At 50.0% G+C, this 70,360-nt stretch overlaps 2 protein-coding genes and 2 long non-coding RNA genes across 7 annotated transcripts in view; 1 reads left to right on the top strand and 3 right to left on the bottom strand.

Annotated features, from left to right (window-relative positions):
• Positions 1-5,397, bottom strand: part of TAB1 (TGF-beta activated kinase 1 (MAP3K7) binding protein 1) — an 11,040-nt gene extending 5,643 nt beyond the window's left edge. The window contains exons 1-5 of one of the 2 annotated variants that reach the window (XM_039488751.1): positions 5,136-5,397; positions 3,347-3,483; positions 2,991-3,144; positions 599-685; positions 1-12 (exon numbers count right to left, since the gene is read on the bottom strand). The exon at positions 1-12 is cut by the window's left edge and continues 127 nt beyond it. In XM_039488751.1, the coding sequence (XP_039344685.1) occupies positions 1-12; positions 599-685; positions 2,991-3,144; positions 3,347-3,483; positions 5,136-5,168 (423 nt within the window). In that variant the 5' untranslated portion in view covers positions 5,169-5,397. The remainder of the gene's footprint in view (positions 13-598; positions 686-2,990; positions 3,145-3,346; positions 3,484-5,135) is intronic. The other variant, XM_039488760.1, reaches the window with a different exon arrangement.
• Positions 1,252-8,276, top strand: LOC120372073. The gene is made up of 3 exons (XR_005584725.1): positions 1,252-1,306; positions 3,804-3,907; positions 8,156-8,276. It is a non-coding gene; the product is annotated as an uncharacterized LOC120372073 (long non-coding RNA).
• Positions 8,277-8,433: 157 nt separating this feature from the next.
• LOC120372080 lies at positions 8,434-11,831 on the bottom strand. Its single transcript, XR_005584727.1, has 3 exons — positions 11,790-11,831; positions 11,127-11,578; positions 8,434-8,682 (listed from the first exon to the last, which is right to left on the bottom strand). It is a non-coding gene; the product is annotated as an uncharacterized LOC120372080 (long non-coding RNA).
• Positions 11,832-18,139: 6,308 nt separating this feature from the next.
• On the bottom strand, positions 18,140-51,798 carry SYNGR1 (synaptogyrin 1). Of its 3 annotated transcripts, XR_005584722.1 has the most exons (5): positions 51,434-51,789; positions 26,496-26,733; positions 23,603-23,748; positions 20,104-20,404; positions 18,140-19,346 (listed from the first exon to the last, which is right to left on the bottom strand). XR_005584722.1 is itself a non-coding variant. In XM_039488768.1 (4 exons), exons 1-4 carry the CDS (start codon positions 51,530-51,532, stop codon positions 20,186-20,188), a joined length of 702 nt encoding a protein of 233 aa, XP_039344702.1. In that variant the 5' UTR covers positions 51,533-51,788; the 3' UTR covers positions 18,140-20,185. The 3 variants fall into 3 exon arrangements, 2 of the variants coding, with proteins under 2 accessions (XP_039344702.1, XP_039344716.1); XM_039488768.1 differs by having other exon boundaries at positions 18,140-20,404; positions 51,434-51,788; XM_039488782.1 differs by lacking the exon at positions 18,140-19,346 and having other exon boundaries at positions 20,265-21,743; positions 51,434-51,798.
• Between the last annotated feature and the right edge of the window lie 18,562 nt (positions 51,799-70,360).

Below are 70,360 nucleotides of genomic sequence, written 5' to 3'. Positions count from 1 at the left end.
GTGGGGTACTCCCTAGAACACAAGATAAGGGGGGGAGCTTAAACCTACACAACCCATAGCATCGAAATCACAACCGGACACTGTATGCTCTTCAGGGAAGGGACCATCTTTAATTTTGTGTCTTAAGCAGAGCTGAGCACACTGAGAAATAACAGTGCCAGATCTGACATACCTTGGAGACAGAAGTCCTGTTTATTGGCAGAACAGACATTTCATAGGCACAGAGGCCATGCCCACTTCCCTGCCTGTATGCCTCAGCCTTGTCTTAGAAGGAACACATCTACAATGGTGATTGCAGAGTTTAGTCTCCATGACCCATTCAGTTCTTGGCCTCTCTGCTGAGACTAACAGTAAGAGGTCCAAGTAGTGCCAATGGTGATGGTGGATTAATGTGATGTGGGAATGCTGGGAATTGGATTGAGATCCCTAAATCATTTCACACAAGCGAACAAATGATCACCAGAGGGTAACTATTTTCAACTATTTACAGCCTCCCATGGGCCAGACCGTGGCCAGTGACCTAGAGGCAAGAGGCTTCAAATCCCATCCAGCAATTTGGAGGGGGCAGGGATGCATCGCTTCACTAAAGTCAGATTACCTCTGGCAGCTGGGACTGAAGGCTGGCCTTCTCTGCCAAAGCATCATCAATGGACTCCAAAAAACTTCTTTCTGCCACATCAAAAGCCTACGAGGGGACAGGAAATATTAATAGGAGACAAGTTAACAGCAGCTGCTTTGCAAACATAGCAATCTGATGTCTGCTTACCTTCCATCCTAACAAAAACTTAACCTACTCAACAACTTTACAAACTGATGTATAGACTTGTATATACACAGGGATCACTACACCCACCAGTGAAGTGCAACCACTTTGAAGTGGAATGGTGAAACTGGGTAACAGCACGTAGGAATATTCCGCAACAGTTAAGGGCAGGAAATGAAAAATTAAACTCACAAGGAGACCAGAGAGATCTACTGCTGCTTTAGGAAATGGTTTCACAATCCCATCTCCCCACATGCTAAAGTTTTCACTTCACTCACTATCAAACAAAAAATGTCAATGGTGACCAGATACTCAAAACAATTAATATTAACAAGCAGAGGGAAGGAACACAAGCCAAAATATGGAAAGAAAAGGTTAAAGAATATTTAGATAAATTAAATGTATTCAAGTCGGCAGGGCCTGATTACATTCATCCTAGGGTACTTAAGGAACTAGCTACGCAATCTCGAAGCATTAGCAATTATTTTCAAGAACTCCCAGAGGAGGGATGAAGTCACAGAGGACTGGAGAACAGCAAACATAGTACGTATCTTTAAAAGGGGGAATGAAGAGGACCCAGGGAATTATAGACCAGTCATCCTAATTTCAATACCTGGAGAGATACTGGAACAAATTATTAAATAATCAATTTGTAAGCACCTAGAGGATAAAAGGGTTATAAAGAATAGCCAGCATGGATTTGTCAAGAACAAATCATCCTAGTCCAACCTAATTTCCTTCTTTGACAGAATTACTGGCATAGTGGAAGCAGTAGACGTGAGTGATGTATCTTGATTTTAGTAAGGCTTTTGACACAGCCCCACATGACATTCTCATAAGAAAAATGCAGTCTAGATTAAGTCACTATAAGGTGGGTGCCCAACTGGTTGAAAAAATGTACTCAAAAGAGTAGTTATCAATTGTTTCTATTAAACTGGGATAATGTATCTAGCAGGGTCCCGCAGGGGTCAGTCCTGGGTCTGGTACTAGTCAATATTTTCATTAATGATTTGGATAATGGAGTGGAGAGTATGCTTGTAAAATGTGTGGATGACACCAGGCTGGGAGGGATTGAAAGGACACTGGAGGACAAGATTAGAATTAAAAAAGACCGTGACAAATTAGAGAACTGGTCTGAAATCAACAAGATGAAATTAAATAAAGACAAGTGCAAAGTACTTCACTTAGGAAGGAAAAATCAAATGCACAACCACAAAATGGGGACTAACTGGCGAGGGGGTAACACCTGAAAAGGGCCTGGGCTATAGTGGATCACAAACTGAATAATGAGCCAACAGTGTGATGCAGTTGCAAAAAAAGCTAATATTCTGAGGTGTTTTAACAGGAGTGTTGTATGTAAGACATGAGAGGTAACTGTCCTGCTCTACTCGACATTCTTGAGGCCTCAGCTGGAGTACTGGGTCCAATTCTGGGCACCACATTTTAAGAAAGATGAGGATGAATTGGAGAGAGTCCAGAGAGCAACAAAAGTGATAAAAGGTTTAGAAAACTTGACCTATGAGGAATGATTTTAAAAAAAATGAGCCCATTTAGTCTTGAGAAAAGAAGACTGAGGCAGGGACCTGATGACAGTCTTCAAATATAATAAGGGCTGTTACAAAGGATGGTGATCAATTGTTCTCCATGTCAGCAGAAGGTAGGACAAAAAGTAATGGGGCTTAATCAGCATCAATGGAGATTTAGATTAGATATTAGGAAAAACTTTCTAACTAAGAGGGTAATTAAATTCTGGAATCGACTTCCAAGAGAAGTTGTGGAATTCCCACTGTTGGATGTTTTTAAGAAACAGGATAGACAAAGAACTGTTAGGGATGGTCTAGGTTTATTTGGTCCTGTCTCAGAACAAGGGGCTGGATTTGATGATAGTTTGAGGTCCCTTCCATCTCTACAGTCACCTTGTTTCTCCTTATAATCCCCTTCTCAAATTGACCTGTTCCTATGTCCAAGAAAGGCTGAATGCAGCTTCCTGCAGAGTTGTCAACACTGCACTAAGGGAAGCAGAGTGATAGAGGAAGGCTAGGCGAAAGTGAAATGAATACTGTTGTTCCACATTCTTAAGCCAAGTGTGCTCCCAGCTCCTGCCAGATGTCCACAATCTTCTCCCCACCCTTTAAGAGCCAGGACATTGTTTACCCTGAGGCAAAAAGGGGAGTGGGGTGTTGATGCAGGGAGAGGCATGGGGTCTCCACAGCCAGAATTCCATTACCTGCAGCAGGACCCGGCGCACATCAGCATCACTGTGATCTGCACTTAGCTGGCCCAGCAACAGCTCCGCGGAGAGCCTCTGGCCCACGAAGTTGGTGACCCGGTTGCCATCGTAGCCATTGAAGACCCCATAGAGGTAGTAGTTGTTCTCACTCCTGCCAGAGAGGGTCAGGGTGGAGGGATTAAGGGCGGGTGTGAGGCATAACGACAGGGACCGATAGCACCACTGTGAGCCTCTAACAAGTCCTGTACACTCTAGTTCTGCACCATTTCTGACCCCTACTGTAAAAAGCCACACACCACTTCTGTCCTGCCTCTCCATCTGTGAGCTTCTATCTCCACCTGCAGCCCACTTACCTGAATTTCAGCCAGTTATCCTCCCAGGGGTGGTTTTCTGTCCCCTTACCATCTGCACTGTAGGAACGGTTTGGAGCTGAGCCCACCCCAGACAGCTGACAGAGGGGCAAGTCATCTGTCCAGCTTGGCTGCTGCTCCTGGGGAACAAAAACAGGAAAGAGCCCATGTAGAATCCCAACTGGTTCAGAACTAGGGACACTGGGTTCTGCACAGGATGGAGCACCATCCAGTATTTCATCACAGTCCTGAATGCAGCAACCTATCTAGTGATCTCTTATTCCTTGCTGCCCCAGTGAAATCACTTACCACCACTCTCCCCCTCTGAAACTGAGCAGCCTGCAGCACAAGCTGCACCTCCAGCCCTTGTTAACAAGGAAACAGGACTGGAATGCACACTCGATATAGCAGAGCATTAACTGCCCCGGATGAACCCTGGTGTAATCTTTCATGCTTCTAGGGCAGGAGTACGGGTGAAATTGGGGAACAGACTGATCAGGTTTTGCGGTGCACACATCCAACTGCAGCCATCAAAGGAACATGAAACAATCTACTGTTGTGAAGGTAAATAGTGAGGAATTCTTGGGGGCATAATCATTCCACTCTGCCCAGAGCCAACTTTTCCCCCCAAGAAAACATTTCCTCCAGACAGCTCCACAGTCACTTCTCAAAACCATCCCTTCAAAACACAGCGCACACCTCCCCCCTCCCAAATCAGCTTTCCCACATACGTGCCTCCTATGGACATCTGCTTCCCCGAAGAGAAAGACACTGCTTCTAGGTGCGCACACACCACACATCCCTGAGCATGCAGGCACCGCCCCCCACTCACTCCACTCATATACTGGGAGGGGTCTCACACCCCTCCCTACGACCCTCACGCAGTCATCCAGTGGGGAGTATAACCCCCTTCACCCACCCCCTTCCTGTGCCCCTCAGACACCCAACAGCCACCCCCCTCCTCCACTCCTTCCCTGTGCTCTCTCCATACACACCCCCAGCGGGGAGAGGGGGTAGCCCCCACCTCCTGCCTCTGCCCCCCATAGACACTCCTATCCTACAGCCCTGCCTGGGCCCCCCATTACCTCCAACCCCCTGACTGTGCCCCCCATAGACACGCCTACCCCCACCCCTGCCAGTGCCCCCCATAACCCCCACCCCTGACTGTGCCCCCCATAGACACGCCTACCCCCACCCCTGCCAGTGCCCCCCATAACCCCCACCCCTGCCTGTGCCTCCCATAGACACTCCCACCCCACAGCCCTGCCTGTGCCCCCCATAGACATTCCTACCCCCACCCCTGCCTGTGCCCCCATAGACATTCCTACCCTACAGCCCTGCCTGTGCCCCTATTACCTCCAACCCCTGCTTGTGCCCCCAGACACTCCTACCCCCACCCCTGCCTGTGCCCCCATAGACACTCCCACCCCACAGCCCTGCCTGTGCCCCCATAGACACTCCCACCCCACAGCCCTGCCTGTGCCCCCATAGACACTCCCACCCCACAGCCCTGCCTGTGCCCCCATAGACACTCCTACCCCCACCCGTGCCCCCATAGACACTCCCACCCCACAGCCCTGCCTGTGCCCCCATAGACACTCCCACCCCACAGCCCTGCCTGTGCCCCTATTACCTCCAACCCCTGCCTGTGCCCCCGACACTCCTACCCCCACCCCTGCCTGTGCCCCCATAGACACTCCTACCCCACTCCCGCCTGTGCCCCCCTTAGACACCCCCTCAGCAGGGGAGTCACCTCCTCCCCACAGCGCCGCGGGGGGGGGCTCTCGCTCACACTCTGCCGCAGGCTCCTCCTTTGCGCCGCCATTTTGCAGCAGCAGCAGCGACCCGCCGGCCCCAGCCCAGCAGAGCGCGGAGGCGCCGAGAGCGGCGACCGGGCCGGGCCGGCGCGTTTGGGGAGCGCGCAGCGCCGCCTGGCGGGGGGCGGGCAGCGGGAGCGCAGCGGTGGGGGCGGATGCTGGTGGCCCGGCCGCAGCGGGGGGTTATTCCCGGCCTGGGCACCCGCCCGCCTGGCTGCCCCCCCGTGCGCAGAGGGGCCCCCCCTAGACCCCCGTGGTGGGGAGGGGCAGGATTAGGGTGACCAGCTGTCCTGAGTTTATAGGGACAGTCCCGATATTTGTTTTTTCTTTAACATGGGCTCCTATTACCCCCCCACCCCTCCCCATTATTCACACTTGCTGGCTGGTCACCCCGCTCAGCATGGGGATGAGGGTGGCCAATTTTCTAATCTCACGAAATGGAACAGCCTAGTCCCGCCCCTTCCACAAGGCCCCGCCCTCTGCTCACCCCTCCCTGGCTGGGGCAGGGGGTTGGGGGGCAGGAGGGGGCTCCAGGCTGGGGGTGGAGCTGAGGGATTTGGAATGCAGGAGGGGGCTGTATGTTGAGGCAGGGAGTTGGGGAACAGCAGGACTTATGGGCTCTGGGCTTGGGGTGCAGGCTCTGGGCTGGGGCTGAGTGATGAGGGGTTTAAGGTGCAGCGGGGGCTCTGGGTTTGGGGGACTCAGGGCTGCGACAGGGGATTGGGGCACAGGCTTATGTCTGGCAGCTCCCAATCAGCGGCGCAGCGGGGGGGACTAAGACAGGCTTCCTGCCTGTTCTGACTCCACGCTGTGCCCCAAAAGTGGCCAGCAGATCTGGCTCCTAGGCAGGGGGACCAGGCGGCTCTGCGTGCTGCTCTTGCCCGCAGGCACCGCCCCTGCAGCTCCCATTGGCCGTGGTTCCCTGTTTCTGGACAATTGGAGTGCGGAGCTGGTGCTCGGGGCAGGGGCAGCATTCAGAGCCCCGTGCTCCCCCACACCTAGGAGCCAGACCTGCTGGCCGCTTCCAGGGCGCAGCGCAGAGTCAGGACAGGTAGGGACTAGTCTGCCTTAGACCCACAGCACCACTGACCAGACTTTTAATGGCTCGGTCTGTGGTTCTGACCAGAGCCGCCAGGGTCCCTTTTCCACCAGGCATTCCAGTCAAAAACCGGCACCTGGCAACCCTATGTGGCACCTGGCTCGGGCCCTGTGGCGTGGACTCTACCCGGCTGCCCTGGGGATCAGCTCCCTGTCTGCCCATGACCCACGTCCCTGCCTCAGCCCCTGCCTTTCTCCAGTGGGCCTAGACTCTCCCCCTCTGCCACACACCACCTCCTTGCCCTCTCCCACCTCCTCTCACCCCAGTGCCCACTCTTCTCCTTCCTCACACCCTGAATGCTCCCCTCACTGGAGCCAGACATGGCTACGTCTGCAGTAGCTGGGTGGGCAATTCCCAGCCTGACCAGATGCACACGTTAGCTCTCCTCGAGCCAGTGTCTAAAAACAGTGGTGTGGCCATGCTGGCACAGGTGGTGGCAGCAGTTAGGGCCTTACTACAATCCTGCTTGACTCCTTGGGCACGTACTCCCTGAGCCACTGCCTGTGCCGAGGTCGAAATACTGGTTTTGGCGCTAGCTCGAGCTGAGCTAGTATGTGTCCATCTATCCATGCTAGAAGCACCCTCCCACCCATACCTACAGTGTGATTGCTCATACTTCCCTCTTCATGCTTCAATCACACAGGGCTGGTTAAGGCACAGGCCTCTAGCTCCTGGAGTCGTGTGATTACACCAGAACCTCAGCTTTCATTTTCACTTAGCCCTCATGGTTCAGAAGAAAAGCTTGAAAATGTGACCTGAAAATCTGCCTGAGCCTGAAACAATAGATTGGAGAGGTGTGATCTGCCCCAACCATCTCAATGGACAAGCCCCACTGCTCTGGGCACCCCCACAAACACCACCCAACAGAGGTCCATTTGTGCCAGCCAGGAAAAGAGTATAGCAGTCCCACCGCCTCAAGCAGATACTCCTGTCCTGTGGGGAAGTACTGAAGGGCCTCACTGCTGACATTCTGCCTTTTCTCCAAGGGAAAGAGGGCCCATTGCTTTTACTCTTCAGAGGGGAGAAGGGGACCTTGAGGAGAGGGGAGGGTGTCCCTCTGCTACCATCATTCTAAGAGGAGGGACGGATGGGGGGAAGAACCACGGTGGGCCCATGTCATGGTGTGCCTAGGGCATCTGAAATTGCCTTTATCTGACCCTCCACTCAAAAGCTCTTCTCCTCAGCCCCAGATCACAGCTGGTGCATCTGACAGGTCTTTAAAAAGGGTCAGTTCTGATTAAGTTCAAAACCTTAGGTCTCATGTCTCAGCTGTGTTCTTAGCCCCTTTATGCCACTGGAGTAGCTAGATCTCCTCCATTTAGACTGCCCCTGGTGTAGAGGCAGCATAAAGCGCTCTGCTGTCCTCCTTTGCAGCGCCCAGCATGGGGACATGGTGGGGCTGAGCCCTGGGGCAGTAGAGGGCAAGTCAGCAGCAGAAAGGGTGTGTGGAATGTCTGAATGCATAGATGGCTGTGAGTATCCACCATAAATTAGAACCACCCCTGAGGTGGCTCTAATTTACATCAGAAGTTCATCTGGCTCCTGAACCAGTTCAGAATTCAGACACCACAAAACTACCTTTACACAACCTCTTCCCCTACTACTGGGCTGTGCTTCCTGCTCAGAATTTGTGCTATGGTTGCCGAAGTCAGTGGAGTTACTCAGGAGTCTCTCATAACTGAGATCTTAATCTGGCCCTTGGTCAGGGCTAATCCTATCAAAGGAACCCAGTGAATGAATTTAGAGCAAGACAGCATAGTTTTTAAAAATTATATAATGATATACATGCACACGTACAGATAATTGGTTTTGGTCTTTCTCAAGACTGTGTCTGCACCTTTCTAGGTGAGAGTAGCCTGTTTCAGGAATGATGGGTTTTGTTTAACATCTTTACAGGAACAGGAAGGGAGATGTAAGAATAATCCCATCACTTAAATGAGGAGTCAGATGAAGAGACCTCCACTTGTGTGACTGACACATTTTTTATGTGAATGATGGATGGCAGAATGGCTGCCATAGCACTGAAGTTTTCTGGGAACAGCACATTTCTCTGTGTGAATCAGTACCCAAGGGGTGTAAAAGTGATCAGATGTGAAATTCTGCTCTTGTGTGGCAATGTCATGCTGGCTAGGGTGGGAGTTATCAAGGTTGGACACTCTGTAGTCCCATAGTATTCTTTTGTTTTGTAGAAAATATATGAGGTTCAGACACATACAATTCTACTTTAAAAATAAACACCAATGAATTAACTCAGTGATTTTGAACTATGTTTATGAAATGTTGGGGGCCTGGCCAGCAGAGTCCAACCCCTCTTTGTCCACTCTTGTCTAGTGCCTGATCACATCTGTTTCTTCCAAATATGTGGAGCGTTCCGATCCTTTTCCTTCAGACACAGTACATGATCCGTTGGCTGGAAGGTGAAGCTAGACAAATTCAGAATGAAAATAAGGTGTAAATTTTTTAACAGAGAGGATAATTAGCCATTGGAACAATTTACCCAGGGCTGTGGTGGAGTCTCCACCACAGGCAATTTTAAAATTAAGATTGGATGCTTTTCTAAAAGATCAGCTCCCATTCAAACAGGAATTAATTAAAGGAAGGCCTATCAGCTATGTTATATGGGAGGTCAGACTGCAAGGTCACAGTGGTCCCTTCTATCTTTATAATCTATGTAGGACACAACAATGTTCAATAATCCAAATGGAAATAGATACTGTGTTAGAATGATTTCTTAGGAAAAAGGTTAATATAGGCCAGGTAAGAGAATATGCTAAACTGAAGGTCCCAGTCCTGCAAACAGGTACACAGAGGCTTAGCTTTATGCACAAGTTTAGTCCCATTGATGTTGGTAAGACCATGTGTAAAGATAAGCACATGAGTAAGCATGTGCACAGACATGAAACAGGGAAAAATTTTAAAATAACATTTCTCTGGAACTTCAAAAACCCATGTAGAGCAGAATGTTTCTATTGGGTTTATATATTAAAAAGATGATGGGAGATATCTATTTTAAAACACAGCTGCATTGCAGCTATCACATTTTCTGGATTGCAGCAGCAGCAGCAGCTGATTTGATGATGCCTAGGGTCGCAGTCCTATAATATGATGAGCATGGGTAGCTTCCTGTGCCTGCAGAGAGCTCCACTGAAATCATTGAGGCTGTGTATGGGCACAGGGATCTGTCCATATGCATCACATTGCGGGATTCGGGAATTAGGATCAGGGCCGCTCAGGGGATTTAGAGGGCCTGGGGTCTTTGGCGGCGGGGGGTCCCCACCGCCGAATTGCCACCGAAGACCCGGAGCGGAAGAAGCTCCGGGGGCCTGGGCCTTGCAAGAGTTTTCCGGGGCCCCCGAAGCGAGTAAAGGACCCTGCTTCAGGGGCCCCAAAAAACTCTCATGGGGGACCCCACGGGGCCTGGGGCAAATTGCCCCAATTGCCCCCACCCTGGGCAGCCCTGATTAGGATTGCATTCTGCCTTATAACATGTACATGCAGCTCCCACTCAGGTTGATAGAAATTGTGTGTATATGTTACAGCAGAATTTAATCCCGAGAGAGAGAGAGAGAGAGAGAGAGCGCGTGCGCACTCTCTAGAGGTTAAAGCAGACCTGCTTTAGTCTATGGCCAGAAGGGACCATTAGATGAACAAGCATGACCACCTGTATATCACGGGCCATTACATTCCACCCCTTTACACCCAGGATTGAGCACAACAGCAGTGCTGCTATGTTTTACTAAAACCAGGGCCGGCTCTAGGTTTTTTGCCGCCCCAAGCAAAAAAATTTTGGCTGCCCCCAATCCCATCCCTGGGCTCCCCCCGCACCCTCCTGCTGCCCCACCCCTGGGCTCTCCCCCACCCATCCACCCACCCACACCCCCTGCCACCCCAGCGCTGGGCTTCCCCCTTCCCCCCCCCCACTTCCTGCCACCCCAGCCCTGGGCTCTCCCTACCCCCCCCCCCCCACCTGCACCCTCCTTCCACCGCAGCCCTGGGTCACTGGTAACTCATTCCCAGGGCAGGTCATTCAGCAGGAATTTTAGATGTGCACAGAACACACATCGGATTGGTTCCCATATGGTTACAGAGCTGCAGTAAAGTGGAACAATTTTCAGCTTGTGTCATTGGAGGATATCTGGATGCATATTATAAGACTGTCCTCCATAAATGAGGAAAAGTTGAGGTGTCTTTATTATTATTTTGTTCCACTCTTTCTTTCTATGGGGAATTTGCCAATGCAATATCACTGTGTAGGGGGTCCGCTGTCGGGAGAGGGGGCTCTTCGTCCTCCGGGCGCCTGGGAACCAGGCCGCCTCACTACGCCGAGCAAGCAGTTCAGTCTCTAAAGCTCAGGCCCTGGGTTTAGGGCAGGGCAACAAACACAGCAGGTCAAATAGGCTCAGACCTTTAGGCAGGGCTGAGCAGTAACTGTTCTGGGCCTGGCCCTTAGGTCAGGGCAGGCAGCGAACACAACAAGTCAAATAGGCTCAGGCCTTTAGGCAGGGCTGAGCAAATAGTTCAGTACTTTAGCCCAGGCCCTGGGGCAGGGCGGGGCAGCAAACAATAGCTCAGGGGCTCAGACCCGCAGGCAGGGGCTGAGCAACCAGTTCAGCATATTAAGCCCAGGCTCCTAGGCCTGAGTGTCAGGGCAAGGGGGAGACTGCCACCCGTGAGTGGGGTGGCAGGGGAGACGCAGGCCCACCAACTCCTCTGCGTCCCAGCCCGGGGCCCTACCACCAGCAGACAGCCTGCTGCTGTGTCAGTGGGGATCCTGGCCGCAACACACTGACATTGGCTCTGGCAGTGTTGCAGCCAGAGTGGGGTCGGCTACCCCCGGGCTACTTCCACTCTCCCCCTCACCGAGTACCTGAGTCGTCGTGATGTCAGCGTAGGGGTCAACCACCATCGGCTCCTCAAGGTGAGTGTCCACAGGCGGGTCCAGCAGGTCCTCGGGGTAGGTGGCGAAAGGTAGGTTCGGCTCCTCGTCGGGGTAGCTGGAGCAGGGCGGTTCCGGCCAGTCCTCCTCGGGGTAGTGAGCGCGGGGCAGGCTCGGCTCCTCCTCCGGGCAGCTGGAGCAGGGCAGGCTCGGCCAGTCCTCCTCCGGGTAGCTGGAGCGGGGCAGGCTTGGCTCCTCCTCCGGGCAGCTGGAGCAGGGCAGGCTCGGCCAGTCCTCCTCCGGGTAGCAAGCGTGGGGCAGGCTCAGCCAGGCCCCCCCAGGATAGTGAGCGAGGGGAAGGCCGGGAAGGCCGCTGCTTTCTGCTGCCTCCCCAGCGGGAGCTCAGTCACAGACGTCCGGTCCCCCTGACAGGGGGTGGGGTCCTAGGGGGAAGTTGGGGACAAGGAGAAGGGAGGCTTAGACAGGGGGTGGGGTCCTGGGAGGGGGCAATCAGGGGACAGGGAGCGGTGGGGGTGGGTTGGATGGGTTGGGGTTTCTGTGGGGGGCAGTCGGAGGGAGTGGATGGTGGCAGGGTGGGGCTTCCCTCCCCATGGAGTGTCCTGTTTTTTGAATGTTAAAATATGGTCTCCCTACCACTCACAGCACGCTGCCGCATGAGGTCCCCCTCCTTCCTTTCCAGTTGGTAGTGGCCAAGGGAATGCTGGGAAATGTAGTTCTTTCCCTGCTCCATGGCTGGCTCTATAGGCAGGGAGCTAACCAAAGAACTACAGCTCCCAGAGCCCCCTGTTGGTTCTCAGCTCCCATGCTTCCCTGCCGCCCCTGCAAATGGGCTGCCCCAAGCAGGTGCTTGCTTTGCTGGTGCCTAGAGCTGCCGCTGACTAAAACACATCTTTCAGAGAGGCATTCAGTCTTGCTTTGAAGACATCAAGGGATGGAGAATCCACCTCTTCCTTTGGGAATTTGTTAATCACCCTCACTGTTAAAAATGTTTGCTTATTTCTGATTTGAATTTATCTGGCTTCAGCTTTCAGATATCAGTTCTTGTTATACCGTTATCTGCTAGATTAAAGTCTTTAGTCTCTGTGAAGATATTTATACAGGGGATTCTATTCTTGGCTCCGGCAGAGTCACACTGTGTGACCTTGAGCAAGTCACTTAACAGCTGTGTACATCATTTTTCCCATCTGCAAATTGTGACTAGTAAGAATTACCTCACCGGGGTGTTTGCATAACACTTGAAGCGCCTCAGCTGGAGAGTGGTACAGATGTACAAAGTAGTGCATCATGACTAATTATTTAGCTAGACTGACAGCTTTACGCATCGTGGAACGCTGCGCCACACAGCTTTTGCTGATTTTGATTAACTCTATTTCCCCTTTCCTAGATTTCCCCTTATTCTCTCGTCTTAACAGCAGAAATCACTGTGCTGTATGTCATAGCTAGAACCTACCTGAGAAAATAGGATATTGGTCATTTAAGCTCCTCTGAGCCTCAATTGATAAATAAAATGATCCAGTGAGTCAAGCTAATAGTGGCATGAAAACAATCCCTCTCTCCCCATGTGTCATACTGCAATCCTTGTATCAGTTATGGCGCTCTTATTTGTATTTTCTCCATTGTTTCGCTATCCCTGGTAGGAACCAGATGTGCATGCAGTTGTTTCGGGTGAAGACTGGCATTATTGCCTCTCTAGTTCTAAAGGTGTTTTCTCCATAACAAGGGAAGTGCAGTGACTCTGTTGGGCCAATGGGTGGGAGATGGTTTCTGCAGATAGACACACTCCTGAGGAGTGCAGTGATGGCGAGATAAACATTCACGACGCTTATGTTGTGTGTGTGATGAGTCATGAGGCTGGATTCAAATATATAATAGAGAGAAAAGGTAGGTGAGGTAATATCTATTATTGGACCAGCTTCTGTTCGTGAAAGAGACACACTTTTGATCTTACACAGAGCTCTTCTTCAGGTCCTGTGTTAACTTGAAAGCTTGTCGCTGTCACACAAAGAAGTTGAACCAATACAAAATATTACTTTACCCACCTTGTCTCTGTAATATCCTGGGACTGACATGGCTACAGCAACACTGCAAACAATCATCTAATAGTTCCAGCCTTGCCAATCTGTAGTCACAAGCAACATTGCGGAGGGGTGGGGGGGCAGCATTCTTCTTTGCTTGCAGATCATGAAGGCTGAGGTTGGAGGAGAAAGCTACAGTTTTCTGGGAAGGCTGCAGGTTGGGTGGTGGAAGAGAAATGCTGGTCCAGCATAGCTGGGCCTGCTGCACTCATGCTACTCCTGTCTTAATGCTGCAGAGCCATTCAGAACCTGCCCATTGAAGGAGCAGGACCAAAAGGTATAATGGAGACTCTCCCCTCACCTCTCCCTTTCTCCACATCTTCAGCCTTCTTCCTGCAGGCCCAGCTGCCACACGTTTGCCGCCCCCTCCTGGCACTGACCAGCTACTGTAATAGTGGCTGCAGCACCATGTGTCTGGTCTATGAAGTGAGTAATGAAGATGCTGCTGGGTAGTGCACTGGCACTAGAGTCAGCAGGCAGCAGCTGGGCCTACAGGCATCCCCCTTTCCATGCAGGCGAAAAGGAGGGAAAGGGAGAAGGAGAGGGAAGAGACAGAAGTGTGAGAAAGAACTGGAGAGGGAAAAGATGACAGCTCCCTTTCCTGAACACACCCCAGGGCTTTGAAAAGGCAAAATGGAATAGCTTCCCCCAGGAGAAAGGTGGCAGGGGGGACAGACCTGCCGCCACTCCATGTCTGTGTGTGCCCAAGAGAGACCAAACAGCAACAAAGGTGATGATCCCACGAGTGTTCAGTCAATCTGGATTTTTTGAGTGGGTAGGTTTCAGTGTTGTCAGTGACTGATTTTATTGAGAGGCTCATGATATTTATTTGTATTTATTTCACAGTCTCACGATAGCTTAAAGCCCCAGCTCCTGGAGTCCTTGTGAGCTCATGAAAATTTCAGCTTTCATTTTAAAATACAAGGAAGTTTCTAGCCTTCATGGCCACAGAGCAAAGCTTAAAAATGTGGGCCCCTAAAGGTTAAAAAAACAGAAGGAAATGAAAAGATGCCAAAATGTCTAATTATCTGAAATCTCATGATTTTTAAGACAAGCTCACGGGCTCAAGTGGGGGTCAGGGGCTAATTATTTTTGAATGCTTGGGGTCAGCAACACCATAGTGGCTCATGGGTTATTGGTTGACAATGAGTTTTTTTAATGGGCTCCAAAGGACATTTCTGCAACCTACTAACATCTCAAAAGCTAGGAGAGTAGAAAGAAGCCTTACCCCAAATGTAGCCTCCCACTTCAATGGGTGCACTGTACTAAACTTTTTGGACATGATTTTGAGTTGTAATCAAGGGGGGCACAGATGACCCACAGCAGCACCCTAAGTCTGGCCCAGCACCACAACCCTAATCCTGGCCTGGTGTGGAGGGGAGGTGCTGGGGAGGGGAACTGGAGAGCAAGCCCACCCCACACTCACTCCACAGTGATGCCTCCTGTCCCTGGGGCTAGGCCCAGCTCCCCAGTCTGGTGCACGGGGTCACAGCACTACTCAGGTTTGGCCCAGTCACCCCTCTGTCATGACAAAGGGGCATCTGTCTGGGTCAAATTTGAATGAGTGGCATTGCAACCTGGCTTATAGGTCACAGCGCCACTCAGGTTTGGCACCCTTGGTTTCAGTTCTGCAGGTGCAATTGAACCCAGGCTAAAGCCCCAAACAAAAATGGATCAGAAGATGGCTCTGCATTTCCTGGCTACTCGATACTGCCCTAACTAGGAGGGTGTTGCCGGGGGAAGGAGGATGTCTCAGGGGATTGGGAAATGGAGTCTTTCACCACCAGGAACCCTGTGTTGATTGACCACAAGTTGGAGAGGGGGATGGGTAGGATACATAGGACTCAGATACCATGATGATGGGCTCATTAGTGCAAGATAGAAAGATGTGAGGAAAGTGTCATCTAAGGCTAGGCAGGGGATGGTAATTTGAGTATTATGCTTCTCACATTGTGGCTATTGGAAATGAGATAGGTGTTTGTGGGAGGGTATCTATTGCTGAAGTCTACTGTAGCAGAGCCTAGTGGGTTTTTTTAATATTGAATTATATTTTTAAAATGTGTCTCCTGCTAGAAGCTAGAACAATGGGTAAATAATCTAGAAATACATCAAAGCAATAAACTGTAGGGTAAAATAACCCCCAAATCCCCAGGATATGAAAGGGAAGAAAACCCAAGACACCTTCATTATGGTTTGTTATTTTGAACATAATAACTTTATTGATAAGAGACACCAGTAGTTACCACCTTCACTTTGTTAACCACAAATATACAGGACGTAGTAAACACAGGTGCCAAGATGGCAGGGTTTATTGGAGTTGATTTTGGAAAAACATACTAGGTGGGGGAGGGAGTGGGGGGGTCACTCAGTATTGGACAGACACCCGAGGAACCTGTGTGCAGCAGGCCGTTCTTTAGTCATCATATATATGTATTGCTTTATATTATACATCTTTTTATTTATATATAATATATATATACTATACACAGGCAGTAACGCTGCAGGGGAGGGGCAGGGAAACCCAACTGGAGTTATCAATACCACAGAGGCAGTGAGATCATCTGGAGAAATGGTTTGTATGTTCTGCACAAGGCGACTGAGCTAACCTCTGGGCCTCATTGTCTCCTAGTCTCTCCAGAGGCTGGAGTTAAGATTCCTAAAAGGACCCACCCATCTGTCCTGCATTTCCAGGACCTCCCACATGCTTATAAGGGTACAGGCTGCTGGCAGTGTCAGGTGCAGAGACTTATTCCTAGGGAGCTCTCAGGAACAATGGGGGTGTGTGTGAAATTAGTTGGGGAATAGCATGTGTGCATGGGAGGGGAGAAACTTTGTGCCTGGGACTTGTCAGGACACTGGAGCAATAACCCCCTCCGACACCCAGGGCTGGCTCCAGGGTTTTTGCCACCTCAAGCAGTGGAAAAAAAAGTCATGATTGGTGGCAGCTCCACCGCGCCGCTTTCGTCTTCGGTGGCAATTCAGCGGCAGGTCCTTCCCTCCAAGAGGGACTCAGGGACCCGCCGCCGAATTGCCGCTGAACAGCCCGACGTGCTGCCCCTTCCCCTTGGCCACCACAAGCACCTGCTTGCTGGGCTGGTGCCGGCCCTGCCGACACCTTCTGTTGTGAAATGGCCTCTAACTCAGGGTCCCCACATGCTCTGTGTGCATCTGGGTGGGGGGCCAGAATTGTTCCCTCACTTCCAGTAGGGAACCTTCAACCCTGTTAAACAGCCACCAACACCACAGAGGGAAATGTCCCCTAATCGTTCTACTATTCAGAGACCCTTGTCCTCCTCTCTCTGTCTCCCCCAGTCCCTCATTCATCAGGGCTGAAGATGTTACATTGAAAAGAGTTCGCTGCTTCCACCAGGCAAAAGCAAAGCCAGGAACTGAGCCACCAGAGTGGGCGAACCCTCTAGGAACCACTGCAAGCTCCTGCTTGCCATGCAGGCATCTGCCGAGGGACAGAGAACAGGAGCAGAAGGACAGAGAGGTGGGGAATAACCTGAGACAGGAGCGGACTGGTTCTTCATCTGCCTGGGAGGTGCCTGCCCTGACAGGGGAGGTAATGAGCCTGGCCGAGTTCCACCTCAGAGCAGCTAGGGGGTTCCTCGGTGTTGTGAGGGTAGCAGGGTGTAAGGGGGAAAGGTCTCTTTACTGACCAGCTCTAGATGACTTTAGGGACCCTCCCGGCTGTGATGGGAGAGGGGACATTAAAATCCCATGGTACAAACCAAAATATCCCCCCACCCACAGGGACCAAACGCACTCCGTTGAAGTGGGGAATGGCTGCTGGGTCTCAGAGGTTCATTCCAAAAGACATGCTGGGGTTTTACCCTGAGACACCAGTTGCTTATAACTCCTCTACCTCCCCACACAACCCTCCCCCACCCGTCATTCTCTCTTTCACTCCGGGAGGGGGAGACGACTTGGAGAAAGCTCTCTCTGACACGAATTACAAAGAACCCTCTCGATAAAGTCCCCCCTCTCCCCAAACCTAAATATTAGGCTATCCCAACAGAAGAGAAGCTTGGGAGATAGGAACCTTTCCCCACCAAACCTCCTATTTACAGTATTGCTTTTGCTCGGGACCATGGAGTGAGAGACTTGCCCAGCTCCTCTTTGTGCTTCAACTGTGACAGGGCCTATCATTTCCTTCCCCTCACCTCCACTAGCTGCTAGCCATGTGCCACGTACAGCGAATCACTGGGAGAGGCGCCAGTGGAGAGGCCTGTAGACAATATACACACACAGGCACATAGATCATGCAACAGCTGGAGTCTCAGTTCCCTCCCATAACAGCTTTCAGTGCCCAAAGGTAGAAGTTCCATAGGCAGGTCTGAGAAACAGCCCTTTAAAGATGGACACTGCACATAAAAACATCTGTATAATTGTGTACAAAGGAGGGGATTCCTCACTAGACAGTTCCTCCCCCCATTTTGGGGCAGCGTCTCCCTATTTCTCCTACCCCCGCATTTGGGGAAGTCTTGAAATCTTAGACATAGTCTGTGGACCCTCAGGGGTCTGCGGACAACAGGTTGAAAACCACTGACCTAGATGTTTTGTCCTGCCCTCCTGGCAACCCAAGTTCAATTCCCAAGCCTGGCAGGAACTAGGAGTCCTAACTGTAAGTGCTCTGCACTGCCACCTAGCACCTCTGTGTACTATCATCCTGCCCTGGTTCTGCTCCTGATCCCTCCATCCTAGGGGCTGCGGGCTCTGCCCAGCTCAAGCATGGTAGCCTAAGGCCTTGGCTACACTTGCAAATTTGCAGCGCTGCAGCAGGGTTTGAAAACACACCCTCTCCAGCGCTGCAAATTGCGGCACTACAAAGTGCCAGTGTGGTCAAAGCCCCAGCGCTGGGAGCGCGGCTCCCAGCGCTGTACGTTGTTCCCCACAGGGAGGTGGAGTACGGACAGCACTGGGAGAGCTCTCTCCCAGCGCTGGCGCTTTGACTACACTTAGCGCTTCAAAGCGCTGCCGCGGCAGCGCTTTGAAGTGCAAGTGTAGCCATAGCCTAAGAGTTAATATTCTGCACATCCATGAGATACCTAGCTTTGGGTTCCTGGCCTCATTTTCTTAGGGCTTGTCTACATAGGGAAATTGCCCAGAATAGTTATTGTGGAATAGCTCCACCCTGTGGACACTCTATTCTGGAATAAAAATCATTTGTAGTCCAGAATAATTAGTGTACTTCCAAAGCCAAGTAAGGATTCTGGGATTAAAAACACCATATTTTATTCCAGAACAGAGTGTCCACACAGGGAGCTATCCTGGAATAACTGTTTTTGTCAATTTCTCGGTGTAGACAAGGCAGGAGCTAGGGGCTGAGGATGGAGCACTGACATCTCTGAAGAGCTGTAAGATACACAAAGACCATGTTTCAGTGGGAAGAGAGTGCAGCACAGCCCCTCCAGATTTTGCAAGGGCAGGGGAAGATGCTCCCCATTCAGCTCATTTAGCAGAGCTGCTGTTTAAAGACCCCTCTTAGGTTCCCTGATCAGTCTCAGCCAGGATAACTTTTGGGCAAACACAAGAGCCCAGCTGCTGGGGCCCTTCTCATTGGTTACACCCACTCTTAAGAATGTCTAGACACCAGCTGGTAGAAAAGCAGCAGTATTTCTTTCCAGCAGGGCGAGAAGCTCCATTGGGAGTCCTGCCCTGTTTCTCTGGCCTCCAGGGAGCGTGGCACGGATGCCCAGGATGATCAGTCTAGGAGCACAGAGAGGGTGGAATCTCTCTAACTCCACCAGGGATGTGGATTCAACAAGACTATAAAAATGAAATTCACTCGTTTGTCCCTTTCGTCCTGCACCTTTATTCTGGGCAAAGGCCACAGGGCTCCCAGAGTTGGCTGACAAAGTTCCCCTTCAGCTGGTGTGAAGCTGGCTTTTCCCCAAATCAGCCCAGCGCCTTCCTCCTCATCCCGTGCTAAGCCAGTTGTGATCCCTAAGCAGAAGGAGCAAGGGACGAAGGGAGTTCTCAGGAGTTTCTCTCAAGACATCTTCCCCACCCTGAGGGTGCAGCTTGGTTCTGGTTCTCCCTCGTGGAACACAGTGTTAACCTCAGAAGGGTGCTTACATGGGGATGGGGAAAACACCTCCAATCCAATCGCCTGGGGGAAGAGGGATTCTCACCACATAGCCCATCCAGTCCAGTCCTGATTATTCTCTTGGTTTAAAATCTACCAATGTCTTTGTAGTTTTGATGGTGCCTGCAAAACTCCTCCCCTCACCCCATTTTCTCTCAACCCCTCATCCCCCACCCTCAATACCACTCCTCCCTACACCCCTGAAGATAAAGCACCAATAACTTCCCATACAGCCTTGTACTGCTGAGGGGGCAATACCCCATGAGGCAAAAGGGTTGTGATCTGCCCCGCTGCTTGCGCATCCACCCCCCACACCCTTGTACGCCTGCATGCTTGCTCTGACCTCTCCCTCCCTCACACACTCCTCTGCCATCTCCAACTCCCCCCCCCTCCCCCAGACACACAATCTGCTCCAACACTGCAGGTGCCACCTTCTCCCTCCGCCCGCCAGAGCCGCTTGAGCGGTTCCCCCGTTATCTCCACCTCTTAGGCCTTTGCTTCCTGTGCTGGTGCCCTTGTCACCCTCCCCTGCCCACCAAAAGACTGAGCTGGATTCTTGCCCAAAGCTGCTGCTCACTCCCACGTTGCCAGGGGAGCTTTTGCCGGGACAGGGACAGGGACAGGGACAGACTTGGGAATACACAGTTTGGGTCTGGTGGACAATTCAGAGGGAGGAAGGAGCCGTTAGGGATTTTTTTTTTTTTTTAGAAAAATAAAATAAAAACAAATGGCCCAGAAGGCTGCAGCATGGCCAAGGGCCACCTGTTGCGCTGGGACACACCTGTCTGTTTTGTGCCGCGGCCTCCCACCGGCAGAGGGAAGGGGGCGGAGGGGAGGGGCATGGGAAGGGACACCAGTGTAGCTCAGTAGTTCTGCGTTTGGTACCCCTGCGTCTCAGCGTCAAAAGCGTCTACTGGAGGGGGCTGCTGGTACGTCCCCACCGTGTCTGTGGCATCGTCCTCGGTGGTGTAGGGGGCGTAAGGCAGGCCGGAGTCCTGGCTTGGGTCCGTGTAGTCCTGGGAGAAGAGGGCCGAGTCGGCACCAATCCGGTAGCGCTGGTATGCCAGAAACGCCTGGCCCACCTTTAAGGGAGGACAAGGGGAGACGGGAAGCAGAGAGAGAAAGAGGCAGGAGAAAGGGAAGGAAACACGCCGAGGAGGAGAGACAAACAAAAGCCGAGTTAGTAGTGGTTAAGGATTAGTGCACAAAGCATGACTGGAAATCACTGGTTAAACACACCCAAGTGCAAGAAGAGTTAGTGTGCCCCATGGAGAGTGCGAGCCCAGGACAAGAGAGAGAACGTGAGTGTGCCATCCGCTGCTTGCACTTGCTTTGCTCAGGCCCACAGCAGTCGCTGGGGTATGCTGGGTCCATCCTGCCCAGCGACAGGGTTCACATTGTGCAGGCATAGACGGCCTGCAGATACACATGTATAACGTCCCCTACCCCGCCAGGTGATCTGCTTCACGTCCACCTCAGTGTTCTCGCTCCTTTGGGCTGGATCTGTGACACATTTCACCTTAGATCCCACTGGGGCTCCAGACTGACCCGCCAGAGGGAGGGGATGGACACGAGGCAGCAGCTGTTCCCATTAACCCTTTCACTGCCAGTCATCCACTGAGCGACCCGCTATGCTGCCACGAAAAAAAATCACAGACCTTGTTGGGGAGGGGAGGGGAGGAGAGGAGTGGGGAAGCAGACACCTTCCCTCCGGGAGAGTGGTTAGAATAGATCCAGCCTTGTTCCTGCTCCCTGCCTCTGACATTGCTTTTGGAACGCTCTTTGGTGTGACAAGGTCATTGGGGCTGGGGCTTAGGGAGGGTCAGGGACCAGAGGGCTGCCTTCCCCCTGCGTCCCAGACATGTTTGAATGGTCCGGCCACCCAGGGATCATCCCAGCGTAGTGAGTGAAAGGGGCAGAGGAGTGAGAGGAAGTGGAGATAGGAAGTAGGGATTGTGGTGAGGGGAGCCCTGCCCGGCTAAAATATTAAGACCGAGCAGATTCCAATAGAAAGGGATAGAGGTGTTATTCAGCGTTAGTCAGGTGTGGGGAAGTGGAGGAGGAGAGGTGGGTCACTTCCTTCCAACTCCCCAAAGGACAATTAACGTCCCATCTCATTTCCAAGGCACATCGCTTCTCTCTCTCCCCACCACGTCAGCTGCACTGACATGGCAACGTGCATCTGTATTCTCAGCCCCTGCCTCCCACCCCAATCCTAGGAGTTGGAATCATCTGCACTCTGACCACCTCCTCCCCTATGCACACCCCTTCCCCGCCAAGGCCCAGGGAGAATGGCGCTAAGCGCTCCCCTGGGGAATGGCCCTAGGGCAGCGGTGCGGGGGAGCTAGGGAAGAGAGTGTTGTATTCTTCCTGAAAGCTAATGTGTCTGAATCTCCGGAAAGCCAGAAATGTCAGGAGGCCCTGTGAGGAGAGAGGGGGAGGGGATAGGGAGAAGAGTCAATGAGGGAGACGACCAAACAAAGTCACGCGACTGAAATAAACCCCCCAAGAGACACCATTAGACTCCCCTTCCTCCAGCCAAACAGGGAGAGCAGCTGGACCCACGCCTTCCTCCTCAGGCCTTTCATCTCATGGTCCTCTCTTCCTGTGGCTGAGGAACCCTGGTCTGTGCGGAGAGCCCGCAGTGCCACTCATTGGGTATGTCTGCACTGGAGCTGGAGGCATCATTTCCAGCTCCAGTGGATGTACACGCGCTAGCTTTGATTGAGCTTGCATGCTAAAAACAGCTGTGTAGCCGTCGTGGTGCTGGCAGTGGGATGGACTAGCTCTTTGAGTATGATCCTGCCCTGGATCCTAGGTACTTACTCAGGTGGCTAGCCCATCCTGCCATGGCAACACTTCTATTTTTAACACCCTAGCTTGATCAAAACTAGCATGGGTATGTCTCCCTGAGCTGGAAACTACACCTCCCACTCCAGTGCGGACACACCCAGACAAAGTTTGGGAGGACGTGGCAGGTGTTGCTCTCCTTTGCCACATCTCTCAGGGGGTGAAGATGTTGCCTTGACAGCTCTTCCAGCCCCTGATTTCCCACCCCATCTGCACTAGAACTACAGAGAAACATCTAGTGAGAAGAGCAGATTCTGGTTGAGCGGGATGGCAGCTATGCCACTGGCATGATCTTATCTGCGTACCACACATTTTCATTCCTAGGAGTGTGCTGGCTGCTATTTTGTGCGGCAGGGGTGACACAGTATCTCGCAAAAGACAGACACACTGTGCTCTCTTGTGCAGACTTTACTTATGTTCTTTCTTGTTTTATTCCATCTCCCAATTTCAAATAAAAGACTGAAAGTACAAGGAGGCTGTTGGGTTTTTTCCATACACAAATAGGTTACATTGAAATGGAGCCCCAAAATCTGGATAAGTAGAGAAATTCCCTGGTGTGGGTTGGGGGATAAAAAGGGAAGGGAAAGGAAGCTCTGGGAAGGGTCCAAACAAATTCTACCGTTTTCTTCCTACCAAATGAATAAATGAACTAGGGATGCCAGCATGGGGGCAAACCAGATACAGAGAGGGGGAACTTTCAGAGGGGTAGCCGTGTTAGTCTGGATCTGTAAGAGCAGCAAAGAGTCCTGTGGCACCTTATAGGCTAACAGACGTATTGGAGCATGAGACGAAGTGGGTATTCACCCACGAAAGCTCATGCTCCAATACGTCTGTTAGTCGCCACAGGACTCTTTGCTGCTTTTAGAGAGGGGGAAGACCATATGCTGTGCTACAGGATGTTAACAGCCATGTCCTCCCCCAACACAGCTGCTGAAGCCCCTCCCGATGTCAGTAATGCTAGCAACACATCCTGGAAAGAGAAACAGACTCTTTGTATGGTTCTTATACAGCCCCCATTGCCACAGTATCTGAGCACCTCAGAGTCTCTGTTCTATTTACCCTCACAACACCTCGGTGAGGTAGGGCAGGGCTAGTATCTCCATTTTACAGATGGGGAGCTGAGGCACAGGGAGGTTAAGTGGCTTTCCCAAAGTCACACAGAAAGTCTGTGGCAGAACAGGGACTTGAACCCAGCTCTCCTGAGTCCTAGGCTAATGCCCTACTCACTGGACCATCCTCCATTTCTTCTACTGGGCCTCTCCCAGAAGCCACTTTAGCTTCTGTTCCATTGGAAATGCAGAAGGAGTCAGCCCTAACCAGGGTACCGTCCATCCACAGAGGGCTGGGCTAACCCTAAGTGGGGTGGGAACCTCTATGCAGGGGAGCCCTGATCCCAGGACTCTAATCAGGGTCCCAGCTGCTTTACTCACCCAGGTGAAGATGGAGAAGAAAGAGAAGGTGATGGCTGCTCGGGCTGCATCTGCCCCCTCATTCAGCGGGTTGTTCTCATGCTTTGAAACTTGCCACTGGTTGGCCAGGAAGCAGAAGCCAACAAACCAGAGGAATGCCCAAAAGGCTGGGAAAGGACAGCATTAAAACAAAACAGGGGGTGGGGGTAGGGTAGGGTAAATAGTAAATATATTAAGGTTCTTCAGCAATTTCTATTCTGAAAGACCCCCAAGTGTTTTACAGAGTAGGCCAAATTCTGATTGTGCAGTCCCACTAAACTCAGCGGAGCAGCATGGCTGTAGCTGAGGACAGAGCTGTCACGCTGGGATGTGCAGCTGCAGAGAATACATTTAAGTATGGTGTGGTACCAAGGTTTTATCAGCATGAGCTTGCAGGGTTACATGATTCACATGAGTGAGTTCTGCAGGGCCTCCTAAATGAGGAGAGATCACTCACTTCTGAAATGCAGCCCTTCTGAACCAGTTACGCTACACAATATGGTCCTGGAAGAACAAGTGAAGAGCAGTTTCTCCAGAACAAGCTGCGAAGGAATTGTAGGCAGCCAGACTGAAATTACACAGTGATTGGAATCTGGGCAGGACACCAGGACTGATGCCTTTACACTTATACAAAGTGCCATGGGATCTATAATACAGCTACACGATGACAGACAGGCCCTCCGTTTTACATCTCTTCCAAAAGATGGGCCATACACACTGGTAATACACAGAATAACAGCGTTCCTGCTCGAGGGATTGGAGAATGAGAGGAGAGAGCAAGAGAGCAGCAGCATTTTGATGCAGGAAAACACCTGGATCACAGCTCCCTTGGGGAGGGATGATAAATGAGTAGGATCAGAGTTCTAAGGAGAGGGGAAAGGAGTGTGGATAATCCAGATCAGAGCATCAGGGTGTGGGAAAGGGGCTGGCCTGGAGTCCCTGGAGGGAACAAAAATTGATGCATTTACCCCCTTTCTGAGGTATGACCAGATAACTTGGGAGAAACAGGCAGGATGTTTGTTCTGCGGTACTGCACTCAGTTTCTCTAACGCACTCCCTTCCGCTTCTCTTCATCTCACTGTTTGTTATTTATATAGCACTATCACTGTTCCCTGGCTAGACAATGCGCAACATTTGCTAAACAAGCAAAAAGACCCCTGAAGGGCTTGCACACTTAAAGGCCAAAAGAGGTACGTACAGAAGAGTGAACAGACATTGGGCCTGATCCTCTTTGCACAACAGTTTTCCAGTGGGGTAACTCCATTGGTGTCAGTGGAGATACTCCTGACGTGAGCTGATGGGAGTTCAGAATCAGGCCTGCAGAACGGGGGTGGACATCATGTTGGGAAGGCTCTGCAGAACAAGTGATTGTGTATTTTACTTTAAGGGCAAGAGGGAACAGTCTCAGAGCACATTCTTGGGAAGCTGTTCCGGGTATCTTGGGGCTGCGAAAGAAGGGATGAAGTTGGGAGGGAATGAGCTGGACAAAGCGAATAGTGAGGAGCGAAATGTCAGCGTGAAGGAGAGTGTGTGTGGGGACGTCGGCGGAGACAAGGACAGATGAATGAGAGAGTAGAGGACAGGAAAACTTTGAAAGACAGATGAGGGAACTTGGTGCAGAAGATGATGCAAAGCAGGACAGAGATTCAGAGACATGGTGTGAAAGAAAACTTTCCTTGTGACACCCACCACTCACTGAAGCCTCCAGCTGAAGTACCAGGCACACAGGTGCTGCTCTGCAGCTCCAACAAACTAGGGACCATGGGAAGCAGAATGTAAGTTAGAACAGCCCTGGGTGCCAGAAGCTGGACAGGGCCCGGACGGGCCGGCTGGGGTATATATCCAGCGCTATAGCGGCGCCACTCCAGGGGGCGCCCAGCCGGCCCGCCGGAGTTGCTAGGGTAAAAATGTTCCGAAGAGCCGTGCACGCGCAGCGCGCACACCTAACTGGAATGCATAGGAGCAATCACTCGAAGAAGAATGTAAGTTAGAACAGCCCTGGTTGCCAGGAGCTGGACAGGGGCCTGCAATGCTTCAGAACATGCACAGTACAAAAATGACTTAAAGGGAATTTATAGTCAGACTATTTAAAATTCTGTGGGTTTTTTGTGTTTTTTTTGTGGGGAGGGGGATGGGGGGGTTCTTATTTGATTCAAACATTTGGCACTGGAAAGAAAAACCTCAGTTACAAGATGTGTAACCCTCCACTCCTTCAAATAAGGGCCTAGAAAGATCCTACCCCAGTTTTCCAGTCTTCCAAGGAGACCTCCAGCAAAAAACAGGGAAAATGAGACTTGATATTTCTAAAGGAAAAAAATAAGGGCAAAATGGGATCCTTTCAGGCTGTTTTTATGCACCATACAGAATTAAAATAAAGGGGCATAAACTAGCTGTTTCTTTCCTTTGCAGGTCATTTTTAAGGCTTGCCATTTTTAGTCACAGGAATGCAATTTGCACATATGCTCACGTCTCCCACATTGTGTGAGGAATGCTTGAGCTGCCTGTGGTGTCATTATCCCACCATCAAATCATAAGGCTGCAACAGAGGCCAGAGACAGGGCAAAGAGAGACAGGGCAAAGAGGAAAACGATAAGAGGAGGGTGGGGAAAAAAAAGATGATGAGTTAAGAGGAAGGAGAAGGAAAGAGACAGGGAGGGAGAAGAGGAAAAAAGAGGAGTGGGCGTAAGAAGGGGGAAGAAGGTTGGAGGACAAAGAGGAAAAGAGGACAAGGTGAGTGGGGACAAGGAAGGAGACCAGTCAAAGAGCTCCTGTTCCAGGGATGTCTGGCCAGCTGGCTTATGAAATAAGACAGCTCCTTCCCTCAGCTCAGCTCCCTGAGGAAAGGGGTTCCATGCCAACCAGCCAGGAAGCTCACCAGAGACGCCGATGTCCGAGAGCACTGCCTTCTTGCGGTCCTTGACGCTGCTGATCTGTGGGAAATAGACGTCCAGAGCCAGGTAGAGAAGGCAGCTGAGGAAGGCGAGGACGCCCACGGTGATGCCATAGTTGCAGGCGTTATGGTTGCGGTTGAAGATACAGTGCTCCTCCACCTCAGTGGGGCTGTTCAGGTAACCTTCATTCACAATGGAGCCGAAGACAACAATGGAGAACACCTGAGGAGACGGAGGCAGGAGGAAGGTGAGGACCATGCCTGCCTCCAGAACACCAGGTGACTAGTGCAGTGGAGAATAGGTCTCCCAAGACTGGCTGGCCCTCATATTCCTTCTCTGGCTGAGCTGCGAGCCTGCCTTGGTAGCTTGTTTGGACTACAGCTGGAAAAAACTGAGTCACTTAGAACCATAACTGATTTTTTGGGAGGTAGGGGGGTTCCTCAACAAAACAAAAAACCGAAAACATTTTGTTGGGTCAAATGCAATTTTGAACGTCAATATGAAACAATATTTGGAAACAAAGTGTCAATTCCAAACCAAATGGTTCATTTTGACATTTCCAAAATTTTTGTTTTCAGGTTTTTTTTGTTTAAAACTATTTGCTGAATTGGACATGAACTCAAATAGTTTTGGTGCCCCCCAAAATGCACTTTTCTGTGAATTTACTATTTGCTAAAAAAGTTTTTGCCCAGCTCTAGTTTGGGCAATAGTTGAGGGGAAGTTTACTTGAAAAATGTTACTTTATTTCTAAGAATTGCCTCATAATAGGATATTCTAAACTTATTTTTTTATTTTTACAAATTTAAGCTACATTGAAATAGGTCAATCTCCATCTGAAATCAGAGTGCCCACACACAGCCTAGCGCCAGACTAAGGAAAAGGGTGAACTAGGACCGGTTTCATTTCTTCGGTTTTAGTTCTTGGGTAGACAAGCTCTGAGGGTTGGTCTACACTGAAAAGTTATATTGGCATAGCTACATCTCTTACGGGTGGAAAAATCCACACCCCTGAGCAAAGTAGTTACGCCAACCTAAGTCCCCATGCAGACAGCACTAGGTTGATAGAAGAATTCTCCCATCAACCTAGCTGCTGCCTCCCAGGGAGGATTTACTACAGATGGCAGTGTCTTCACTGAACCATTACAGCGGTGGAGTTGCAGCAATACAGCTGCACCACTGCAGCATTGTAAGTGCAGACAAGCCCTAAATCCTCACAATCCCTTACTCTATAGGCAGCCATTCACCCTCCCACTCCATCCTCCACCCATCAGCTCTCTCCAGACGGCTTTCCTTTCTATTCATTGTTCCCTCCCCCCGTTTATTCACTTATTTTATCTGTCCAACTTTTTCTCCGGTTTTCTCTTCCCCATTCACCCTCTCATTATCCACTACTCTGCATTCTCTACTTATTTGTTCTCCTAACAATCCTTCTATCCACACCTCTTTATCCTTTCTATCCATCTACTCTGTTCACTACATCCTTCCCTCTATCCAACACATAACACTAGCCATCTGTCTACTAATATTCTCATTCTATCCATTCAGCCACTGACTGATACACTCTTTCCTTAGCTGTGGATTTTGCAGGCATTTTCGGGCTGGAGCACCGTGGCCCACGGAGAATCACATAGCCACGAAAGCTTATGCTCAAATAAATTTGTTAGTCTCTAAGGTGCCACAAGTACTCCTGCTGCTATTCTGAAACATAGCACATGCAATACATTCACCTCTGGTACCCCCAAAAGCACAGCCCAGCCTGTTTCATGCGTATCAGATCACTAACCCAGCAGCATTCTGCCCGTGTGCTCCTTTCGTTTGTCCTCCCTTCTCTCCATCCACCCAGAAAAGGTAAGTAAACAGGTGACTGAATGGACTATCTAACCCAGTATGGCCATTCTTATGTAAGCTGATGATCACTTTCCTCTCACTTTTTACACACCAGTATAAAAAAAGTAACTTCAGCGGGTTTCCTGTGGTGTAAAGGATCAGGTCCTCTGTGCCTGTAGTGCAAGATGGGCATAAATCTGGTTTAGAGGAGTCAATTTACATCCACACAGAGGGTGAACCAAAACAGAGATTCTGCAGTCAGTAGTGACCGATATAGTGTGCAACTCACTAACTGATAAGTCAGAATTCAGGTGGCTTGTTTCTTGGTGCGGTAGCAACAGGTGTGTCCATGTGAACAGTGTCCCCATCAACCACGAGCAGGGGCGGCTCTACAAAGTAGGCTGCCCCAAGCAGCGCGGAGCGCTGCGCCGCCCTTCCCCAGTGCCCCGCGGGTCCCCCCTCCCCCGCCCGCCGGCATCCTGGGGAGGGGGGGTTTGGGGCTCGGGAGCTCCCGCTGGGCGGCCGGCAGGTCCCCGGCCGGAGCGAGGAGACCTGCACTGCGCGCGCGCCCGCGAGCTCAAGCGGCTCGGCCGAAGACGGGACCGCGCGCAGGACTCGCACGCGCAGGCCTCGTCCCGGTGGACCTGCCAGGCATGCCGGGCGCAGGAGCTCCGGGGCCAAATGGCCCCCCCCCAGGCCATGCCACCCCGGCGCCCGCTTGGCCCGCTGGTGCCTAGAGCCGCCCCTGACCACGAGTGCAGGGAGTGGAGGAGGCACACAACTGTCCCACTGATGTGCCAGCTCACAGGCTGGAGCAGAATACACAGGGCTGCAAGAACACATGAAAGACCCAATTCTGCTCTCAGTTACAGAAGTCTATCCTCACTGGCTCTAGTTTTCAAGTGAAAACCTGACTCACTGAAGGCAGTTTTACTCCCACTTTATATGACAGCTGTGCTGTTTAAATTGATAAGCATTCAGAAGGGGAAAGCAGTGATTCCCTTTGCCTTCGCATGGGTCTATCCGGGGACAGAACCTGGTGGAATGAAAGCAGTGCACGAAGGAAATCACATAGGGAAATGTAGAGGGAAAGCACACACAGCTGGCACTCGGACAAAACAAGCTCACAGCCACCCACAGACATAACAGTGCCTGTGGCACTGATGGATCCATTTTAGATTAGAAGCCAGGGGAAGCTGTCAACCTGATTGCCTGTTCCCATAAGGCCCAGCTGTATTCAAATTAAACAGCTGAACCATCCAGTCAGGGATCCTGTTCCTGACCTAGAAACTGACATGGACTTGTAACCAAGTGGGCAAACCCATTTGTGGGGTTTGAAAAGACCAACACCTACCAAAGCCCTAAGTTGGAGAGGGGTGATCCCTAGTAAGCTTTTAGCACGAGTGTAAGTCATTTTATTCTTTTTAGATGTTTTCTCTGTAAAGCGTTTGCCCTAAGAAGAAAAGCAGTTTGCTGTGTGAAGGCTGGTTGGTAACTGCTGTACCCTGTTCTAGCCCCTGGAGAGAGGTTACCCACAGGGGCTGGATGGGACCCTGTCAAACCTGCTGAGAAGCAGAGGGACTGTAAACCCCTGGTCTGGAGGGAGAGAGACGGGGCCTCTGACCACGAGAGGTGACACTGGGAGCCGGAAAGCTTAAGAGGGTGCCCTCGAGGAAGACCAGGTGGTAGGTCACAGGTGCAGTTAACCCTGAAACTGCAAGAGGCACCAGTAAAAACCTTAAGAGAGACAGAAAGCTAGAATCATTCCCCACTCCCATGACTAAAACTGAGAGCAAAGAGATGTGACTATCAAGTTTCAGACAGTGAGCAAAGATAGCCAGGGGCCCGACTAACAGGAATCATTCAACTAAAACACCATCCATTCCCCTGTGTCACTTACAGGGTATAAGCACCATTTGAATTTTTGCTATCGCAATGGACCAAGAAATCTGAGACGCTATAGCGCTAGGGTGGGAATAAATTACTGGCCAGTTATTTCCAATCGGATACATAATTAGCCATCAGCAGGGTTGGAATTTGAGATCCAGAGCACAGGCCTCTGCTCCTTGACTGGAGTACCTGACAGCAATAGTAGGTTGTCATCTGCTGCGTGGACCAGGTTCAGCACTAGAGGGAGATGAGATGCGCACTTTGCCAGTGCATTTCACAAACGTTTGCTGACAGCAGAGGAATGGTGAGACTCTGGAAATCTATGGTTCCAAGTTCTGTAATGGAGTGTGCTCTAGTAGGCACAGACCCTTCTGCCCCATTCCCCACAGACCTGACCCCCTTTGCTCATATCCCCTCCAGCCTGTCCCTGTATCAGCCCTATCTCTCTCTCCACCTTAGCCCAGGCATCTTGTCTCTTCTTAGTGTAAGGGAACTGTTGCCCCCTTACTAACATTCAGTGGGGGTGTTTGGTTGCTAGCTCCCAGCACTAAAAAGGGAGGGGTCGATGGGAAATCAGGAGCCTGAGCCTGACAGTCTCCAGGAACAATGTGGAGAGGCCAATGCTCCAGATCAGCCTGACTGACAGAGCGGGCAGCCTAATCAAGGAGTCAGGAGGTCCTCCGTGTGAGCTGGAATTGTCTGAGTCAGATGGAGTGGGGCCGAGCTAAGCTGCTGGGAGAAGAGCTGCAGCCCAAAAAGCCAGAGCACAGCCCAGGGAGAGCAGAGCTGCAGCAACCAGAGCCAGAGGGGTCAGACAAGCAGCCCAGGAAGCAAGTGAGAGCTGAGAGCAGGGTCACAGAAGCAGCCTGCAAAGCACACCTGCCCTGGGAGCAGGGCTGTAGCAACTGGAGCCAGAGAGGGCAGAGAAGCAGCCCAGGGAGTTGAAGGCAGAGCAGCAGCCGTGCTGAGGCAATGTGGAGCTGGGGCTGGAGCAGTCCGGAGCTGAGTGCGGTGAGCAGCTGGGGAGAGCGAGGGGGACCCTGGGCAGTGGGCCCAGCACAGGGAGACGCCTCAGCCAAGAGGCCCTGCAGGCCAGACTTGGAGGGGGATCGTAACCCTGACAGGGCGGGGGTGACACTGGGGAGAAGGGTCCTGCCATCCAGAGCCTGAGAGCATGTGGGCACCGCCAGAGCAAGTGTCCAACCCGCAGCGTCCCTGCAGCACAGCCACGGCCTGAGAAGGAGGCCTGGGACCTACAAGGAATAGACTGTGAACTGCCCTGACATCCCCATTCCCAGAGACACTGTTTGTGATGTTCCCTGCCACAGAGCAGGGTGATGTGTTTTCCTTTAACCTTTCCCGTTTTTCCTTAATCCTTTTTTAAATTAATTGTTAATTAAATAACTTGTATTTGCTTTAAATTGTATGATGTGATCAGTGGGTCAGGGAGATGCGCAGTGCAAGGAGAGTACCCCGGAGTGGGGACACCCTAGCCCCTGTCCTGGGTGACCACAGCAGGGTTGGGGGTCGAGCCCCCCAGGAATCCTGGGCCCAGCCTTGTTGGGGTTACGAGGACTCTGCCACACAGGAGAGTGGAAGGGGAGTCCTCAAGGGCAGGGAGGCCTCTGGGTAAAGGAAGTGGGAGCGAGGACTCAGATCCTTTCGCTAGCCCACTTCACCGGGGTAGTACAGAAGCCAGGAAAGTTCCCCACAATAGCGGGACCATTCCCCCGCTTACATTAGTCTCTCTTCTTTCCTGGTCCCAGGCCAGGTCATCTTGCCCAGCCAGTCCCGGCCTCTTCCCCACAGCTCCTTATCTACTCTCTGTCCTCCCCTTCCTAACACATAAGCTCCCAGTCTCTCACCCATCTGCCTGCCCATGTTCCCCACCAGCTCCTACTCCCAGTCTCCTTGCCCAGCCAGTCTGAGTTTTCCCCTCACCTCTTGTCTCCATCTTCCAGTCCCAGTCTCCTGTGAAGCTCCTTTTCCTAACCTACTCCTTCCATTGGCCCCTCCCCACAGGACAGGCTCTTGTGGCTCTGTACCAGGGCCGCCCAGAGGGGGGGGGGCAAGTGGGGCAATTTGCCCCAGGCCCCCATGAGAGTTTTTCGGGGTCCCTGGAGTGGGGTCCTTCACTCGCTCCGGGGGCCCCGGAAAACTGTCGTGGGGCCCGGGCCCTCGGAGCTTCTTCTGCTACGGGTTTTCGGCGGCAGGGGGGGGCCTTCCGCTGCCGCCGAATTACTGCCAAAGATCCGGCACTTTGGCAGCGGGTCCCACTTCGGTGGTAATTCGGCGGCAGGGGGGCCCCGCTGCGGGTCTTTGGGGCACTTCGGCGGCAGGTCTCGGAGTGGAAGGACTCCCCCGCTGCCGAATTACCGCCGAAGCAGGGGCCCCCCACTGCTGAAGACCTCAGGCCCCCTGAATCCTCTGGGCGGCCCTGCTCTGTACTCCATTCAGGTCCCTTCTCCCTCCTCATTGCCTGGACACCAGCAGGAGTCGCATTCAGTGTACAGGAGCCAGTCTCCCTGCTCTCCCTTCCTGTACCCCAGGGGTCAGCAACCTTTCAGAAGTGCTGTGCCGAGTCTTCATTTATTCACTCTCATTTAAGGTTTCGTGTGCCGGTAATACATTTTAACGTTTTTAGAAGGTCTCTTTCTATAAGTCTATAATATATAATTAAACTATTGTTGTATGTAAAGTAAATAAGGTTTCAAAATGTTTAATTTAAACTTAAATTAAAATGCAGAGCCCCCTGGACCGGTGGCCAGGACCCAGACAGCGTGAGTGCTACTGAAAATCAGCTCGTGTGCCGCCTTCAGCACCTGTGCCATAGGTTGCCTACCCCTGCTGTACCCAATGCCACAGTGAGCTGTAGCAGCCAAGAGAAGCAATTTCAGGGAAAGTGCTGCTCAGTTCCTCCAGCCTTGGACTGGTGCATGTTCAGTGCAAATGGAATCTTCACAGAATGCAGCTGCCAAACTCCAACAAGCCTCTACTGAGTATGCGCAAACTAAGATTTTTCCGTGAAAAAATAAGAATTTTATAATTTGGGCAGATAGCAAAAGGCACACCCTTAACAGCACCATGACCCCCTGCCAAATTTCAAATCCCTGCTCCACAGCATGGAGTCTCTCTAGCGTCACAACAAAATAGAAGAATATTTTTTAATACAGAAAAAATATATATATTTTTCCTTAACCTTGTTCTTGGAAACAGATGAGGCCTGAGGCAGATGCCCAGCATGGAAATTTTCAGCCCAAACACAGTTAAAGTTTGGGAAAGTTATAAGCAGCTAAAAACAGGCTCTTACAATGGGAAGTGTCAAGCAACTTTAACTAACGATAGTGCTACAAGCTCTGCCTGTAATTAGGGCCCTACCTATTTTACGGCTATGAAAAACTTGTCACGGACCGTGAAATCTGGTCTCCCCCCGTGAAATCTGGTCTTTTGTGTGCTTTTACCCTATACTATACAGATTTCACAAGGGAGACCAGCGTTTCTCAAATTGGGGGTTCTGACCCAAAAGGGAGTTGTAGGGGGGGATCACAAAGTTATTTTAGGAGGGTCATGGTATTTCCACCCTTACTTCTGCACTGCCTTCAGAGCTGGGTGGCCGGAGAGCAGCGGCTGTTGGCCGGGTGCCCAGCTCTGAAGGCAGCGCCCTGCCAGCAGTAGCGCAGATGTAAAGGTGGCAACACCATACCATGCCACCCCTACTTCTGCACTGCTGCCTTCAGAACTGGGTGGCCGGAGAGTGGCAACTGCTGACTGAAGGCCCAGCTCTGCAGGCAGCAGTGCAAAAGTAAGGGTAGCAATACCGCAACGCCCCCTACAATAACCTTGAAAACCCCTCCCCCCAACTCCTTTTTGGGTCAGGATCCCTACAATTACAACACTGTGAAATTTCAGGTTTAAATAGCTGAAATCATGAAATTTACCATTTAAAAAATCCTATTACTATGAAATTGACCAAAATGGACCATGAATTTGGTAGGGCCCTACTTATAATCATTTGCAGTAATTGTTACAACTCCTACCCTGATGGAAAGCTGGCACACTTCTCAATGGGATATAAAAGCAAGAGGATGCAACTGGAGGTGATGCTGGCATCCGAGTTGCCTGACCTCCTTGGACTAGGTGATGAAATGTGTATGCCCTATTTGCCACATAATCAGACAAGAGACATTTAGAAGACCAGAAATGCCATCCAGGTAAGCATAAACTAGAGCTCATCTTGGTTTTAGAGCTGGAGATGGGTATAATTTACATTCCCCCTGTTGTGATCAGATGTTCGCTTCCTTTAGGCAGCTTTTGGGGACTTATTTTCACTCCTGGACCTATTGCAAAACCCCTCACAGAGACTAAGGATTGCTGTGGAGTTCCATTCCTCACTAATGGACTACACTGTCCAGGCATTAGCACTTTGTTGATGGCCTAGCAGGACACTATACTCATCTGTCCTTCACAATGACACAAACACCTAGACATATTCTCACCCATTGTCCTTGCAGGTCACCTTGGCTTACAGATAGCCTGTGACATCTAGTTGTATAAGGTCCAGAGAGCGGGACAGGGTTTCTCTTTGTATCTGTTCGTTCTATTAGTATAGTCTAGGGGTCGGCAACCTTTCAGAAGCGGTGTGCTGAGTCTTCATTTATTCACTCTAATTTATGGTTTTGTGTGCTGGTAATACATTTTAATGTTTTTTAGAACCTCTCTCTCTATAAGTCTATATATTATATAACTAAGCTAGTGTTGTACTGTAAAATAAACAAGGTTTTCAAAATGTTTAAGAAGCTTCATTTAAAATGAAATTAAAATGTTGATCTTACGCTGCTGGCCCGCTCAGCCCGCTGCTGGTCTGGGGTTCTGTTCACCTAGGCTGGCAGAGGGCTGAGCGAGGCCTGTGGCCGGGACCCCGGCTGGCAAGGGTCCGTCAGCCAGAACCCAAGACCAGCAGCAGGCTGTGCGGGTCCGGGACCCAGAGGGTTGGGGGCAGAGGGCTGGAGTCAGGGCTGGGTATGTGGGGAGGGGTGTAGGTGTCAGGGCAGAGGGGGGGCTGGGTATGGGTGGGGGTGCCAGTGTCAGGGCTAGGGTTGTGGGGGGGGGGGGATGAAGGAGTCAAGCAGAGGGCTGGGTGTGTATGAGGGAGGTACAGGGCTCAGGGTAGGGGCCCTGGGGTGTGTGCGGGGCTCAGGGCAGAGGGCGTGGTGTGTGTGGGGGGGGTCAGGACTCATGGGAGAGGGCTGGGTGACTGCCCCCCCTAAGAATTCCCAACCCCGCTGCTCCTTGTCCCCGACTACCCCGTCCTGGGACCCCTGCCCTCAACTGCCCCCCAGGACCCCACCCCCTATCTAAGCCTCCCTGTTCCTTGTCCTCAGACTGGACCCTATCCCCTACCTGTCCCCTGACTGCCCCGACCCTTATCCACACCCCTGTCCCCAGCCAGACCCCCGGGACTCCCATGCCTATCCAACCACTCCCCGCCCCCTGACAGGACCCCCAGAACTCCCGACCAATCCAACCCCTCCGTCTCCTGCCTGTGCCAACCCCTCTCCACACCCCTGCGTCCTGACAGGACCCTCAGAACTCCCAACTCATACAACCTCCCCAGCTCCTTGTCCCCTGACCACCCCCTCCAGAGACCCCCCACCCTAACTGCCCCCCCCGAACCCTCCTTGCTCCCAGTCCCCTGACTGCCCTGACCTCTATCCACCCCCTGCTCCCTCACAAACCCCAGGACTCCCATGCCCCATCCAACCCCCCCTGCTCCCTGACTGCCCCCTCCAGAGACCACTGCCCCTAACCCCACCCCCGGGACCACACCTCCCCATCCAACCTACCCTGCTCCCTGTCCCCTGACTGCCCCCACCCCTTATCCAACCCTTCTAGCCCTGGGCCCTTTACCTTGAGGCTCCACGCAGAGCCAGACACGCTGCCCCGCCGGAGAGCACAGCCCCGGCCCTCAGAGTGCTGCGCGTGGCGGTGGCAGAGCTCCAGTTGAGCAGGGAGCGTGTCAGCCTCCCCCCGGAGCCAAACGCTGCCCCGCGAGAGCGAACAGTCCCAACCCCCAGAGCGCTGCATGCAGCGGCAGGGCTCCAGGGGAGGGGAGAAGGCGGGGGAGGGGCCGGCAGCTTGCTGCGCTCGGCCGGCGCTCCGGCTCCAGGGCCCTGGAGCGCGGACCCTACGGCTTGCTGTGCCGGGAGAGTGGGGCCATTTGCCCACCCCGTGCACACAGCTATGCTTCTGCTCCCTGCTCCCGCGGGGGGAGCAGAGGGCAGAGCAGAGCGGGCGAGGCTGGGCAGGATTTTTAATGGCATGCGGGAGTCCGGGCAGGCTCCAGCGTGCCATTAAAAATTGGCTCGCGTGCCGTCTTTGGCACGCGTGCCATAGATTGCTGACCCCTGGTATAGTCCCACCCTTTGCAAAAATGGTTCAGAGGCTTGAAATTGTACAGGACCCATCACTGCCCCTCTAGTTTCAGACAGCAGTGGTGGCTCTAACCATACTTTTCCATCTGCGAGTGGCCAAGAAGTTGTAGCCTTTCCTCTCTGATATGGACCTTGTAAGGATCATCCAGCCAAAGGCATGATTTACAGCAAAGCACCCTATTGAGGGTTACTCTTGTAGATGTCTCAAAAATTTGTTATTGCAGAATGCTGCTACTCCATCTCCTGAGTGGATCGAGCCCCTGAAAACATACACCATACGTGCTCTGCACTGGCTACCCAGCTCTTCCCAGTGCATCTCTAGGTGTTGGTTTTAATCTATAAAGTCCTATGTGATCGGGGACCTGAAAACCAGAAAGGCCATCTCCTTCCTTATATACCTTCCCCACAGCTGAGATCAGCGGAAGCATTCCTGCTGACAGCCCAGAGAAGGAGTGGAGAGCTCGTGGCAGGGTGGGACGCTTCTCAGCTTTGAAACTGGCTCTCACTCTCAGCCCACCACCACTCTGGTAGACTGATGGTGAGAGCACAGTGCAGTGAGACTCATCTATTTCCGTAAGCATTCAACTTGATAGGGGGCCAGAATGGGGTGATTTGAATGGATGGGTACACCTGGGCTGGCAACTGTTGTTGCCTACAATAGGCACCAGCCTTGGTGTTTTTCCAGTTATGTAAATATGCCCAGAGGCTCCAGGGCTGGGTGTGTAATAAATCATCATATAAATAAATAATGGCTTAGGAGAATCCACATTTGGCAGCCTTCAGAATGGAGGGTAGGGCCCACCTAACCCCTGGCAGTTAATCCTGCACATGAACAGTGAACATGGCTTATCAAGCAACCCATTGGGACAGGTCCTACATTTACCTGATTTCATGGTAAAGTAATGATATAAATGTTTATTTAGATCATTAATTATATAAAACTTCCCCCTCACCCCACCCAAAATATCCCTGCATTAACTCAGCACTCAGGTTTCACAGCTAAAATGTCAGAAATGCCAAAAAGTTACAGGGATACCAACATAAAAAATATGACACTCTGGCTGATAGTATTGGGCCTGATTCACCATGCCTGCCAGCCATGTAAATCAGGAGTTACCACCCTGAAGTCAGTGGAGTTACATTGCAATAAGCAAGAGGAGCTCTGGGCCCTTGGTACCTGTTACTAATAATGCCTAATGTTGCTATAACAAGACGTCTAGAGAAAAAATATTACATATTTTCAGCTTGCTTGCATCGTGCACTTTGGGTATAGCCACTTTCCCTGTGTAGTAGCATTATTTATTATTGGTGAGTTTAGGGGCCCCAACAGCGATCAGGACCCCACTGCTACAGGGGTGGCATATACACATGGTAGTAGATAGCGCCTTTTCCAAAGAGTTTACAATCTCAACAGACAAGATAAAGGAAGGATTATCCCCATTTTACAGATGGAGAACTGAAGTGCTGAGAGCTGAAGTGGCTTGCCTGTGGCCATACAGGGAGTCTGTGACAGGCCAAGGAATTAAATCCTGATCTCCCAAGTGCCAGCCCAGCACCTTAACCACAAGGCTATCCTTCCACTCTGCGTAGTTAGTTAGGCCCAATCCTGCAAACACATGTGCCTAACTTTATGCAGTTGAGCCATCTCATTGACTTCAAATTGGACCATTCACGTGAATAAAATTACACACGTTGGTGTTTGCAGGATTTGGGTCCAGCTGGTTTCCACTGGTGTTTATGAGAGTTTCTCATGCTGCAATTGAGAAAGAAAAATATTTTAAACATACAAAAATATGATTGTAAAACTTCAAAAATTGGGGGTGGGGGTCTGAGAGGCAAGGGCAGTACCTAAACCTACTTTGAAATCCTTGTTGTAAACTGACTAGATTTCAAAGCAGATAGTATCCTTTTAAGAGTCCAAGAACAACCTTCCTTTGGCCATGTTGCACATCCTGTACTGTATGTTTTATGCAATACATTTTACAGCAGAAAACATAATATACCCATTCAACTAGAAAAACAGGGTTAGCAAATTAGCATTTCCATGTGATTTGGCTGAGTTAGCACTGCTGTCGGAACCCTAACTTCTATAGTTCTTGGCTTCTTGTGGTTGTGAGCATGTAACCTTAAACACTGAATTAACACAGGTTTTTGCAATTACTTTTCTATTCTTATTTTTAAGAAGCAGAAAAAATAAATAAAACGCCAGAGCTAGTCCTTTTGTAGTGCTAACAAGCTCTGCCAGGAAAACTTGTAGGCTCCTTGCTATGCAGCTGTTTGGCTTGCAGCACTTGCAAGGTACTGAACCAAAAAGTGCTCCCTTTGGGCTGCGTGGCGTCATTTAGGCCCAGCTCTAGGCACTGTCCGAGGGAGAACACTGAAGACGTTTTCCTCAGAGAGGCAGAGTTCCTCCTGTGGCTGCCCAGCACACAGAGGAGTGCACAAGCTGCTCCAGGTGCTGCATCGTTCCCACTGGATCAGGGATGGTGAGTTATATGGGCCTGTGGTGCCCTTGCTCCAGTAAATTCAGGGCCTGGGGGCCTGGCTGCACTAATGTTCGGGGCCGGGTCTCTTCCCCAGCCCTGCCTGCTGCCCAGCGTTCCTCCCCCGGAGTGTCCCTGTCTGCGCCCTGGGTGGCTGCCCTGACGCTCTGCGCTGCGCACCCTCGCCAGCCGCTGCTGGCTACAAAAGGGAGTGGCGCCGGCGGCAGGCTGAGGCAGGAGGTGCTCACAGTGATGGCGCCCCCCCCCTCCCCCGCCTACATCCCAGGAGAAGTGAGGGGGCTTCCTGGATCTGAGAGAGGCCCAGCCCCTAGGAGCATGTGCAGTGATGGTGCCGGGGGAGTGTGCTGTTGGGGGGACTGTGGAGTCCTCCTCTCTGGCCCCAGCCCTTGGGGCAGCCTGTCTACATCCCAAACTCATCTCCAGCCCTGCCTCACCCCATACCCCTCACCCCACTATACCCCAACCCTCTGCCCCAGCCCTGAGCCCCCCCACCCCCAGATCCAGCCAGAGCCCTCATCCCCCACACCCCAACCCTCTGCCCTAGCCTTGAGCCCTGTCCCACACTCCAAACCCCTCATCCCCAGACCCAGCCAGAGCCGTCATCCCCACACACCCCAACCCTCTGCCCTAGCCTTGAGCTCCCTCCCACACCCCAAACCCCTCATCCCCAGACCCAGCCAGAGCCCTCATCCCCCCACACCCCAATCCTCTGCCCTAGCCTTGAGCCCTGTCCCACACCTCAAACCCCTCATCCTCAGCCACACCCCAGAGCCCCCACCCCACCCCCCACATTGTGCAATATAGGGCAATTGTTAAATGCTTACTGTTTCCAGTCCATTTTTACATTATTTTAAATATATATATATCTATATCAGCTTACAAGGCCGGTGTGGGGAGGAAGCGGGACTTGAACCCATTCTGGGGACCACCAAAAATTATACAAACCTGCCGCCCCTGCACTGGATGGTGACTAACTCTGCTTGCTGGTGCTGGGATGCCACGCCACTGCTGCACCAATTCTCTGCCCCCTTACAGGCACTGTGCACTGCTGCAGGAATAGCTAGGGACTAGTCCCTGCACTCCTGGCTGGCTCTGACACGCCCTGCTCCCACCTCTCACAGCATGCTTGCATAAAGACCAAGCAGAATCTAGTGCTTGTCTAGCACTTGTTCAGATAAAACCCATGGGCCCTAATTCTCTTCTCACGTCAGGGGTTCTCAAACTGGGGGTCATGACCCCTCATGGGGTCACAAGGTTATTATTTGAGGGGGTTGTGAGCTGTCAGCCTCCACCCTAAACCCCGCTTTGCATCCAGCATTTATAAGAGTGTTAAATATTTAAAAAAGTGGTTTAAATTTATAAGGGGGGGGGGTCGCACTCATAGGCTTGCTATGTGAAAGGGGTCACCAGTACCAAAGTTTGAGAACCACTGGCATAACCCCATCGACTGCTCTGGAGTTATGTCGGAAGTACACTGGCATGCAAGGGGGTTTTAAAACAAGCAAAGGCATTTGGCCAGGCAAACTCAGAGGTTCCGACCGTCCTCCTCACCCACCCTACAGTGGACTCGCTGCACCACCTGCAGCCAGTCCTCCTCTTAGACACCCACAAATTATTACTATGGCACCCGCCCCCGTATCAGAGTGAAGTAACGAAGGAGCAACTGACAGAATGGCCAGAGGAGATCAAATGAACACTGGTGTGTTGAAGGGGGAAACCAGGGAGCTGAATCGCATGCTGTGCAGAGCATGTGTGTTGTGTGCCCGTGGCAGGGGAGAAGGGGCAGGGTCTGCCTGGGGGAAGGGAAGGCAGCTTCCTTCCTGAAAGACATTTTCCTCCTTGAATTGAAGAAGCTAATTTAAACAGCAGCAGAGGGAGGAACCACACTCTGGGAAGCAGAAATTCCCTCTGCTTGAGGCGCTGCTTTTCCCTCCGCCCCAACACTGCAGGCTGAGCCATGTAGCAGGCATAGCAGAACCTCCTGAGTGTCATGTGACGCTTCCATCACGCTGCCCATTTTCAGCAGTGCATTAGGCCCTCCTGAGCATCATATGATGCGTGCAGAACACTGCCTGCCTTCAGCAGTGCATTAGAATTTAATGACTACCCCATGAGGAATCTGTCACGCTGGCTCCACTCCAGAGATCTCCAAGATTGCCCTACTGTGGGGTTGTCTGCCATGCTTCCTGCCCTAGCGAACTCCCCACAACTGCCTGCAGTAACAAGGCTGTCACACTGCCTGCTTTCTCCCCTTCCCCTGAAGCCCTTATTTCATTATAAAAAGGAAATATTTTAGTGACATACTATTCCTCATGGGGCTTATAATCAAATCCTGCTCAGACAGAACAAAGTAAAAACCTCTCCTGCGCTTGATATTGGTAGTGACCCAAAATAAATACATAAATCAAGCTGGGCTAGCAAAAAGAAGCAGAAGAAAGACCACTCTGCGACCTGCTAGAGATTATCCAGTTTTTATTTTCATCCAGGCACCCAAAACTAGAGTTCCTGGAAGGCTTTGCAGAGTCCAGCACAGATACATTTCCCTCGGTGTCTACTTTGATTCAGGTAGTTTTGAAGAAAGCATATACTTAGTTTCTTTGGTAAATGTCTGTGACAGGTGCTGGATCGACAGGTCTGGCAGCTAAAGGCCTCTGTTTACCCACACAGCCAGGTACTGTGCAGGCAGCCAAAACTTCCTAGATGCCACCAGTGTTCCCTCTAATTTTTCCCACCCACGTGCGGAATGAATTTTGTTATGTGGGGCAGGGCTGGGTTGGGGCCAGAGGAGGGGCGCCTCTCCCCTGGCCACGGCAGGTCTGTGGCTGGACTAGGTTGGAGCCGGGGAAAGGAATCTCTTCCCACCGCAGCCCTAAGTACCTGCACCATGCTTAATAAGCTGCTGCACGGCCCCGCAGCTTACAGGGAATTTAGGATGTCACCCTCCCGGTGTGACTGAGCCCTGACCGGGAGGGTCACCTCTGTGCAGGACAGTCACCTCTGTGCAGGACAGTCATCTGCATAACCCGTTACTTATTTGGTTGCTCTGCTGAGACAGTCAGCTGGGGGTGGGGGTGGGGGTGGGGATGTGGACAGCAATCTCAGTAGGAATTGAACAAAACCCACTAGCTCACTTCATCCTATCAGTAGCCAGATAACAGCTTTTAGTCTTGCCGACAGGGGCGGCTCTAGACACCAGCGCGCCAAGCAGGCGCTTGGGGCGGCCGTTTCCCGGGGGGGCGGCATTTGGCTCCGGTGGAGCTCCCGCCGGCATGCCGGCGGCAGGTCCACCAGAGCCTGGGACGAGCGGACCTGCCGCAGGCAAGACTGCGGCGGGTCCCGTCTTCCCGCGGCTCCGGTTGAGCTCCCGCAGGCATGCCTGCGGCAGGTCCGCGCGAGCCGGGCGCCGGTGGACCACGCGCCGGCAAGCCGGCAGGGGCGCACCCGGAGCCGCGGGGCGAGGGGCCCCGCCAAGGACCGGGACAGGCGGCGCAGCGCTCCGCGCTGCTTGGGGCAGCCCGATTTCTAGAGCCGCCCCTGCTTGCCGATCTGGGGCTGACCTGGAGCAGGTGATATAGAGGCGGAAGGCTCTGGAATCCTAAATTCCCCCAGCTGGTTCCCACTGTATGACTTGAAATGGTGTGACTGAGCTGGCCCACTTTGCTACACAGTGCTGAGGTGCTGATCCCTAGTATTAAACCTTTTACATCCTGTAGGAGTAGCGCTCAAAAGGGCTACGTAACCGAAGAAAGCATCCTCTCACCACCATCGTTCTGTTCCTCTCCCTCCTTGACAACTCAACCCAGCTTCCACTGGAGTGCTCCTCCCACACTCGACAACAGAGACAGAAAAGATGCACTGCGTCACCTAGGCCTGGTTACTGCACCCAACAATACATTTTCTAGTGCTTTGTACAGGCCATCTTATATGTCCCAAGCACTGGGGCGTCTATCACGCCTCCTTTGGAGAGTAAGGATTAGATTTTCAAAACTGTCCAAGGGATCTGGATTAAAAATTATAGGGAATTGTTCATCCAGATTCCCATAGGCAGCTTTGAGAAGCTCAGCCTAATCCAACGGATCCCCCTACCAAACATTCTTCCTGATCTTCAGGCTAAACAATCTTCTTAATTTCATCCCATTACTCCTAGTACCACCCTAAAACGTTCCTCTCTAACGTTGATGTCAATACCCTTCAAATGCTTCCAGAGGGTTATTCTATTCCCTTTGGTTGTTGTTCAACCTAGCAACTGTACACACGTTTAAATCATTTTATCTTTCCTCATAAAGACACTGGAGGGCTTAATGATCTGTGTGATTTCTCTTCTCACAACACCCTCTAATTCATCAATATCTTTCTAGTAATGAAGTTCTCAGACTGAATACATTATGTCAGGTGCAGTAGCGCAACCTTTGTAGAGAACTATTATCTATGGACTCCATGATGTAACTGATGTCTCTGCATACATGCCTTAAAGAAAAAAAAAATCACACTGGCCCTGTTTGCTGCCATCTCCTATTGCGGGTTCATGTTTAATTTACAATCCACTGTCACCCCTAGGTCCCTCTGCATTATTGCTTCCCAGTGGTCTCTCTCCCATTTTGGATTATTTTTCCATCAGTATATTAGCCTGTATTTTTCCAAGATTAATCTAATTTTATTACTTTTTGCTTATGTTTCTAACTGCTCTTGGTTCGTGTTACTTCTCCTTCCTCACTGGGGTTCACAACTCTGCCCAATTTAGTATCATCTACAAATGTCAGTAATATGATGCTTACTGCCACTCCCAGATCATTACTGAAACGTTAAAAAGAACTCGACTTAACAACAGTCCCTGCTGTAACCCACCTGGCATCTCCCACAGATAAATCTAGTGTTATGTATCGTTATTCTTTGGTTATTGTGGTCTGTTAGCCAGTTCTCAGTTCACTTGACAGCATCCCTGCCCAAGCCCATTTGAATTATTGTTGTGAGTAAGGCTTCATGAAATACTGCACCCACTGCTTTAATTAAATCCAAATACATTTTATATACACCGCTGAGCTCCCTTCAGCGGCCTATCTGCTGACATACTAGAAGGCAGCCAGTAAGCAGGCGTGGTGGGTGCGGTGAAATCATGTGAACAAGATGAGGCAGCTACCACTCACAGCACTCAGTGCTATTTCTGGCAGAAATCGAAGGGAAGAACCAAGGCTGAGCAAATGTGGAAACTCCTGAATGCCGCTCTGCTACCAGTGTGAGACTGGGAACTCACCACAGGGAAGCAGTGTGTACAGGAGCCCAGCTTTGAATCCCCTTGTCACCCATTGGAAAGGTGAGGGGGTAAGTCCCTCTCACAAGGACTCAATAGCCTGAAGTAAGTGGAGGCACCACCAATGGAAACGTCTAGGCTGAATTCAGCAGTGACATACATGGGCTGAAAATTACAGCCAGTTTCTGACCAACATACACCTAAAGTAGTAACAGGGTCATTTGCAATGATTTAGCAGTCAGTGTGTGCAAGATGAGTGCAGCTTCCACACCTAGCCCCGCGGGTGGGGTGGGGGAAGATAAAGTGAATAGCAGAAAAAGCCCCTAATAGGGTTGTAAAAGGCGGCTTGTTCTCTATTCTCACACACACCATCCTCAACACCTTCAGGGACATTCAGGTCCTAGTGGAAGTGGGTATAGCTGCCACTGACTTACAGTACCACACACCAGGGACTGGATCTGCTCCCCAAAAACCAAATCAGTGTAAATTTCACTGCTTCACTATTTACACCTATTACTTGACTAACCTGTACTCCGAGTGCAGCTTACGCCCTCATTTAAAGTCCCACTGGACTTGGCCCCAACATTTAGCAGCCCTGTAAGTGCAGGGGTTTGGCCAGAGTATGATGTAGTGCACAGGGCACTCAATGAGGCACCTGGAGATTTAGGTTCTATCCCAGCTCTACCACTGACCTGCTGTGTGACCTTGGGCAACTTATTTCCCCTCTCTGGGCTGTAGTTGCTGTGTCTGTTTTGCATATTTAGGGTATGGCTACACTTCTGCCGCAGGAGTGCTCCCGCGGCAGCGCTTTGAAGTGTGAGTGTGGTCGCGGCGCCAGCGCTAGCAGAGAGCTCTCCCAGCGCTGCAGGTACTCCACCTCCCCGTGGGGATTAGCTCCCAGCGCTGGGGCAGTGTTTACACTGGCACTTTACAGCGCTGTAACTTGCTGCGCTCAGGGGGGTGTTTTTTCACACCCCTGAGCAAGAAAATTGCAGCGCTATAAAGCACCAGGGTAGCCAAGGCCTTAGACTGTAAGCTCTTTGCCGGAGGGACTGTCTCTCACTATGTGTTTGTTGGGGGCCTAGCACAACAGAGGTTCTATCTAAACTGAGATCAGAGCCCTAGGAGCTTCTGTAATTAAAAGAGATAAATGATAACAGCAACATGGAGTGAAAGAGGAGAGGGGATGGTAGGGGGCTGTTTTTATTATCCTATTATTATTTATTAGCTGATTCTTGAGCTCACATATAGTTGAAGGAAACTTTGCTTTCCTAGTCATATGGCAATATTTTATTCAAAGCTTTCACTGAGCAGCTGCTGTTTGAAATGCACAGAACCAAGCCACCTAACTGAACCTATTTCTAAAACAAAGAGACACTCCCAAGCTGTTTATGTTTTTTAAACTGAATGATGCTTCAATCTCTGGAATTAACAGCACCCAGCAATCAGGAAACCCTGAACAATAAGCAACAAGCCTTTTCTCAATTAACACTTTATTTATTTGTGGTGTCAAAGCTAGATTTAAAAGTGGGCATGTCCAGGGTGGATTTGATTTAAATTGAATTGATTTAAATCATGAATTAAATCACTAGTCAGGAAGACTTGATTTAATCATGGATTTCTACATAAAAGTGTATTCTTGTTGGTTGTTACAACCTTAATACATATTCTTCACAACTCGGAGATAGATGTATATTTCATTTTTAGAAGGTACACACTCTACATTTTTAAGTGATTTATTTTGAAAACTTTTCAGATTAATTTTACAGCTATATCAGAAAATGAATGATTGTTTGGTTGTTTCATTTACCAGAGCTAATTGAAGCAGATATTTATGAAGTCATTGGGAGGTGAACTATCATCAATTCAACAGGTTAATCATTAATATTTGGAGGATTTTTTTGCCATGCTGTATTAGGAGGAGATCATCATCAGACAGACATTTACATTGTTTTATTTAACTATTTCTCACCCCTATTTATTTAAAAACATTTTTGCTGTTAACAAGCATGTTATCTCTGGAGACACAAATCCACAGTTTGAGAACTGCAAAACTAAGCATCTCTGGTCTAGAAGATAACATCAGAGGTGGGCAAACTATGGCCTGCGGGCCACATCCAGACCACAGGACCATCCCACCCAGCCCTTGAGCTCCTGGCTGGGGAGACAAGCTCCTGGCCTCTCCCCTGCTGCCCTCCTCCCCCACAGCCAGCGCTCTGGGTGGCGGGGCTGCGAGCTCCTGCTGGGCAGCTCAACTGCAAGAGCCGCCGGCCTGCCCCAGTGCTCTAGACTGCACGGTGGCATGGCTGGCTCCGGACAGGTGGCGCGGCTGCCAGTCCTGGTGCTCTGAGCAGCATGGTAGGCAGTCAGGGGGTGGGAAGTGAGAGGGGGCAGATGGGGGTGGGGGCCAGGCTGTCTGGGGAGGCACAGCCTTCCCTACCCAGTCCTCCATAGAGTTTCGGAACCCCGATGCAGCCCTCAGGCCACAAAGTTTGCCCACCTGTTCAGACTAAGCACTGAGTCCCATTGGGTAGCTAGAAAGATTAACCTAAATAATCTGTACAGAAGCCCCTGGAACCCCATAACATTGGGTCCCTAATCCATGAACTATTGGAACTCATTTACAAAACTTTTCTTAAACATTACATGAATATATTGTCTCATACTCTAGAATTAGAATTTATAATCCCTATTTCATGATGAGATATCTTTGAGCTATAATGTAGCTTAATCCCCTAAAAGCATTTTATCAAAAAATCTGGGCCTTGGCTACACTGGCGCTTTACAGTGCTGCAAGTTTCTCGCTCAGGGGTGTGAAAAAAACACCCCCCTGAGCACAGCAGGTTACAGCGCTGTAAAGCGCCAGTGTAAACACTGCCCCAGCGCTGGGAGCGCGGCTTCCAGCACTGTAAGCTAATCCCCACGGGGAGGTGGAGTACCTGCAGCGCTGGGAGAGCTCTCTCCCAGCGCTGGCACCACGACCACACTCGCACTTCAAAGCGCTGCCGCGGCAGCGCTCCCGCAGCAGCGCTTTGAAGTTTCGAGTGTAGCCAAGCCCCTGGATTTAAATAAAAAAATCCATTTTTTTAAAATAATTGATTATTATCCACCCTGGGCATGTCACATCCTGCCTTAGAGACTTACACAGGCCCCACAAGCAGCATATGTAGCTGTGTGGCAGAAGATGGGAATAGCTTCTCTGAAATGTGGACTGGCTTGCTCAGTGTAGTTGACAATGGTATAAAGAGGCTGTCATCTCTAGATCATGGATTTCAGTGCAAATCACAGGTCAGGGTAAGGGTGTGACTGGATGACTCAAGCCTGGTTTCTGTAAAGCTTTCCAATGCTGCTAACACTTATGGGAGCTCTAGTATAGAGCCACTGGCATTTTACCCACTGTGTCATCTAAGGCGAGATCTATACTTGAACCGCTGCAGCAGTTTAAGAGTAGATGATACCTACATTGACAGGAGGGATTCTCCCATTGCTGTAGTTAAACCAATCTAACTCCCAGTGTAGACAGTGGATTAGCTATGTCTCTCAGGGGTGTGGATTTTTCACACCTCTAAGCAACATAGCTGCGTTGATCTAACTTTTTAGCATAGACCTGGCCTGCCTTCTAAGAGCAAGTCTACGTGACATGGTGGTAAAAGCCTCATCTACACTAGGGCTCCTACTGTTGCTGCCAAAAGTGAAACTGCACAAGTACTAGCAAAAGTGGGAGATTTTTTGAGCAAAACCCAGGGTCTGTGTGAAGGGGAGACAAAGCCTTTTACCTCTAAGGTAAAAAACAAATACAACTCCTGTCAATGTGACTTAGCCCTGCCTGCTCATTGGATGATGCTGGGCAGGTTGTTTAACTTCTCTGTGCCCCAATTTCCCTATGCGTAGCATGGCTTGTGTGAACAGAGTTGGTTGTCTCAGTCTGGTTGTCAGTGGACAAGTCCTCTCATCTCCACTGGCCCACTTCTGGGGGGGGTCTCCACAAGGAGGCCAGGGACTGAACAGATTATGTACAATTAACTCCTCCATGCTCCAGTAGTGCTGCTTTTTCCAAGCTGAGGCATGTTGATGGGGAGCAGTGTGGGGGAGGTTTCAGTGGTTACTGCCCTTGGTAAGCAGGTTTGGGGAAAACGTAGAGGACTCTGTTCTCCAGGACTGTTGAGCCAACACCTTTTGCCTGCACCAAATTGGTTTAATTTTTTTGTCAGATAGAAAGAAAGAAAGAAAGAAAGATTCTGCCCATGTGCTACAAGCAGCATCCTTACGTGCGTACTGGGGAGCTGCTGCTTCCTATCACCAGCAGCAGTCTGGAAACATGAGCTCCCTCACACCAGTGTCCTGACAGTGCCCAGAGAGGCACTCTAGTGATACCAACCTCTCTACACTGGCCTAAGCCTCCTGTGTGTCAGACCCTATCACCATCTTCTTCTCAACGTTAAACAACATACGCCATCTTCTACAACCTACCTGAGTTCTTGTGCCTCATCCTTTAAAGGTATGTACTGCACTCATCAAAATTAGATTGCATGCTCTATGGGGCAGGGGTGCTGGAACAATTTTTATAGAGGGGGTGCTGAGAGCCATTGAACCAAACTGTAAACCCTGAATATGATGGAAACCACTTCAAGCCAGGGGGTGAAGTAGCACCCCCCACACCTCTAGTTCCAGCACCTATGGGGCCAGGTGTTACTCTGTGATGGTAAAGTGCCAGGCATACCTCTGGTGCTTCACAATAAACACTAATAATACACAGCATATCATTACAAATGCTTTCGGTTAGCTTGTGAACTCAAGACTCTGGCTCCGCAGCACTGGGGGAGAGGTGCTAAAGAGGGGGTAAAATTGGGCCAATAGGAACAGGTGAGAAGAAAATGAAGTAAGGGGGAGAAAAAGGTGCACACCCCTTTTCTCCCCATGACTAACAAGCAGGCTGTCCTTGTTGGGATGCTGACCCCGAGGTACCGCCAATGTTCTGCAGTGGGACATTTGTTTCTATAGCTAAATGAAGGGCTGGAATGTACTGCATAGGGTCAATCCCATTCCATCCTCTGTCAAGGTCAAGGAGACAGAGCTGGGGTTGTGGGGAAAGAGCAGGGCATCTAAGAGAATGCTAAACCCAGGGTAGTCTGCCATGGCTGGGCAGTCATTATGGAACAAGTATGGGAGTTCATGGAGGAGCCGCCAGAGTACAAGATACAATGGAGCAGAAAGAAGTGCATAGGAGAGACCATCTCTTGTTCTCTTTCTCTCCTGGCTTTGGGAAGCCAGAACTCTGCCTGCAGTGTTAGAGTGAAGTCGTGGTATTACCAAAAAGGGAGAGGAAATTCTGTCCTAGAGATTAGGGATGGAAAAATCCTTTTAGGTCACATCACAGAATTATAGAACATTAGGATTGGAAGAGACCTCAAGAGATCATCTAGTCCAACCCCCTGCTCAAAGCAGGACCAATCCCCAAATGGCCCCCTCAAGGATTTAACTCACAATCCTGGGTTTAGCAGGCCAATGCTCAAACCACTGAGCTATCCCTTCCCCCCCATGTCCATCATCCTTGGCTGGAACACTCTCTGCTGCTTTCCCCAAACCAGGTGATGGTGGGATGCATCCATCACCTCATAACGGATTTCCATAGCAGCCTTGCACCAGGAGATTTACTGAACTCCACGTCCCTCAGTAACAACCATGCTGTACTGTACCATACATAGGCCCAGCCTGACAGACCAACTGACCATATTAATCATATCCCCAGAGATCTCAGGATGCAGCCAGGCTTTGCAATCAGGCCAAAGGGGCATCTTCCTTGACAGAAATGGACTGTGCCACTTTGGTCACACCAGCAGACGGAGCACCTCCTTTGCACCAGCACAAGGCTTGGTCTGGCTATGGGATGTTAGTGCCAGCAACAGGCTGGCCAATCCGATCAACCCGTGTCCCCCCCACCTGCCCTTTCCTTTCCATTTTTTTCCATATACATTTTAAAAAACAAACAGGGAGCTGCTTTGGGGCACCTCAGGCTCCTGCTTGTCCACCTTGGTGTGTGTGTGAATCTCCCTCTTCATACTCTCCTCCTCACACTGCCCCCCTCCCACCCTCTTCTTAACGCAATCTCTCTCTCCAGCTCTGTGTTTGCAGCTCGCTCCCTTAATCCCCGTGACCTTCCCGCACAGAGCTGCAGCCATGGGATCAGTGTTACAAGATGAGAGACCCTCCTCCCCCCACCGTAGCAAGGAAAAGAGACCGAAAAGCCCCTTCCCCTCCCCCTCCCCGCTCTCACCTCCTCCTGCACGGAACCACAACACACTGCGGAGTGGGAAAGAGGGCACGGGAGCCGGGCGGGCGAGAAAGGACAAAACGCCTCCCCCCCGCCCCCGCCGCGTAATCTCGTACAAGCCCCCCCGCGCTGCTCCCTGTCTCCAGCAGCAAGCAGAGCAGACACAATTAGACGGGCTGGCGAGGCAGAGAGATTGTCGTGCAGAATCATCATCTCCGCACGCCCCCCCTCCCGCAGACACAGTGTTTCCAGGTCCCCCCTTGGAACAAAACAAACAAGCTCCTCCCTGAAAATGTCCCCACTACACTGACTGACCGTGGGGGGGGGGGGAGACCCCACTGCACCAGATCCTACCCTGGGGAGGGGGCCCGCGCCCGGACGGGATCCCCCCGCGGGATTGTGTTTGGATCACGTCCCATTTTCCACCCTCCTCTCGGCTCCCGCCCCCACCCCGCTGCAGAAACACCCCATCTTCGGGCAGCTGGGGTGGGGGGGCGAGACATGCGCGACCGGCACCGGAGCCGCCACCTGAGCCGGGGATCCCAGCAAGGCGGCCGCCTCTCCCTGGGCAGAGGTGACTTTGCAGCCCCGGCTCCCGCTGGGGCCGGGCCCGCCGGTGTGAGGCAGGGGGAGCGGCCCCCCCGCCCCCCCGAGCGCAGGGCACGCGGCTCATTGCGGAGCGCCGCCGGGGAAGGGCTCCCCCCCAGCCCGCTGCCTGCCCCCAGGGATCGGCCCCCGCCTCGTGCCCTTACCCAGGAGAGCACCCGCAGGACGGTGTGAGGCTGCCGGAAGAAGGTCTGGGGGTCGAAGGCGCCCCCGGCTTTGCCCGCTCCATACGCGCCCCCTTCCATCCTTGGGGCGCCCCGAGCGCGGCGCTGAGCCCCTGCCTGTGTCTGAGCCACTCGGAGCAGCTGGCCGGGGGGGCCCAGGGACGCCGCCCCGGGGGGTGAAGGGAGGCGGCTGGGCGCGCGGGCGGGGGCTAGCTGTGCATGGCCGCGCTCAGTCACCGCTGCCCGGCTGGAGAGAGACGCTCGCTCCGCTCCGGGGCAGGCGCTAGCGCAGGGGCCGCGCGCTCCCTCGCAGCAGCTGCTGAGTGGCGGGAACGCGCTCCGAGCGAGTGCGGGCCCGAGAGCGCGAGCCCGTCTGAACGCGAGCTGTGCGGACCACAGTGAAACCCCAGCTGCCAGGTATTTTTAATACAGTGCTCACTCAGGGCAATGAAGGGTGCTGCCTGTTTTATTTTTGTAGGGCCTACCAAAAGTATTGCTCACAAGTGCCTCTGCCCACAGCCTGAGTCCTGCTCAATGGTTACCTTATCTCAGTCCAGCTAATAAACATTTCACCTTTGCTGCACTGGCGTGGGTGAGTTGGAGGGGCTGGGGGTGTCGAAACAGCCTTAGGTTGGCATGAAGGATGCTTTGAGGTCCCACCAGCCTGAGCTGGCAGGCTACAGGGCTGATCTGGATGATAGGGGCCAGGGAGTGAACCTCCCTCATTGCTTCATCTTCAGCTTGCTTGCCAGCAAACAAGACAGTCAGTAAATAACATGGTTTATAGTTATTTTATTTGACAGCGCAGGAGCCCCTATGAGGTGCTTCACAGGAGACAAAGACCTAGAGTCAGCTCCTTGCCTCCATTTTATATCTATCTATATATCTTCTCATAGCAGGTAGAAGCCCCAGTCATGGACCAGGAGCCCTTGTGCCACTCCAGCAGTGTAAAGGAGTCAGAAAGGGGGTGGAGTGACTCCTGAGAGAATCCCAGTGTACCTGTCCCCATGCTGGGATGGGCAGTGGGCAAAGGAGGGTGCTGGCTGGAACTATCTGTGAATTTGGTTAGTAGACAAAACCCCATATCTAACACAATTTGGCAGCCAGTGTGGGTGGGAACAAGCTCTCATAGAATAGGATTCAATAATGGACTGTAGTTTGGGTTCCTACCTGGGCTAAACCACTTTTTTTTTTTTAACAGACACATCTGCACTGGGCAGCCATCAGGGGCAGCTCCAGGCACCAGCACGCCAAGCGCGTGCCTGGGGCGGCAAGCCACGGGGGGGCGTGCTCTGCCGGTCGCCGTGAGGGCGTCAGGCAGGTTGCCTTCAGCAGCATGCCTGCTGAGGATCCGCTGGTCCCGCGGCTTCGGCAGACCTCTCACAGGCTGTCGCTGAATTTGCGGGACCGGGGACCTCCCACAGGCAAGCCGCCGAAGGCAGCCTGCCTGCCGTGCTTGGAGCGGCAAAATACGTAGAGCCGCCCCTGGTAGCCATAGTGTGTTGGCATATGATTCAGGTGTAAGCTTGGATTGAGTAGCCTAGACATTGGTTCTTGAAATTTCATGTGTGCTCTAGTGTAGACACGGTGCCCGTGACCACCCACATTTTGACTACCATGTTTCCTAGACCTCCTCTGAGCAGGTTCAGATGACATGGTGGATAAAGTGCCACTAGTCCAGCATTAAAAAATCACGAGTCAAGCCCCAAAATCATGAGATTGACTTAAAAATCATGATTTTTTTCAAAAAATAATACATTGGGCTCTTTTTATTTACTTTGTTTCTGAGCGCTTACATGCGCTCATTTCATGTTTTCAAGAATTTCTCTGAAACCACAAGGGCTAAAAACATACTTTTTAAAAAACGAAAGCAGAGATTCTCATATAATCACCAGACTCCAAGAGCTGGGGCTTTAAGAAAAACACCACTTATTGAAACTTGTGGTAAAATCATGAGAGTTGGCAAAGCTGCTGGTCTGAGGTAAGATTCCTACCCTTGCTCTGCCACCAGTGGAATTGCCTCGGTGGGAAATTGTAAAGGAAAAAAATGCAGTGGAGACATAGCTCAAGTTATTGGTCTTGATTTTCCTGCTGCATATACTGGTTTTATGCCCGGACGCCATTTGCTTCAATAGAATTACTCATCTACAATGGTGAATTGAAATCAGAAGCAGGTTCACTGGGTTTTTTACGTTTGTAAAAGCAATTGTGTAGAGAAAGTCAAAGCTGTTGTGAGTATGACCACATTGTGGATTCTTCTTAGCAAAGCTCTGGTTCACTTTTCTTTTTTGCTCTCCTTTAGACACATTTTCTGGAAAATTTGAGCTTCTTATTTAATAATACCTAGTTTTTCATCAGCAGATCTCAAAGTCCTTCCCAACCTTTAACATACTCATGCTCTCAACATCCCTCTGAGGTAGGGAAGTACCATTATCCCCATTTTACAGAGGGGGAACTGAGGCACAGAGCGGCTAAGTGACTTGCTCAAGGTCATACAGGAAGTCTGTGGCAGAGCAGGAAATTGAAGTCAGGTCTCCTAAGGGCTGGGCGAGGCTAGTGCCCTAACTGCTGGACCGTCCTTCCTTCCATTTTTGTGGATTTATTCTGATGTATAGGCACACAGCCACCTGAAGCTTTAGGTGCAACTGAATCTATTACAAAGAATTTAGGCTGAAGCAATGCCAACAAAGAAAAAACATTGCATACCAAGAGTAAACCCCTCTTCTCTTAACATAGGTAACCCATCCCCTCAGTAAAAGCCTGGAGAAACAGATGTTACAACATGCTCGAAGGTGAACAAACTTAGGCTTGTTTAATTTAGCATCTTTGGAGATGTGAGCTCTGCCTCTTCTAATCTGAGCAGTGCTGAGGAGGGAAACTGACATTGTAAGAGGTTTTCTTAGATCTATCAAATCTGAGGCAGGAGAGAGGAGTCACAGGTGAAAAATAAGATGGCAACTGCTTAGACTCTCTTCCTTTTTAATCAACGCCTGTGCTGCTTTACCAACGGATTCAGCCCATATTGGCCTATTGCTTGTTACAAGAATATATTCTGGACCTTTGATTGTGTCTGTGACTTCTTCAAGCACGTGGATTCTGGATCCCCTTTAAAAACCATGATGTCTTCTGTTATTGGGCCTGTTCCTGCATCCAAGGAAGTCCATGGCAAAGCTCCCGTTAACTTCAGTGGGAGCATCATGGAACCACAGTTGCATCCTTGATTAAGCAGCGTAAAGATACTCTACATACATATCTACATGGCAAACCATGGAAAATGTGTGCGTCTCGGTGAGAGAGTTACTGAACTTGAAGCTCAATCTGGGTTACCAGAAGCAGCCAGGCAGGGCCGGCCTTAGGCTGATTCCCCCCATTCCCCAGAATTGGGCCCCGCGCCTTAGGTGCCTTTTAAATTTTATTTACTCACCCGGCGGCGGTCCGGGTCTTCAGCGGCACTTTGGCGGCGGGGGGGTCCTTCACTTGCTCTGGGTCTTTGGCGGCATTTTGGTGGCAGGGGGTCCTTCAGTGCCGCAGAAGACCCGGAGCAAGTGAAGGACCCCCTGCCGCCGAGATGCCGCCGAAGACCCAGACTGCCGCCAGGTATTTGAATCGGGACCCGCAGTTCCTAAAGCCGGCCCTGCAGTCAGGTAACCACCTGAGACAGGCACTTTCAAAGACTTTAAAGGTTATGAGCACAGAGAATCAGCTGGGAGTCTGAAAGATGAGACTCGCTGAATTTACGGGTAAGTCCCTAGGTGAAGAAAGGGAGTTTATGCCAAATGGGGATTTGAAACATTATAGCATTTTGGATTAACAGCTCTGCTTGATTTGGAATTGGTCAAATTTACACTGCAAAACCGTAGCTCCAGATCAGAGGAGAGACTGAGATTAATCCCGGTTGCATGTTGCAGAATGCAACAAGGTTCAAAAAGCAGACAAGACTGGCCGGCATTTAGTGTTACTAAGAAAATTGCAAAAGAGAGCTCTGTTGGAGCACACTTAATTCACTTACTTCTGCTAGAGTTTGGACTCATTTCTGTGGACAGGACTATGACCTGAATCATCCCCTCAAGATCTGTGTGCTTTCAGAGGTTTTCTTAGATACATGGGTCTGGAAGGGGCCCCAGCTGCTTCTGAGGCTCTCCCGCCTCTTCCTTAGGACTCCATGGAAGTTGCTCTGTGGGTCTGGGCTTGACTGGAGGATGGGTGGAAGATGGGTGGTCTGTGGCAGGAGTGAACAGACTAGTATTCGGACTCGTGATTGCATATTGCGCCTGCCAGTTCTGTAGAGCTCACCGAGGAACAGGGCCGGCTCTAGGTTTTTTGCCACCCCAAGCAAAAAAAAAAAAAAAAAAAAAGTGGCTGGAATGCCACCCCTGTAATTGTGCCACCCCCAGCACGTGCTCCTTTCAAAAGTCTGATTTGTCTTGCGCACCCCCAAGTTTCACCTCACTTAAAAACTACTTACTTACAAAATCAGACATAAAAATACAAAAGTGTCACAGCCACTATTACTGAAAAATGGCTCACTTTCTCATTTTTACCATATCATTATAAAATAACTCAATTGGAATATAAATATTGTACTTACATTTCAGTGTATAGCATATAGAGCAGTATAAACAAGTCATTGTCTGTATGAAATTTTTGTCTGTACTGACTTTGCTAGTGCTTTTTATGTAGCCTGTTGTAGAACTAGGCAAATATCTAGATTAGTTGATGTACCCCCTGGAAGACCACTGGGTGGTGACAGACACTGGAATCTTGCAGTCTAGCTTCCCAATGGAAGAGAAATCAGGTACATTCTAAGCGTAGGTTGCTTTATTTACATATGTACATCAGATCTGGTATCAGATGACCAAACAGTCCACAGGGCAAATCCAATTTCCAGGAATCTCAACCAACACAAAGGCCTGGTTCCTGGAGAGTAACTCTGCTTCAGGAATTGACTCTAAGCTGAAACCAAGGCAGACAACAAATTATCCTGCCACCAGCACAGCTCCCTTTACCTGGTAACGTGGGTAACCAAAATCTTACACAAGCATTTCTTCCAATACTCAAAACTTGTCCGTATGCTAAGGAAAAGAATTTGGGAGACCCTGCCGTAACAATAATATATACATTGGTTATCTGTCATTTTAATCTGAGTTTATAGCAAATTTATTAACACTTTCTGCCTTTCCATACTGTTTCCCTTGCTCTTTTCTTCCTCAGTTCCCTTCTTTCACTCCACTTTTCTTCTGCTGTACAGGGCCAAATCCTGTCCTCTTCCACCTATTGTACACATGCCACTGGAAAGGCAACAGAACTGTGCCATGGGTGTGGGGTTCCATTGAGCAGGGAGGATTTGCAGGGAAGATGGGGGCATGAATCCCTGACAACACATATATGTGTGGGTCTGCTGACCAAACTCCTGTGGGTGCTACACTAGTGGTAGAATAGCTCTGTTTCTCTCTGGCTGTGGAGGGGGTGGGGGATTTGTTCTCCTTCCACTCACCCTGTTTACTCAGACTTGGTGCAGGGCAGAGGACTTACCCCATCTTAATGTATCCACTCCTTCCTTCACACTTTTCATTATCTGTTTATCTTTAGCTTAATTTTTTCTCTTTATTGAATTTTTCCATCTTTTCTTCTCCTTCCTCCCTTTCTGCTCAGAGCACATCTAAACAATACACTGTTAAAAAACACCGATGGCTGCTAAGGCCCTGTCATTGCGCCCATTGATGGGGTGGCACCAATGTTAGCAACAGTGGGAAAGTTTTGCCCCCCAAACCCTGGTGTAGACAAGGCTCTGTAGTGAGCTGTGTTTGCAGGAATCAGAGTTTGGGCACAAAAGCATTTTTTTCCCTCCTGCATTCTCAACAGAAGAACTTGTTGGTGTTCTTTCCTCACCCCTATACTAGCAGGCCAGGGAAGGGGGCTGGAGGAACGTATCAGCCTGCTGATGACTCAGACACTACTGGATTGTTGGCAGAACAAGCCAGGAATTCTGATCTGCCTTCCTCTTCCTCTGCCTGGTGTGGTCTAGGATTTGGGGCCAGATTATGGCTGGGCGGGGGCCCAGCAGTGTTACAGGTGCGAGGGCAAGGAGCCTGCACTGAAGAATTGTAGCTGCTTGGCAAGAGCTGTGTCTGAAAACAGCTACACCTCTACCCCGCTATAACGCTGTTCTCGGGAGCCAAAAAATCTTACCGCGTCATAGGTGAAACCGCGTTATATCGAACTTGCTTTGATCTGCTGGAGGGCGCAGCCCTGCCCCCACGGAGCGCTGCTTTACCATGTTATATCCAAATTCGTGTTATATCGGGTCACGTTATATCGGGGTAGAGGTGTAGTTAAATGGGCACTAGCACAATTTCAAATCTAGACAGACCTTAGAGAGCTTCGTGACTCCAGTACAATCTGATTTCCCTTTGCCAAAGGAGGAATTAATAATTTATCTCATCCTCCAGTTCCCAATTAATAACTGTTCAGGTTGCAACTCAGCCCTATGTAGCTAGCAGACTGAAGAGATGCCTTATCAGAAACCCTTGTATAAACAAGTTATGGACATGGTTTGAGCCAGCTTCTACCATCCAGCAGTATGACTTGATTTTTATTATGCTGATTTGTATACTAGAAATACCAGTAAATGAACTGAGAGTGATTTAATATTGGTGGTGTATGTATTACATTTTCTTATGAAGAGGTGATAGTCTCCATCATTAAGTTGTTGCAGACAGGTTCCACAATAAGGCTTATTATTAGCTCTCCCTTCCCTGCATAATGTTAACTCCAGAGCATTGTTTTGTATTGTTTGACAGAGTAGTACCTAGAGGCCCTAACTGCATTCAGGGTGAGTTGTACCAGGCAATTAAAAATACATACGAGTACATGCTTCCTGCCCTGAAGAGCTCACAATCAGCTTGATAACATGTCCCTGCTGGGACGGGAGATGTGAATTATCTTATGTCTTTTTTTTAAATCTTGAGGTGCTCAGATGCTAAAATAATGGATTCCAATATAAGAAACTAGATCTATTTTATCTGATCAATTGTTATCTAATCTAAGGATGTTTTGTTTTTTACAGTGTCTATCTTTTTGCTGTATCTTTTTGCAAAGTATGAATAAATTAAAGGCTGTTTTTGAGTTACAAGGCATTACAAATTACCATGAACATGGAGCTGTTCAGAAGCAGCGTTAACAGTTGCAACACTGCTCTGTATTCACTTGTCTTATAACTGCAGAAGAAAAATATTTTTTGTGATTACTTAAAAATAAAACATGCTAGTGTATCCTGAAAGTGAAGGCAATTGATCAAACCTTTAAAAACTTAACTCTAACCCCATATCACTGTGCCATTTTCAGGTGTCATTAAGGTTGTTCTGGGCTATGTAATATGATGACTACATGTGTAAATTTATTTAAGAGATTGTATGTATTGCGAATATGAATTTTGAATATCTGCCTTCCTCTAATTGTTCAACGGTCATACGTTTAAATGTTTAGTATTTTTAAGATAATATTTCTTGGAGTGGGAGTGTAGCAGTGACCTTCATTTAAACTTCACAAAGTATTTTTTGTGTTAATTCTCGTAAGTCATATTTCAAAGACCTTACCCGAGAAAATGCTAATTGACTTTGAGATTTTTCTTATGTAAGGAATTCAGGATTTGGCCCAGTGATCTCTCCTGAATAGTGGAAAATGTATATTTTAAGTGTCATGCTGGAAGAAAAACAAATAAATCTGAACTCTTACATTCAGCCAATGGACTACCATTTAGTAGCAGCAGTTCATCAGACGAATCATCCATTGGTTGATCATGTCATGAGCACACTGCACTTTTTATAACAGCTTCTGAAAGGGTTCATCCAAAGGCAGGAGCCTTTCATTTGGGAGGGTTCCCACCACCTTTTAAATATGCAAGACTAATTCATTTACATCACAACATCATGGGATGACATTGCATTATGGTGCCATCACAATGCAAGGCCACCGTAATTGCATCTGCCTCATCTGCCCCACTCTTAAGTAAGCCGGAGACAACTCACCAGCCAGCCGCATCAGTGAAGCTCTCACCAGTATCAAGAGTCCCTTCCCTGTTTCCAGAGATGCAGTTATTGTTCAGGCATAAACACAGTTCAGCATCGGTCAAAACAGGTCCAGCTGCCTGGTTCCTCCAACCACCTCTGCCTCAGAGGGCTTCTGCTGCCTACACAGCAGGTATCCCCAGCCAGGTCTTTCACCTAGCTAGTATGGCAAGCCCCCTTCCAGAGATAGGGTGAAGAGAAAGAAAGGTGAGAGAGAATAAGGAATAGGGGGGGAGAGAATTGAAGGAGTCGTCACTGCTCAGATGCTCCTTAATTATATTATCCAAAAGGGGAGATGCCAAGATGTTTGGGAGTCTTAAACAGTCCCTACCCTCCAGATATCCTTCTGCACAAACACTTCAGATATTCTAGAGGCTCCAGCTGCTCCTTACTCCTCACTCTATAAAATGGGAAATAACCTCCCCCACACAGCTTCCCTAACAGTCTGACCCCACTGGACAGCCCTCCATCAAATAATGCAGAATCGCCCCATTAGAGACGGGAAAGACCTAGAGGCAGTCAAAGATGGCCAAACTTCGCAATGCCAAGGGCCACACTGGCAACTTGCATGAAAAAAAAACTCTGGAGACAGTGTCAAACTTATATCTGTTTTAACTTGTAGCAAAAATACATGCCATCCAATGGAAACTGGCTTGGGTACTGCATTTTTACTGAGTGTTTTTTAATAACACTGATTGGCTATTGAGACTCTTCTTGAGGGATAGCTCAGTGGTTTGAGCATTGGCCTGCTAAACCCAGGGTTGGGAGTTCAATCCTTGAAGGGGCCATTTAGGGAACTGGGGTAAAAATCTGTCTGGGGATTAGTCCTGCTTTGAGCAGGGGGTTGGACTAGATGGCCTCCTGAGGTCCCTTCCAACCCTCATATTCTAAGATTCTTCTCTCCTCATATGCTGCTTATTCAGACCTAATTCTTTTGACCTTTAAAGACCTTTTCTCTGCATTCATAGGGTGGGTTGGGGTTGTGATTTTTGTGATTTTGTTGTTGTTGTTCTGCTGCTGCTCCCATTCCCTGAACACTGCAGGGGCTCAATTAGTGCCAATTGTGATGGTGGCTTTTGCAGTGTGGTCCATCTCTCTGCTAGGACTGAACTGAGATACGCCCAACTCATTGCACATACTGTAGAGCACTGAACAACCTTTGCCAAAAGAACTACATGCCCATTTGGTACAGATTGCTCCCTATGCTGGTACTCTCAGGAGAGAGGCCAACGACTGGGATGGCCACAGACATTGAATTGTCCCTGCCTCATCTCTCTCTACCTCTCTGTTTTCTTCCTGTTTGTTCTCTCCTTTTGTCTCTTACCCCCTTTGTCAGTCTTCTGTATGATCTCTGTTTCCTCTTTGCTCCCTCTACTCTCACTGTGTCCTCCTTGGTCTCTTGCCTCTCTCTGCTCCCTTTGTTCCCTCCACAGCCCCTCACCTTCTTCCTTTACTCCATCTCATCTCTCTGGCTTCCCATCACGCTATATCCCACTTCCTGCTTTCGCCTCTTAATACCTCACTCTACATATTCTTCATTCCTTGATGGAGTTCTTATGACACATCAAGAAATATGATGAGGCCAAATTCTTATCACTTGTCATCTAAATCAGGATTTGTACCCAAATCCTCAGAGATGGTCCTCAGAGATGGACATCTTATGCTTAAACCACACTGCACCACTGGGACTCTTCCCCCTGCATTGCATACCTTGTGCTGTTAGGCCCCTCCCCTCAAAAACAGGGTTAGAGCAAGGACATCTTTCATAAATAAAATACCACAAATATATGAGCTGGTCCTTTATGTGACTCACTGGACAATGACAGAAAGTATGGAGAGGTAGAGCACAATGAAGACCACGCAGGCTATCTTCAGCTGCCTCACTGTAGTGCTTCTGGGTTGCACAGAAAATGGCTCTCTCATTCTCTTATAGCTCTGGAATCTTACATGCAGGGGAAGAGCCGTGCCCTTCAAACTATACCTACCGGCACCTATGTTCTCACTGACAACCACAAACTGAAGCATGTCAGCGGATGAGGGGAAGTCTTTGAGGACTGAGGTTGTAGGGCCCTTGAAGCGGTGACTCAAGGGAACCCGGGCAGGGGGGAGGACAGAAGTGATGGTAACTAAGCTGTTGTCCTCTGAGGCAGGGTCCCATGTGGGCTTGGCATAGCTGAAGATGTGGGTGATTCCATATCTCACTGCCAGCGCTGACATGTGGAAAACTTCTAGCACTCCATCGAGGAACCCAAAGAAGAGCGAGATGCTCACCTGCCGCATGCCTCCTCGTAGCACTATCTTACAGTTCTTGCTGTCCTCCCGGAAACAGACAGCCAGATGAGGGTGGACCCACTGGGTACTGGATGACAAGGTAGCCCAAACCACTTGTTTCAGGTGCCCCAGCAGCTGCACAGCACATCTCCTACCACAGTGCAGCAGGATGGTGATTAGGTGAAGGCAGAAGACTCTGGCTGCTGCCAAGGACTGCCATAGTGCCTTATTTGCTAGCATCTCAGCCCAGAGCTTCTTGCCCAGAATTAAGAGTAAAGCAATTGCCATCTCTAGGCTGCAGCGCCACAGGATGAAGAGCCTGATCACCTGGGCAGTGACCCATTGGGACGCTAGGTCTGCTACACTGGTGAGGGGATGGAACAGTGGTTTGTAGATGTTCACAAAGATAGAATAAGTCAAGAAGTAGAGTAGCACCAGGTGGACTCGATGCAGCTCCCCGTCCATTCTGCTCTGTGTCTAGTAGTCTTCTTCACTGGCAGATGGAGATCCAACCTTTTTGGCCCTGCTCTTTGCTTTCCTAGAACTCTAACCCCTTAGCTGTGGGGTTGTGGTCATCTCGACAGTAATGTCCTGTCCTGCCATCTGTCCCCTGTATTTGGTTCTGGGTAGTCCCCTCAGATGACTGGGTGATGACACCACAGTTAATTGCATCAGAAAGAGAGGAGGGGTGATGGGTCATGCTAGAGTACACTAGTAGCTTGAAAACACATGATCAATTTAAAGGAAGTGGAGGCTGGTGATAGAAGAAAGTAGATAGGCAAAAGTGAAGGAAAAGTGCTTGCAGAGGCTTTGGGCACTGGTGCACCTTGGTCCCTCCTATTCTTTGGTTGTGGCACACCACAGTTTAGTCTCCTAAAGACTGTAATACTTAGGTCTAATTCTGGTTGTTGGGTTTGATGTGAGTGTGGCTGGGTGTTTGGTGGCCTGTGATGTACATGATGATCAGAGTAGATCCGTTCTGGCCTTAAACCCTAGGACTATGACTAATGCTGCAAAGATCATACTGTATCTGGCTCACAGGACAACCAATCCTGAGCAGTTGCCACTATTACTGGAATGGTTTTTACTTGGCAAGGTTCTACACCAGTTCCTGTATATATCCTGTGACTATCTATATCAACATATAAAGCAGAGCAGAACTCTTTACAATGTTTTAACCATCAAACTTTTAAATGTTTGTAATTTGCAGTGGTGTCAAACAGGGATTTGTTTTGGTACCAACACTCTTCAGTATATTCTTCTCTCTGCTCCTTCATCATGCTTTCTCCATACAAGATCAGACGGGAAAACTCTCCAACAGTGTATGTCTAAGAGCAAAAAGCAGTCAAAAACCTGCTGATAAGCTAACTTATTTTCAATGATGATGCGGTGCTCATCACACCCAGTGAAGAGGAGCTCCAGCAACTTTGCAGTAGCTTTGTGCTAGGTTGTGATGAATTTGGACTAATTGTCAGTCTGAAAAAAAAAACACCACCACCAAAAAACCCCAAAACCAATGCTCATGGCAAAAGGTGTGTTGACTGCCCCAGAAGTTCTAATAGCTAGCATCATGCTATAAGTTGTGCAGAAGTCCTGTTATCTCGGATCAATTGTATCGGATAACGTATATCCAGCTGGTGAGTTTAATTTTCATCACAGAAAGGCAGCCACCATATTTGCCCAACTGACCAAGCGCACGTGGGCTAGCCAGAAACTGACACTGCACAAGATACGGGTCTACCAGACATATGTTTGGAGTATGCTGCTATATAGTGGTGTCACCAGCTGCAGCACACATGAGAGCAGGCTGAACACTTTCCATACCCTCTATCTTTTCTTTATTCTGAATATCAAGTGGGATTGCAAAGTTCCTGCCACTGAAATACTTGAGAAAGCAAAATTACAAAGTCTTATCACTATTCTCAAACACAGACATCTGCGTTGGCTTCGTCATGGGCACCAGATGGACAAAGGATTCCAAAGTATCTCATGTATGGAGAACTTGTGGATGCTCCAAGGACACTGGGTCTACCTAGGCTCAGGTGCGTGAGCATTTGCAAAAGGGACCAGAAAACTTTTGACATCGACACAGCAAGGTGGGAAGATGCAGCTAGCAACTGACTGTGCTGGAGGGAGTCAAAGAGACTGAACAGAGGGGGTTGAGAGAGCGGAAAGTGAAAAGAGTTAAGAGGAAAGCACAGCAGACCTCAGGTGCTAGCAGTGCACTGGCTTCATCTTCTGGCCCTGCGCTTTACACCTGCATTATCTGTGGCAAGGACCGTCACTTGAGAATTGGGCTTTTAATCACTTGTGCTGTAGCACAGCACATAGCATCTGATCTGCTTTGGCACTCACACCATTGTCTTTTCAGACAGATGGTTGCCGTTAATTTCTAATTTTTAAGTGCACACATGAATAGCTGTGAATTACATGAAATCCAACATAGATTTTATTTATATATTTAAACCAAAAGAGAGTTCAGCTCATCTTTGAAATGATGCGAGGACGGCTCTGCTGTTCTGTCCCTGTGTTTGGCCCAGGAATAGAGGCCAAGAAGACTGTGGGAAGTCAAGAATAGTTGGAATGCACTGCACTTCGTCCTCTCCTTAGCACACTCCCCATAGCAGGGGCCAGAAGAAGGGCTAGCAGAGAGCATTTCTAACAGCTTTCTGCAGATGGGAATCCCATTTAAGTGGGAGATCTTCCTTGTAAGCTGTTACTTTGGCAGTAAGGTAAAGGTACAGTAGTGCTCCAGATAAGCAGGTCTAAGGAGTTTATTATGCAGGAATAACCACTCCCCTCAGCTCCTGGGACAAGAGCGAGCTGGGTAAATGTATCATGGAACAGGAAAAATTCTCTTGTTGGTCCCTGTTTCTTCCATCTGCTGTTGGAACATAGATCTACAGTGCCAGCCATGTTGTTGAGGCAAAAAAATTAACAACACTGAGTGCCTGAACATTTATATGAATAAAGATAATATTCTGTTATCATAGAAGCAATCTTGGAACCACTCGCAATTATCATGGAGAACTCATGGAGTGAGTGAGGTCCTAAAAGACTGTGAAGGGCAAACATTGAACTGATCTTTAAAAATGAAGAACAAAGAGGACTCAGGGAGTTACTGACCCGGTCAGTTTAACTTCGATACCAGGAAATTATTAAACAATCATTTTGTAAGCATCTGGATCAGTGGTTCATAACCTCTTTACCATTGTGGGCCACACATGCAGCTCTCTATGTGTTATGTAGATCACATCCACACAAAATATATACTACCTGTATGCTGAGGATGTCACATGGGCCACAGCTACATGCTGATTGGGTCGCAAGCGGCCTGCGGGCCACGGGTTGAAAACCACTGATCCGGAGGATAATAGGGTTGTAAGAAATAGCCAGCATGGATTTGTCAAGAACAAATCATGCCAAACCAACCTAATTTCCTTCTTTCACGGGGTTACTGGACTAATGCATGGGAGAAGCAGTAGATATATGTGTGATGCATCTTGATTTTAGTATGGCTTTACACAGTCCCACGTGATATTCTAATCAACAAACTAGGGAAATGTGGTCTAGATGAAATGACTATAAGGTGGGTGCACAACTGGTTAAAAGCCCATACTCAAAGAATATTTATCAACAGTTATCAAACTGGGAAAATGTATCTAGTAGTGTCCCACAAGGGTCAGTCCTGGATCTGGTACTAGTCAATAGTTTAATTAATGACTTGAATAATGGAGTGGAGAGTGTGCTTATAAAATCTGCAGATGACACCAAGCTGGAAAGGGTTGCAAGCACTGTGGAGAGGACAGGATTAGAATTCAAAAGGACCTTGACAAATTGGAGAATTGCTCTGAATTCAATAAGATGAAAGTCAGTAAAGATAAGTGCAAAAGGAAAAATCAAATGCACTACTACAAAATGGGAAATAACTGGCCTGGTGGTAGTATTGCTGAAGGATCTGGGGATTATATTGGATCACAAACTGAATATGAATCAACAGTGTGATGCAGCTATGAAAAAGGCTAATATCATCCTGGATTTTCTTAGCAGAAGTGTTGTATGTAAGACACAGGAAGTAATTGTCTCGCTCTACTCAGCACTGATGAGGCCTCAGCAGGAATACTGTGTCCAATTCTGGGCACCACACTTTAGAAAAGTTGTGGATAAAGTGGAGAGAGTCCAGAGGAGAGCAACAAAAACGATAAAAGGTTTAGAAAAATCTGACCTTTGAGGAAAGATTTTAAAAAACTGGGTATGTTTAGGCTTGAGAAAAGAAGACTGAGGGGATCTGGTAAGAAGGGCCCTACCAAAGGCATCGCCCGTTTTGGTAAATTTCAGTCACAGGATTTTAAAAATCTTAAATGTTATGGTTTCATATATTTAAATGTGAAATTTCACTGTGTTGTAACAGTGGGGGTCCTGACCAATAAGAGGGCTGTGCAGGCCCTGGTGCCCACCTGTAAGTCCAGCCCTCACTCTCCTCCCCCATAAGTGACTACTACCCTCTCACTCATGCCACCCTCACTTCTGCGCTGTTGCCGGTAACAGTGCTGCATTCAGAGCCAGCCACCCAGTTCTGAAGGCAGCACAGAAGTAAAGGTGGCAACACCACGACCCCTCCTACAATAGCCAAATTTCACGGAGGAGATCAGATTTCACAGTCCGTGACACATTTGTATTGATGTCTTCAAATATGTTAAGGGCTGTTGTAAAAGGACTGTTATCAGTTGTTCTCCATGTCAGCTGAAGGTAGGACAAGCAGTCATGGGCCGAATCAACTTCAAGGGAGATTTAGGTTAGCTATTAGGAAAACCTTTCTAACTATAAGGGTAGGTAAACTCTGGAACAGGCTTCCAAGAGAGATTGGGGAATCCCCATCTTTGGAGGTTTTTTAAAACAAGTTGGACAAACATCTCGCAGGGATGGTCTAGGTTTACTGGGTCCTGCTGCAGTACAGACGGCTGGACCTAATGACTTCTCGAGGTCCAGCCATACATTTCTATTATTCTATTGTCAAAGTTTACAAAGGGTATTGGAAGGGATATAAATCCTCATGCTTCAAAATTTAAATCAATCTCTAACTAGTAGAGATTAGGATTTAGACCTTAATGGGGGAAAATTACCCTACATCTGCCTTCTGTGAGGTCTCTTGCACTTTCCTCTCCATCATCTGATGCTGGCCCCTCTTGGACACAGGATACTGGACTAGATGGATCACAAGTTTAACACAGTGCTGCAATTCCTGTAGTATCTTGGGTAGTTTAAGATCCTCAGTTTAGGAAGTGTGTCATGTGGCACAAAATAACTCCTGCCACCCCACAACGCTGCCCGGGCACTGTGCTCTCCTTTCCTAGTTCAACATCCTCCACGCCGTGACCCAGTGTCTGCCAACCACCCAAGTCCTCCTTCAGCTCCCTGTCATGACTGAAGAGCCTCTTGTCATTGTCTCTGTGTTTCTTAAGGGCTGCTCACAGGGTATCGACACTGCGCGTGGGGACTACAGCATGCTGGGAGCGCCTGCTTTCTGTTCTGCTCTGGTGTAACAGGCAGGGCTGGCTTTATGAACGGCGGGGCCCGATTTGAATACCCGGCAGTGGTCCGGGGCTTTGGCAGCACTTCAGCGGCGGGGGGTCCGCTCAGGGTCTTCCGCAGCACCGAATGCCCCCTGCTGCCAAAATGCCACCAAACCCCCAGAGTGGACTCCTCACCGCCACCGAAATGCCACCGAAGCCCCGGAGCGGACCCCGCCGCCGAAATGCCACTGAAGCCCCAGAGCGGACCTCCCACCACCACCGAAATGCTGCCGAAGCCCTGTGGCGGACCCCAGCCCCCGCCACTGGGTGAGTAAAAAAAATAAATTTAAAAGATGCCTAAGACGCGGTGCCCTCTTAGACACGGGTGCGGGGCCCTCTTAGGAGCGGGGCCCGATTCCGGGGAATCGGCTTAAAGCTGGCCCTGGTAACAGGTATTGCCCTTTTGAGGGCAATATCAGCTCTCTGCCCTGCTCTAGGTCTGATCTCGGGCTACCGTGGCCAACTTCTTAGTAACTGGACCACCCCTGCCCCACGTCTTCCCCACAGAGTCCCTGCCCTGACTCTTCACCCGAGGCCTGGCCCCTGCCCCGTTTCTTCCCCCCAGACCCCACCCACCCCAACTCTTCCCTCGAGGCCCTGACCCCCACTCACTCCTCTTCCCCCATCAACTCCAGCATGAGCAGCCTCAAGGGAGTTTCAAACCCTAGCTCCAGGCCACCTGGGAGTGCAGGTCAGAAGAGCCCTGTGGCTGCACGGGAGCAGCTAGGCAGCTCTGCTGGTGAACTAGGATGCAGCCCTCTGGCACGGCAGTCAGGGCCGGATTAAGGTTATGAGGGGCCTAAGGCTAATGGGAGGGAAGGGCCTAAGTACGAATTACATATTGCAAAAAAATTATGACATCATCAAACTTTTATCTACATATGTATTTACATATTATTTATTTATGTAAAATTAACACATTTATTCTACTCTCACTACACTCAATTCTTCAAACAATTTTTTCCCCCAGCTTTAGCTGTGGCAAAGTCATGAATGATGTCATTGTAATTCAAAGACCTGATGATTTCATTCTCAATGCTCAAGGGGGATCAAAGAACTGAGATGCTCTTCAGTCATGGTGGATCGGAGGACATTTTTGACGCTTGTTGGAGAACATTCCTTCTCTCTTCTACTACTATTAGTGATCATTAGTGACAAATTCAGCCATAATGCAGTTTCAACATTTGGGAAACATTCTATCACAGAGGTGGGCAAACTACAGCCCGCGGGCCGGATCCTGCCCAGCCTGAGTTCCTGCCCCAGGAGGTTTGCCCCCTCCCCCGCAGCCTCAGCTCGCCCTGTCACCGGTGCAGCGCTCTGGGCGGCAGGGTTGTGAGCTCCTGGGGCAGTGCAGCTGCAGAGCCCAGCTTGACCCAGTGCCCTGTGCTCCGCAGTGGCATGGATGGCGCCAGCCGGGCACCTGTCCTGGTGCTCTGGGCGGCACGGCTCTAGCGCCACCAGCCATCAGTGCTCCAGGCAGTGTGGTAAGGGGTTGGGGGGTGTGGGTGGACAGAAAGCAGGGGAGTTCGGGGTGGTGGTCAGGGGGTGGAGTGGGTGGATAGAGGTCGGGGAGTTATAGGGCGGGGAATAGGGGGGTTGAATGGGGGCAGGGGTGCCGGGGGGCAGTCAGGAAGGAGAGGGAGGGTTGGATGGGGTGGCGGGGGGCAGGGGTTCCTGGGGCGGTCAGGGGACAGGGAGAAGGGGTGGTTGGATGGTGTAGGGGTCCCAGGCAGAGGGGCTGTCAGGAAACAGGGAGGTTGGATGGGGTAGGAGTCCCAGGGGGGGTCATCGGGGGCAAGAAGCAGGGGGGGGATAGGGGGTGGGCTGTTTCTAATCGGCCCTCCATATAATTTCCTAAACCCGATGCGGCCCTCAGGCCAAAAAGTTTTCCCACCCCTGTTCTATCACATTGGATTCAGTGATAACTCGGTACATCCCAATAGATTTGCTTTTGTCATCTTTTTCTCTATATATCTGAGAGTGATGTGAATTCAACAAATTGAAGAAATTCTTTAGTAAAATCTACTGGGAGATTGTCTGGGTACGTCTGACACAGACGTTTGATACCTTCACTGACTTCGGAACTTCAAATGTTAGGCGAAAAATCTGTCAGAACACTAAAGGTTTTGTCAATATTTTTGTGAGCATTGATCCAATGTTCTAATGAACGCTTCAGTTTGTTGATGATTGTGATGAAGGTATTAACTCTGAAGGCCTCCATGTCACTGAATGAGTGGGCAGTTGCATTGTCGCATGTCTTCTGTCTTTTGTGGTATTTGGCTGACTTATACTCATGGTTATCAGTCCTTGCAGCCCCCTGAATTTCACAGTCATCAAAACTATCCCACATTTGTGGAAGAACAGTTCCAAGACTCCTCATTAGATTTACAGCAGTGGAAAGGTCAATTTGAGCACTTTGCAAGCTTAGACTGCACCTGTGGAATGGCTGAAGTATATCATTGCAGACCACACACAAAATACCAGTTTCCAAAGTGCGCATTGCATCACTCAGGATCTTTGCATCTTTTTTGGTTGATGATTTTTGAGATTCATCATCCTTGATGCTTGAATATTTGCCACTCATATTGCTTTGTCTGTCATTTGGCCACAACAAAACAAATGTAATGTCATTCCATTTTGAGAAAAGAAAGTAGGTAAGAAGTGTTTCTCTTTGGTGGCTGGTGATGTTTATGATGTTTATGAAAGTGATGAAATCAATTGGATGTCATACACATAGCAATAGATGACAGTCGATTGACACACATGTGACACATTGAAATTGAGAACCGTGAACCTGAAAAAAATCAAATATCTTGGTCTTTGCTAGCATCTTCTTTGCTAGCAGTGCAATTCTTTAGCAGCAAATAATCTTATTAATATATAATGTTGATTGATATAATGTATGGCTTTTTCATGTTCATTGATGTGCTGAGGATGTGCTGAGCTAAGAATGGGTTGAACTTAGTGAGTAGCTAGCTCTTCCATTTTTTTTCGATCCA

This window comes from Mauremys reevesii, linkage group 1 (assembly GCF_016161935.1).
Source record: "Mauremys reevesii isolate NIE-2019 linkage group 1, ASM1616193v1, whole genome shotgun sequence".
Lineage (NCBI taxonomy): Eukaryota > Metazoa > Chordata > Testudines > Geoemydidae > Mauremys > Mauremys reevesii.
This window is presented reverse-complemented; position numbering and strand designations above follow the sequence as displayed.

Bases quoted from the DNA above. Each gene is read 5' to 3' on its own strand.
- SYNGR1 (XM_039488768.1), bottom strand. From the start codon at position 51,532: ATGGAAGGGGGCGCGTATGGAGCGGGCAAAGCCGGGGGCGCCTTCGAC. The intron at 26,734-51,433 runs GTAAGGGCACGA...CCGTCTCCTCAG, and splicing joins TCCTGCGGGTGCTCTCCTGG to GTGTTCTCCATTGTTGTCTT. The intron at 20,405-23,602 runs GTGAGTAAAGCA...CCTCCCTTAAAG, and splicing joins TCTTCTCCATCTTCACCTGG to GTGGGCCAGGCGTTTCTGGC.